General features: G+C 39.7%; 5 protein-coding genes across 6 annotated transcripts in view; 3 read left to right on the top strand and 2 right to left on the bottom strand.

Moving 5' to 3' along the window:
- Positions 1-4,060, bottom strand: part of eif5 (eukaryotic translation initiation factor 5) — a 13,504-nt gene extending 9,444 nt beyond the window's left edge. Inside the window, exons 1-3 of the mRNA XM_053336054.1 lie at positions 3,730-4,060; positions 874-1,153; positions 590-671 (exon numbers count right to left, since the gene is read on the bottom strand). Coding sequence (XP_053192029.1) covers positions 590-671; positions 874-945 — 154 coding nt within the window. The 5' untranslated portion in view covers positions 946-1,153; positions 3,730-4,060. The remainder of the gene's footprint in view (positions 1-589; positions 672-873; positions 1,154-3,729) is intronic.
- A 1,980-nt stretch (positions 4,061-6,040) lies between these two features.
- Positions 6,041-14,331, top strand: vps29 (VPS29 retromer complex component). 2 transcript variants are annotated; one of them, XM_053336071.1, is made up of 5 exons: positions 6,135-6,166; positions 8,600-8,611; positions 10,086-10,277; positions 12,198-12,433; positions 13,785-14,331. In XM_053336071.1, exons 1-5 carry the CDS (start codon positions 6,164-6,166, stop codon positions 13,900-13,902), a joined length of 561 nt encoding a protein of 186 aa, XP_053192046.1. In that variant the 5' UTR covers positions 6,135-6,163; the 3' UTR covers positions 13,903-14,331. The 2 variants fall into 2 exon arrangements, with proteins under 2 accessions (XP_053192047.1, XP_053192046.1); XM_053336072.1 differs by lacking the exon at positions 8,600-8,611 and having other exon boundaries at positions 6,041-6,166.
- Positions 14,332-36,879: 22,548 nt separating this feature from the next.
- LOC128375822 (uncharacterized) lies at positions 36,880-42,146 on the top strand. The gene is made up of 6 exons (XM_053336238.1): positions 36,880-37,031; positions 38,058-38,556; positions 39,522-39,639; positions 41,053-41,157; positions 41,438-41,538; positions 42,041-42,146. The coding sequence occupies exons 1-6, from the start codon at positions 36,938-36,940 to the stop codon at positions 42,144-42,146; spliced, it is 1,023 nt and encodes a 340-aa protein (XP_053192213.1). The 5' UTR covers positions 36,880-36,937.
- A 3,918-nt stretch (positions 42,147-46,064) lies between these two features.
- Positions 46,065-58,354, top strand: LOC128375821 (exocyst complex component 3-like). The gene is made up of 11 exons (XM_053336237.1): positions 46,065-46,224; positions 46,992-47,481; positions 54,229-54,346; positions 54,757-54,861; positions 55,548-55,648; positions 56,080-56,181; positions 56,271-56,397; positions 56,477-56,584; positions 56,818-56,973; positions 57,062-57,183; positions 58,192-58,354. The coding sequence occupies exons 1-11, from the start codon at positions 46,131-46,133 to the stop codon at positions 58,352-58,354; spliced, it is 1,686 nt and encodes a 561-aa protein (XP_053192212.1). The 5' UTR covers positions 46,065-46,130.
- A 573-nt stretch (positions 58,355-58,927) lies between these two features.
- Positions 58,928-68,237, bottom strand: LOC128375820 (tumor necrosis factor alpha-induced protein 2-like). The gene is made up of 11 exons (XM_053336236.1): positions 68,147-68,237; positions 65,574-66,213; positions 65,206-65,311; positions 64,240-64,362; positions 62,087-62,181; positions 61,858-61,986; positions 61,072-61,198; positions 60,732-60,854; positions 60,170-60,325; positions 59,400-59,521; positions 58,928-59,075 (listed from the first exon to the last, which is right to left on the bottom strand). Exons 1-11 carry the CDS (start codon positions 68,235-68,237, stop codon positions 58,928-58,930), a joined length of 1,860 nt encoding a protein of 619 aa, XP_053192211.1.
- Between the last annotated feature and the right edge of the window lie 3,091 nt (positions 68,238-71,328).

Genomic DNA, 71,328 nt, shown 5'->3' with positions numbered 1-71,328 from the left:
TGACTAACTCACACTGCTGAAGCTCAATATAAACTTTAACATCTACTTTTAAATTTTGTTCTCCTTCACTTTACATTGAAAGCACATTTGAAGGAGAGCTTTTAATAGTCAGTATGAACAGGAGGAATGATTACACTGTTCACATAGATACCTGACCTGTTGATTTAAGACAGGTGGTGGGATGAGACTAGGCAAGGGCTGATAACCGTGTTCAAGGTATACCGCGATTTTGAAAAAGCCACAATAACCGAATCCACAAATTTTCTGTCATACCGTTCCTAACTCTAAGGTATGAGCCGTTTGTAGTCTGGTCAAAGACAGAAAGTGCTGTTCAGAAATCCCTCAGGTGGTGCAGCTGCAGCGTAGAGTATCACGACCCCTCACACTGACATTACAGATTCAGGTTAAATGAACATGTCTGTCTTTATTTTTCTTCCTTTTAGGAACATTTTAGAGCTGTAATCACAATACTACCATACCGTGAAACCGTGATATTTTTTCTTATGGTTATCATACCACCAGGATCTCATACCGGCCCCATGCCTAGATGAGAGAAATAGAGGATGACCCTACATGTGGTATTACTTACATGTTGGAGGCCTGTTCAATGCCTTTGCAACATCAACCATGTTGACAATGACCGTCTTGATTCCATTCCCTTTGCCTTCAACCTGGACGGGAGAGAAAAGACAAAAAGACGATACAGAGAAATCAACACGAAACCCCAAAATGTTCCTTCTATAAAACTTCCAACTAAATTATATCTCACTAAATCCCAATTTAATGAAACCGACCCTCTATCCCAAAACTGTAATCATTTAATATTTAGTGTTACTTGAACATGTTTAACCCCCGGTGACAGTGAGCCGTTACCTTGGCAATCAGACGGGGCATCTTGTAGCGATAGAACTGGTCTGACACGCTGCGGTTGACGTTGACAGACATTTTAGCTGGATGTTAGCACTATCAGTAAGATAAAAGGATCTTGGTTGGGGATTTTTCGGGATCTTCTGTCTGGAAAAGAGGGGATGACATAAACGACTGCAAGCGTGCTCGGTCTCTGACATGAAAAACGTTGTGCCGCTGTGGCCGCAAGCTCCTTGCTTGAAGGCTAGATTTCCACCACACAGGTTCCAACGGCTGCGCAACAGCTCTGAAACAGGAGAGGAGAAAAGAAATTAATCAATATTTAATGAGGCACATTTACCGGTAGCACACCTACTGGACTGAATATTTAATATAGATATGTATTATTAAAAAAAAGGTATTCATTTTTTCTGTGCGACTTTCCAGAACCATGTGTCGGTATTTAGTTTTTGAGTCTGTGACAGTATTCAGAAGAAACTTGTGATCACTTTATTAGGAACAGCTGTGCAACCTAATACAACAACTCTGTCTTAAAACCTACTTTAAGACTCTTCTACAGTCTCAGAAAAGTAGCTGTTCTACTTTGAGGTTGTAGTGTGTGATGTACTAGAGCGCATTATGTTGAAAAATGTTAATATTTGATCCACCTCTTTAATATAATGCACTCCAGTACACCACCACCACCACCATCCCCCTCTTCAACCTCATTAATAAAGTATCACATTTCATTTTTCAGCATTAGTTTAAGTTTCTATTCTGGCTCCAAATGTAAGAACTTGCTGGTTGTCTTTATCACTATTAAAGTAAATATTTGGTTTGACTGTTTGACAATTTCTCTGATAACTAGGGAACATCTTTCACTGTTATCTGACAGTTTATAAAAGGCAAAAGTTACTTGAAAACAGATATAGTCACAGCCCTAATTGTATTGATGTTTTTTTTTGCTATTTAATATTTTATTTGTTAAGCTAATAAATCAACGAGAACAAAAACAAAGTGGCCAAAGTTGATCGTTGAGCCACCTCGCAGCCAAACTGAGCTGAAGTTATAACACAGGTGTGCCAAATGAAACAGAAGCGGTGCCAGCATGGAGGATCCAGCGAGAGAGAGAGAGAGGGAGAGGGAGAGACTCGGGAGACAGCTGGGGGCACACTGCAGAGTCCCTCAATTAAAATGTCAGCATAAATTCCTTCATTGTCAGATGGATTACAAACATGAATCGATAATAAAGGTCGAAGTCTCTGCGCTCAGAAAATAACTGCTGACAAATTCAAATCCAGAAAAATATGCCTGTTATTCAAGAATGAGCAAGCAAGAAAGATTAAAAGGACAAGTTCATAACTTTTTTAACCTGTTATAACAAGCAGTCAGGTGTCCATATGAACAGTGAAAGAGGTTATTTCACCTTTAAATGTTGATGTGAAGCTTATATTAGAAGATCCCTTCATAATGCACTTACAATTAAAGTGAAAGGGACAAAATCCACAGTCCTCCTTCTGTGCAAACATGTATTTATTCATTTATCTGAAGCTAATTTGAAGCTTCAGTTGTCCAAAATGAGTCAAATCAAGTAGATATGTTTCAACATGAGTCTTTTTAGTGCCAGAATCCCTCTTATTGTTACTATACTTAGCTCAACAGGGAAACACTGCAGTCATTTAGTGCTGAAATGCATTTAAAAGTAGATGTTAAAGCTTATATTTAGCTCCAGCAGTCTGAGTGAGTCATATCAAGTGATATCTGACACATTTACAGTCTATTTCAGCATCAAATTCCCTCTTTTTGTGTTTCCCTGTTGAGCTGTGGTTGAAGTATAGTAACAAAAAGAGAGAATCTGGCACTAAAAACACTAATATTAGAATATAAAAACCATTTGGACAGCTGAAGCTTCATATTAGCTTCAGATCAACTTTTAAAAATACATTTAATTTACACTGGACAACCATGGATTCCAGCTCAAAGTCACAAATAACATAATAAATATATTATAAAAGGATATTTTAACAGTCAGTATGAACAGGAGGAATGATTACAGCATGAAAAACATGTTTCAAATATCCATATGGAGCACCTGACTTGTTATTTAAAGACAGCATTGTGACAAATTGTGAACTCTACCTTTTAATTCACGAGGGGAGGGGAGGGAAGGGTCCAGCCACATAAAAACAAACAAACAAACTGGATGCTTACCTCAGCTTTTTGCAGCCATATTATTATACGTACATAAATGGTTTAGTGAAAGCCTTTTGTTTTACACTAGGGCCTCTCTTCTTTTTTTTTTTTGGTCACATAAGGCCTGCTCTTGTTTAACAGGTCACAAACAGGAGGCCTAGCAGCTGCCAAACATCTCTCTCCCCCTGCTGACGCTTTAAACACCAGCTATGCAGCTTTTTTTCCCTCTCTCCCCCTCCCCTCTCTCTCTCTCTCTCTTCTCCTCAGTCATGCAGGCTGATTCAACATGAAACTAACTAAAGCCAGTGTGATGCAAAGTCTATGGAAAAGAAAGTAGTGTCCTGTCCTGGAGGTGCTTCAGGGGGGAGGAGGGGGGCGAGAGGGGGGAGGAGGGGGGCAGAGGTCGAAGCTATTTCAGTGTATATGTGTTGAGGAGCAGGAGGAGGAGGAGGAGGGAGGAGAGAGAAATGGGGGTAGTTAGCTTAGCTGGCCGCTTGGTGCAGAGTGCGTCATACAGTCACTGCTGCACACGAGTGACGGGACTGGGAGACGCCATTTTAGCACAGTGGCGCAGGAAAAACATGTCATATTACACAATAATCGCTCTCTTACCTGCATAGCAACGCCGACACGTCTATTTTAAGGAGCAAAACGTGCAAAAACGTACACTTAATCGTGCGTTGGACTTACCGTTTTCGCAAAACAAAGACATAAACACAACGCTGATCGTCCAAGAGCCGCAGTGAACGGTGGTCGATGGCTGCTGCTGGTGTTGTAGTAGTAGAAGAAGAAGAAGTAGTGGCTGCAGCAAAAAGGGAGGGGAGGGGGGGTCCTCTGTAAGCTGTAATATATGGAGGAGGGGGGGTGGGGGTCTTTTTTTTTTTTTTTAGTCCTCTGAAGCACAGTTTAACACCCTGAAACTTGCAGACGGTAAATGGTGGTGCAGGTGCCAAGCTCTCATAGAGAATAAGTGAGAGAAGAAGAAGAGAGAGAGAGAGACGTCCGTGGGGTTTGGGGGACCTAGGAAAGAGAGGAAGAGAGAGAGGAGGAGAGGACGGGGGTGTAGAGAGAGAGAGAGAGAGAGGGGAGAGGAGAGGAGGGGTGTGTAGAGAGAAAGAGAGAGAGGGGAGAGGAAAGTATTGTTCATATCCATACAAAACATCATCATCATCATCAGGTGTGTGTGTGTGTGTGTTATAGTGTCTGTATGTATGGTATACTACGTGTGTCTGTGTGTCACTGTGTATGTGTCAGTAGTAGTTTCCATTCCATTTCACCCTATCTAACAACACCAGCTGTCAGATAATAGACACGTCCCCCTGATAGTTCTCCAACCTTCCTTTAATAACAATAAAAAAATAATAATAATGATGAAAATGACTCATACTAAGTTGGCTTCGACTAAATAAAGACATATCAGGTTGTTACACGTGTTTCAAAGCTAAACCCTTCCTTATTAAATGAACACACAATCATATTTACAGCTATTACTAAGCATCTTAGATTCACCACAAAGCTGAAAAGAGTTAATAATGTGTATAAATGTTAAATAAATAACCTATGTTGAAAATAAACACAGTATATGTAACATTAACCTCCAGGAAATAGCCAGATCCCAAAGATAGCTAACGCGAGAAGCCAAGCTAACCACGACGATAATGTGATTAAGGTTGTACATATATATTTAAACGTTTAAGCCATAGTTTTTTTCTCTTTGTTAAAGCTGTGAAAACGATGTTAAAATCCACGTCAGGGTGAAATAAAAGCTGAAATGTAAAAAAGAGGAGAGTTTATCTCACTGCTTACCTCTCGAATGTTCTGCGTGATAAACGGCTCCTCGCGTCGCTTTTACTGACGGATGTGAAGTTAACGAGCGGAAGGAGAGGGGAGGACTTCCGGTGTGGCATTCATTTCAAAGTAAAACATTCTCTACCTGTATTTTTTTTTTAATGTGGTTCCTGTTTGCGCAAGTTTATACTTTAAAGGACGAGTTCACAGTTTTTACAGCTTTTTTTTTGACTTTTTGACTTTTGTTTTTTACTTCATGGAGGTGCAGGGAGAGAGGAGACTAACACCTCCCACCCTCTGCATTAGACTGTGAGGGCCTTAAGCAGCTCCTTCAGCGACAGACTCATACACCCCAAGTGTAAGAAGGAGCGTTTCTGCAGGTCCTTCATTCCCACTGCAGTCAGACTGCTATAATTGCACTTTAAGGTCCTTTTATTAGTTTTTGATTTTATTGTTGTATACATTTGTTTTTTCTCATATCACTATCTATTTGAGCTGCTGTAGCAATGAATTTTCCCCACTGTGGGATCAATAAAGTTTTATCTCATCTTATCTTATCTTATCTTATCTTATCGTATAAGGTGTCCCCCACATAGTCATTTAAAAGCTGATGTGAAGCAGCCTGAGTTGGTCATATCCAGGGTTGAGAAGGTTGCTTTGGAAATGTAATAGGCTAAAGTCAGACCTTTAAGATTTTGCTGAGGAGGTTCTTTTCCTAATTTTTTCTGAATACATATATTGCTGTTTTTAATTCTTTAATATCAATATTTCTAAAGGGAAAAATCACTATTTGGTGGAGAACTTATAGACATCTGACATGTGAGCCCAACTACACACTGCTTTACTGGTTTCATCTTTAACATTGTGTTGTATTTTAAAAAGCTTTTTATATTATTTATTGTGTCAAATCTTCATCTGAAAAGTAGCTAAAGCTGTCAAATAAATGCAGTAGAGTGGAAGTATGAAAAAGTGGCACTCAAGTAAAGTACACATATACATCTAGTAAATGAATTTAGATAATTTCAACCACAGCCTTCCTTTGAGATATAGAATACCAAATTTGTATGTAGCCTTTTTGTGAAGCCCATAAATCATAAAATGTCAGACATGTAAATCTATCATTCAACCCAGATTATTGTTAATGCGATTTTTTTACTCCCAATTTCTTTAGATGTGTTCATTCAACCTTTTATTTTTATTTTGAAAGGATAACCGGAAGCATTATATCGAGCTTGACGCAGCCTCTGACATTCTCCTCTTTGATTGGCTGACAGCCTGACGCCGTACGTGCGTAGGCGCTTCCTCAACTTGACTCGCAGAAACAGCAAAATAGAAGATGGTGAGTATGAAATGGCGAAAAACCCTCAATTTCCCGACATTTACAGGCGGAGTCTCGACCAAGATGTTTCCTTAGACTTGCTCTCGATTAAAGAAACTGACATTTTGGCTGCAGCTCGTCTGAAAAGTCGCAGTTTTGGTGTTTTTTTTGTCGTAGTGAAGCTTCATTCCGAGATGGATCAATTGATCACATGACAGCTGAGCACTTTAGTCCCCCAAATATCAAAGCGACAAGCTGCAACAACCCCTTAAAGTCCCTTTGATCATGTGCACGGTGGCCTTTTATATGTCCATTAATTATTCTTTGTGTCTGTTTGATTGATAACGCGACGTTTTGTCACTTTTTTTTTTACCCCCGTTAGCTCGCCGTGCTAACAGGCTAACAGCTACCTTTATCACACAGTCACTCACCTGATATCTGCAACTGTTAACCATCTCTGTGTGTAATCAGCTAGTAATGACTGCAAATTACATGCTATACATTCATGCATTCACTCACTCAGTCATTCACTCATCCTCTCATTGTCTTATATAAACACATTTTCACAAAGTGTGCAGGAAGTATTTGTAAAGACAACAAGTTAAAGTGAATTTTAAGTGTATTTACTCAAGATCAGTACTTTTGAGGTACTGAGTGTTTTCATTTAATGCTACGTCATACTTCCCCTCCACTACATTTCAGAGGGAAATGTTGTACTTTCTACTTCACTACCTTTATGTGACAGCTTTAGTTACTTTTAGTCAGCTCACATTTCAGACGTCTATGAGTTAACAGCTCCACCAAATAGTGATTATTTCCTCTAAACTTATCACATACTTTCATTTCAATAAATGTTTAAATGATTCAATATTTCAGCAAAAATCAAAGATTAGAGAAAAAGTCTAAAAACTGAAAACACATTTGTGTGTCAGAACTTTATTTTTTCTTCTTTCCTCTCCCATTAATCATCTCACCAGCCCTCACATTTATCTGCTGACCCTTTGGAGGGGCCCCACCCCTAGGTTGGGAACCACTGGACTAAACTAGCTAACTGTATATAAAGTAGTATAAACTAGCTAACTGTATATAAAGTAGTGTAAACTAGCTAACTATATGTAAAGTAGTATAAACTTGCTAACTGTATATAAAGTAGTATTAACTAGCTAACTATATATAAAGTAGTGTAAACTAGCTAACTGTATATAAAGTAGTATAAACTAGCTAACTGTATATAAAGTAGTATAACCTAGCTAACTGAATATAAAGTAGTATAAACTAGCTAACTGTATATAAAGTAGTATAAACTAGCTAACTGTATATAAAGTAGTATAAACTAGCTAACTGTATATAAAGTAGTGTAAACTAGCTAACTTTATATAAAGTAGTATAAACTAGCTAACTGTATATAAAGTAGTATAAACTAGCTAACTGTATAAAGTAATGTAAACTAGCTAACCGTATATAAAGTAGTGTAAACTAGCTAACTGTATATAAAGTAGTATAAACTAGCTAACTGTATATAAAGTAGTATAAACTAGCTAACTGTATATAAAGTAGTATAAACTAGCTAACTATATATAAAGTAGTATAAACTAGCTAACTGTATATAAAGTAGTATAAACTAGCTAACTATATATAAAGTAGTGTAAACTAGCTAACTGTATATAAAGTAGTATAAACTAGCTAACTGTATATAAAGTAGTATAAACTAGCTAACTGTATATAAAGTAGTATAAACTAGCTAACTGTATATAAAGTAGTATAAACTAGCTAACTGTATATAAAGTAGTATAAACTAGCTAACTGTATATAAAGTAGTATAAACTAGCTAACTGTATATAAAGTAGTATAAAGTAGCTCCACCTCCAGCAGCTACAACAGTAACATGCTGCTCTAACACTGATGCTTCACTATTAATAATCTAATGATGTCATATATAATAATATATCACTACTTTTACTGTAATACTGCATACTACATCACTCATAATACTGCAGTACTTTTACTGTAATACTCTAACTACATCAAACTGCTAATATTTACTGTATTACTTTTACTGAAGTAAAGGATCTGAATACTTGTCCCCCGCTGTGCTTCACCACATTGTTTTGATCACACAGTAAGACAAATATAATCTATATTTCTGTTAATGTAATCACTAACCACCATCAGCCATTAACCAGCGATTCAACCACATTGTCGTTTAACTTTTCTAATTTGTTTTGGAATGATTAATATCTGTCGACTTAATCCATTCACTTTTTAATTTCTAATTTCAGTTTTTCCTTCTTGTCCCACCTGTTTTTTTTTTTGTCTCTTCTTTTTATATATTTTCCCCCTCCAATCTTTGATCATGCCTTGTGTCATTCTCTCCACGCACATCCTGCCTTCCTCCCTCTCTCACCCGCTACACCCCTCCCACCACCCCCTCCCTGCCCGTCTCCAATCAACCAGGCTGGTCACCGGGTAAGTGTCCTCGCTCTGCGTCGGGTCCCTGTGTTTTTTTCTGCTCGCTCTTCTGCCTGGAACACTAACATGGGGATCGGAGAGATCTGCTGTTTTTCTACTTCTCACAGCACGACTAGCTGCTGCTCATTCAGCGACAGCAGTGAAGCGGCCTGCAGCTGGCAGCCTATGATGCTTCAATTACACATTCACTTTGCTTTTACCCTACAAGAAAAACTCACTAGTTAATAATCGACACAAAACAAGCCAAAAAAGTTTGAGCTTGTTTAGATATCTGTGACTCAGGTAGGGGTCGAGTTTAGTTTTTTAAAGTAAAAGACTACTCTCTAGTGTTTTGGAGGATCCTTATTAGTGACACATTTTAAGGTGATAATCAAGACCAAGAAATATAAGGACAAAATCTTTGATGCAGTAACTTTAAATTTAGTAGGGCTGCAACTAATGATTAGTTTCATTGTGAAAAAATGTCAGTGAGTGTTTCCCCAACGTCCAACATACAACCTAAAATATTTTCTTTTATCCTGAAAAACTTCACAACCCAAATATATTCAGTTTACTGTCACAGACGACTAAAGAAACCCCAAAATATTCACATTTAAGAAGCTGGATCAGGAGAATTTGGGCTTTTTTTCCCTCAAAAAATGACTCAAAATGTTTAATTTGTTGTTAGCAGTTAATTTTCTGTCAACACATTCATTGATTGATCATTACAGCTCTTAAATTGAATCACTAAAACAAAGATATTACTCCTGTAAGAGCACACATTTATCCGTCAGTCATAGTTCCTGATGTATCTTGGAGGACCTTGAAATGTTGGTGTCTGCTCGTCAGTGGAGTGATCTGGTTATTTTATGGGTTTCATGTTTAATATGAATCAGGTTTGTTGGTGTTTTGTTTCTTATTGACTCCTTGTGTTTGTGTGAAAACATAATTATATCTCTCTCTCTCTCTTAAAATGTCCTACATCTTTTTATTGAGTGTCTGATATTCAGCTGTGCTCCCGTTAAAGACGAACATTAATGATTTATTCAGTGACATGTACGACCCAGTTTGAATTCAGACACTTAATAAACACAGCTTTGTACTTTATAAAACTTAAGTATTGCTTATTTACTAGTTTGAGCTTCAAGAAACCTTTTTTATGAGCCTGTTATTACATTTATCCACTGTACTGAATTAATCTGGACTAGGTTTGTTGTTTGGGTTCAAATAACTAATCAATTATTTTGATAGTTTGAGACAATATTCAAACAATTTAAACATAACTAACTTCAGAGTACAGTGGTTCTGGTGGTACTGGCATCATTCTCTGCTGCAGAAACAACCCGTGGCGTCCCACAGGGCTCTATCCTCGGCCCACTTCCTTTTTTATTTTCAGTGTTCAGACGCTCCCAACGTGCAGTCTGAACTCTCTCAGGGCTCGTCGGTTGGGTGTCTAACCTGTGTGCGTGTGTGTCTGTGTGATGCTCTTCAGTTGGTCCTGGTGTTAGGTGACCTGCACATCCCCCATCGGTGCAACACCCTGCCAGCCAAGTTCAAGAAGCTGTTGGTACCGGGGAAGATCCAACACATTCTCTGCACGGGCAACCTCTGCACCAAGGAGAGCTATGACTACCTGAAAACCCTCGCTGGAGACGTCCACATAGTCCGAGGAGACTTCGACGAGGTCTGTGTGTGTGTGTGTGTGTGTGTGTGTGTGTGTGTGTGTGTGTGTGTGTGTGTGTGTGTGTGTGTGTGTGTGTGTGTGTGTGTGTGTGTGTGTGTGTGTGTGTGTGTGTGTGTGTGTGTGTGTGTGTTTGGAGACAACGTTGAAATAATCTAATAATCTAAAGACCAGATAACATTCATTACATTTCACAGTACAAGAAGAAACCCTGCTTCTTTAATCAGGGCGAAGGGTCAAAAGAAACTGTACGCCTTAGAGCAGGGATGTCAAACATGCGCCCCGTGGGCCAGATCCGGCCCGCTGAGGGGTCCAATCCGGCCCACTTTCCTTATTCCTCCTTTCCTTCCATCTTCCCTTCCTTCCTTCCTTTCTGTCTTCTTTTCCTTCCTTCCTTTCTTCCTTCCTTCCTTCCTTTCTGTCTTCTTTTCCTTCCTTCCTTCCTTCCTTCCTGTCTTTTTTTTCTTCCTTCCTTCTTTCTTTCCATCTGTCCTTACTTCCTTCTTTCATGTCTTCTTTTTCTTCCTTCCTTCCTTCTTTAATGTCTTCTTTTTCTTCCTTCCTTCCTTCTTTAATGTCTTCTTTTTCTTCCTTCCTTCCTTCCTTCCTTCCTTCCTCCCTTCCTTGCATCTGTCCTTCCTTCCTTCCTGCCTCCCTCCCTCCCTTCCCTCCTTCCTTCCTTCCTTGTAATGATCTGGCCCACGTGAGATTAAATTGGGCAGTATGTGGCCCTTGAATGAAAATGAGTTTGACACCTCTGCCTTAGAGTAAAAACTATGTAATCATATGAACTGGACCGGCTGCAAAATTGGTATTTCAGCAGCTTATTTTCTAAATCAGTCTATGAAATTGTAAAAGACGTGACACAAGTTGGAAAAGCAGAATTTTATTTGACAGAATTTCCGATCTGAGGTTCAGACGAAGGAGCCATAATTTATGTAGCTGAGTATTTAATTGCATTGTAGGAGGAAATGGACCTCTTGCCAATGCTAAAGACTAATTGCAAGGTAATGAAGTGGTAATTGCTCCCTCCTCCCTGATCTCATGTTTACTGTATCTGGTTGAAGCTCACGTGGCAGTTTCCAGTGGTGTATTACTGAGAGCAAAGAGTGTTATTACAAAAAAAAAAAACAGCACCGTCAAATGAAAGTAAAGGCCCATTTATGCTCAACGGACGTATGAAAATTGTATACGTGTAACCGTCACTGCTCACATACTTCCATGCGTCCTTTACGTTGGCATGGATGTTAACCGATACATCCACCAGGGGGCAGCGCAGAGTCAAACGTTTATGACAACAACAAACTCAAAAGCAAACTGTGGAGGAGATATTGATAATGTTCCTCTTGCATAAAAGATAAAAACGATATGTTTAACCCTCCTGTCGTCCTCCCGGGTCAAATTGACCCCGTCTGTTTTGACTGTTCCATCTTTTGTTCCTTCCTTCCTTCCGTCTGTGCTTCCTCACTCCTTCTCTCCTTTCCTCCCCTCTACCTTCCTCCCTTCCTTCTTTCCTCCGTCCCTTCCTCCCTCCTTCCTTCCTTCCTTTCTTCCTTCCTTTCCTTCCTTCTTCCTTCCTCCCTTCCATCCTTCCTTCCTCCTTCCTTCCTTCTTTCCTTTCCCCCTTTCCTACCTTCCTTCCTTCCTTCCTCCTTTCCTCCCTTCCATCCTTCCTTCCTTGACTCAAGGACAACAGGAGGGTTAAAGTTTCTAACCAACTCGCACAACCTTTCGTTAAAAAGTTTCTCCATTGTTATTTCTTCTTCGTGTGTCACTAGAGCTACGTATCGAGTAGTGACAGCAACACTGCCCCCCCCCCATGGTTTCCGGTGGTACTGCTCCATTTGGTCCAGATCCATATTTAACGTTGAGCATGAATGGGCCTTAACAGTACACCTTGTTGCCCTCTTGTCCCCTCCCCAGAACCTGAACTACCCGGAGCAGAAGGTGGTGACAGTGGGCCAGTTTAAGATCGGCCTCATTCACGGCCACCAGGTGATCCCCTGGGGCGACATGGCCAGCCTGGCGCTGCTCCAGAGGCAGCTGGACGTCGACATCCTCATCTCCGGGCACACGCACAAGTTCGAGGCGTTTGAAAACGAGAACAAGTTCTACATCAACCCAGGTTCAGCCACAGGAGCCTACAGCGCACTGGAAAGGTATGACAGTCAGTTACACTAATGAAGCCCTGCTGGTGCTGCTACAACCAACAAAACTGGAAATGTGGTCAAATTAAGTGCATATCTGCCACATTTACAGTCTTTCTGGCATCAGATTCCCTAGTCCACAAATGTGTTTTCTTTGTTTTATCATAATAAACGAAAGATCTTTGGGTTGTGGACGAGAAAAAAGACATTTGAGGACGTCATCGTAAGTTTTGGCAACAGTAATGGCGCTTTTCCACTACACAGTTCCAGCAGACTCCACTCGACTCGTTTTTTTTTGCGTTTCCACTAGGGATAGTACCTGGTACCTGGTACTTTTTTAGTACCTGCTCTGCTGAGGTTCCAAGCGAGCCGAGCCGATACTAAAATGTGACGTCAGATTGCCGGCCACTGATTGGTCAGAAGAGTTCTCGCTGGAAGAGTCATGAGCCGTCCCACACAAGAATCAAACCCGGCATTTTTAAATACCGGCAACAGCGTTACAGCCATACGGCTCCATGTTCTTGCTTTTGTGTGACAGAAAGCTTCATACAGCAGCAAGTACACCACTGCCTCCATGTCCTCCATTGTTTATGTGTTTGTGTCGCGTATAAAACGAAGTCACGGCAGTATCGCGGAGTGTTGCTATGACGACCCCGCCCACGTTGAGTAGGTACCTTTTTGTAATGGAAAAGGTCGTTCCTGGAACCAAGTCGAGTAGTGCTGGAACTATGTAGTGGAAAAGCGCCATTATTGACATTTTTCACCATTTTTTGTTTCTCTTCATCAAAAACCTAATCGATTAATTAGCAAAATAATCTCAAATTTCATTATTTATCCAGAAAAACAAGGCCATGCTAATGAACCTGATATGACTATTAAACTTTATTTAAGATCCCTTTAATATATTAATGTGTAGAGCTGCAACTAACAATTATTTGCATTATCGATCCATCTGTTTTTCCATCTATATTATCAATGAATTCACTAGTCATTGGTCTTTAAAATGTAGTGTAAATGTCGTAAAAACTAAAATGTAGATCATTGTCCACATCCCAAAGATACTTACTTTTCTGTCATAGACTAAAGAAAGCGTAAAGAAAACAGAAAATATACACATTTGAAAAGGTGGAATCAGAAAATTTGGACATTATTCTTAAGTAATAGTTGCAGCTATAGTCCGCATTACATTTGCTAATCTACAGAACAGGAACAGGAAGTGAAACTGCTGTTGTATTTCTTTCCCAGCAGCTGATGCTCTTCTCCAGTGTAACAAACTGTACGACTCGTGTGTAACGCTAGAACCAGACCGACTGTAATTACAAGCAGCAAAGACCTAAAACGCATCTGTCCTCTCTCCTTTCAGCAACATCATCCCCTCTTTTGTATTAATGGACATCCAGGCATCTACGGTGGTGACGTACGTTTATCAGCTGATCGGAGACGACGTGAAGGTGGAGAGAATCGAGTACAAGAAATCTTAAAGAGAGTTTTTTTGTGAGTTGAGGAGAAGCAGAGAGGGGGGGCGGTCAGTGTAACGTTTCATTCCTATTTTCCACCACCAGGGGGCAGCAGCAGCGTCCCCCTCACAGTCACCACAATGTCGATGCTGTAACAAACTGTTCAGTAACTTAACTCTAAAAGATCTATGTATTATATTGTTTATATGTCATCAGCATTTGCTTGTATCCAGGCTGTCATTTGGTAACTGTAGAGAATGCAATAATGTCACATGTATTTGTTATCAAAAGAAATATTTGGTGCCATTTTCTGTTCCTTTTTTTTTTTCTCTTCTTTTTTAAAATGTTCACCCTCGTCATGTCCTGTACATGTAACCAACAGGCCTTTAGCTTCTTGTAGTCGGCCTTCTTTCATTCATTTCCTTCCCACAATAAAGATCTAATTTCACTCCATCAGTTATTCTGTCTTCAATTATAATAGCAGTGTTTATTTGATGATGTAGCAGCACAATATATTCATATAATCATCAATAAAGGAAGCGCTCAGATTCTTTATTTGGGTAAAAGCAGCAATATCAGAAGTTTCAAGTAAAAATCCTGCATTTAAAATCCTCCTTCAGTAAAAGTACAGAAGTATAATCTGCTAAATTTACTTTAAGTATTACAAGTAAAATTAGAATTTTCAGAATTATTTTTATATTATTTTATAACCGCAATCAAACACCTATAACTTCACATCCCCTTTGCCTACAATCAAAATCTTGGTCTCTAATGAAAGCTGACACCATATTATTATTATTATCATTACATATAACCATATTTTTTTGTTTGGCCATATCTATCTATCTATCTGTTTATTTTGCTATAAGTCATATGTCAAGTCGAAGAAGAACCAACCGTGTACCAAAATGCCGAGTGCGCAATGATATATGGTTCAACTCTTTTACAAAAAAGGGCGCACGCCGGTTACGCTTGGAGTTTGTTTATGGACAGCCAAACTTAATAGCTTAGTGTCATACACCGTTGGAAACCTCTGACTATTGGCTAAAAGGTTATCAACTTCATTTCACCGAATATTTCCATAGGCTAGAACAGCAGTCAATCAAAGCCATGTCGTCATTGTTGTCGGTCACATGTCCTCATTGGCTTTGGAGACATGTACTGCCTAATCCTAAACACCGATTGGCTTGTGTGTGGTGTCGTCAGAAGCAGAAGAGGCTCACGGTCGTAAACATCTAGTCACGTGTACTCTGAGATGGACGCGCAGGTCAGGAAATGACGTAAACGGACCGTATACGGTTTGTTATTTGTGTTATTACGTTACGTGTTGGACTAAATACATGGACATATTGAGGAAAGTATTCCGGTTTTATGGAAACGGATTCCATATTTCACAAGAATGGATACTTGGCGAGCTGTACAGAAAGTCCTGAGTCATAAGATGATCGTTGTGGATAAAGGGAAGACTTTGAAGGTATGTAGGCATTATAGCTTTTCTTACTTTAGCTCAGGGGCTAGCCAAGCTAACCGCTAATACTATTACGGCTGTGAGCAACCATATAAGTCGTGAGTGGTCTTGAATGAATCAGGACAATCTAAGCTTTCCAACAATGTACGGCATGAATATATATGTTTAAGGGTTGGTGTTTAAAACATCCAGAAGAACTTGTGGCTACCTCCTAACATCCGTCCCGTCCCGTAGACGGAACAGCGTGTTTTAAGTGGTTAACAACTCATAGACATCTGAAATGTGAGCCTGACTACACACTGCTTTATACAAGACAAAACATTGGAAACAATTGGTTTAGTGTATTACAATAAAAAGAAAATAAGTAAATACATGTAGTGCATTGTATGTTTTTGTATGCGAGAGTTCAGATTATAATGACCTCAGTAGTTTTAAAACCTTGTCTATGGCCATAAAAGTATGTCACTACCAACAAGTTTACCAGTTTACACAAATAATTCAAAACTACAGTAATGTAATATAACATTTTCACAATAACAAACATGGATGACCATAATTATACAGTGAAGTCTAACACCATTGATCTGTGTATAGTCAGCAACTACAAAAACAATCACAAAACTGCAGACACTTAAAGAAGAAAACTTTACTTTCAGGAGCAACATTTGTATTTTAAAATAAAGTTAAAGCTGATATAGGTGCTTCATATCAAGTTCATTAGCCGGGCCTTCTTTATCTTGATAATTGATGAAGCATGTGTGCAGACTTTGATATTTACAAGTTGACATATGCAACCCCTCAGTGATCTCTTCCCTGGGTCATAAATGACTGCTAAATGCTTGAACCTTAACTCTACAGCTGACACTGCAAAGACAGAAATGTGACCTGAAGTGTTCTTATTACACACTTAGTGGTTTAAATAATTAATCATATAGGGCTCGGATTTACCCGTGTCCACAAAAACAGAAGTGTAAGGCACTGAGAAATTAAAATATTCAGTTATATTTTCAAAGAAATACAATGCACTCTACTTTTTATCATCTGCATCTGTTGGCCCTGAAGCTATTTATAAATGTGTATGTGGTCATGGCCACAGCAAAGAGCCGATCACATGACCACACCAAGTTTAGAAATTGAGCTGTCATCCCAGTGCCTCTCCTCCAGTCCAACCAGTAATCATGTGACTTCCAGGAAATCAAATGTTTTTATAAAGCGATTCCTCTTGCTGCCACTTGGGGTCACCAATGTAAAATATGTGTCTTCTATTAATAATCAGGCATGCATCATTTGCAAACCGAGCCGTGACTCACAGCCTTTACAATAAAACCCACTATTCACTTTTCAGGTGTCGTCATCCGATTCTCCCGAAGAGAGAGTAGTAAAACTCATCCAGACCACTATCTTCCTCCTCCTCTTCCTCCCTCTCCTCTTTCTCCAGCTCCATCCTGGTTCCTGGAAACCAAAATGAAAATGATGAATCAACTAAAGTATCATTTAGGTCGGTGGAGGTTTGAGGCAGTGTTTTTTTTAATGACCCTAATTTTGCTTAAATTGGGAAATTCACTATAAGAAATTATGACTTTTTCTGCTCAATGACAGCTGTGTTGTTGTATGTTTATTAATTTTTTTAAATATTTGGTGCAGAGATATTTTCAAAGCCTGCAATGCTAATAAAAGAAAGACAGGGCTTACTACACATGATCAAAATGTCTATATAATGAAAAATGATTGTAATTAATAGAAAGTTAAATGTTCTACTACAGAGGTGTCAAACTCATTTTCATTCAAGGGCCACATACAGTCCAATTTGATCTCATGTGGGCCGGATCATTAAAAAGATGGAAGGAAAGAGGAAAGACAGGAAGGAAGGAAGGAAAAAAGAAAGACAGGGAGGAAGGAAGGGTGGGAGGAAGGAAGGAAGGAAAAAAGAAAGAAAGGGAGGAAGGAAAGACAGATGGAAGGAAGGAAGAAATGGTGGGAGAAAGGAAGGAAGGAAGGAAAAGAAGACAGGAAGGAAAGATGGAAGGAAAGAAGGAAAAAAGAAAGAAAGAAAGGGAGGAAGGGCAGAAGGAAGGAAGGAAGGAAAGTGGGCCGGTTTGGACCCCTTGGCGGGCCGGTTCTGGCCCATGGGCCGCATGTTTGACACCCCTGTTCTACTACTTCTTTTAATAGTATAACATTTCTCTTCAGCCTCTCTGCACTTTCATATTTTATGCTCTCTATGCTTTGTTTGATTTTTATTATAATCTGGTTATTTATTTATATTTGTATGCTGCCTTGCCTTCAGCCATTGGACAACATAAACACAAGTTTGTTTTTTTTAAGTATATTTTTGGGGCTTTTTGCCTTTAATGTACAGGTCTTTAGTAGAGAGACAGGAAACTGGAGGCAGAGAGGGAGGTATGACACACATGATAGGACTGCTCGGTGTGGGATTTGAACCGGGGTCGCCTGCAGCGCGGACTGTAGCCTCAACACATGGGGTGGGTGCTCTACCCACTGAGCTAAACACCACCACAAATGAAAGCATAATCTCCATGAAAACATGTTTTTGTGTGTATATTTGTTAAGATTGATTGTCCCACCTGGCTTGTCTGGTTGGGATTTTGGGGAGAGGGGATTTTCCTGGATTTCTTGCACCAGTGTTTAATTTCCCCTTCTGTTTGGCCCTGGAGGGAACATCTGATTTATATTTTTCACTTGGATCATTTGCTGGTGAGGTTACAGAAGTCCCAACAAGGTTATCGTCCCTCTCGTGGTTGTTGCCTGCAAACACAGCCGAAATAGAGTTAAAATTAAAAATGCATACATACATACATATATCAAAATGCTCCTTTTTCACAACACAACCCCCCCCTCCAAAACGAACACATAGATATGTCAATCCATTGTTAAAGCCTCCTGCAGAGATGAGGAGAAGCTACAAAGGTCTTTTCAAAGCTTTAAGGGCTTCTGTCACATATGCAGACGTTCTCCCCAACACCTATGATCAGACTTTAATGTATATTATTAGTTGAGCTCCGGTTTAACCTTCATGTCGTCCTCCCGAGTCAAATTGACCCCGTCTGTATTGACTGTTCCTCCTTTCCTCCCTTCCTTCTGTCTGTCCTTCCTCCCTCCCTCCTACCTTCCTTCCCCCTTTCCTCCCTTCCTTCCTTCCTACTTCCCTCCTTTCCTTTCCTTCTTTCCTTCCTTCCCTCCTTCCTTCTTCCTTCCTGCCTCCCTCCCTTCCTTCCTTCCTTCCTTCCTTCCTTCCTTCCTTCCTTCCTTCCCTCCTTCCTGCCTCCCTCCCTCCTTCCTTCCTTATTCCTTCCTGCCTCCCTCCCTTCCTTCCTTCCTTCCTCCCTCCCCTTCCTTCTTCATTCCTCCCTTACTTTCTTCCTCCCTCCTTTCCTCCCTCCCTTCCTCCCTCCCTCCCTCCCTTTCTTCCTCCCTCCTTCCCTTCCTTCTTCCTTCCTCCCTCCCTCCCTCCCTCCCTCCCTTCCTTCCTTGACTCGAGGACAACAGGAGGGGTTAAGACTCAAACTGAAAGCAATTGGTTATTTATTTGAAGTTGTTTTTTTCCTCACCTGCTCGTATACACCTGTGCAGCACATTCATGTAGTGTTGGGTGATGAGGTTACGCACATGTTTGTTACTGTGGGAGGCTGCGATGGTGTACAGATACTCCTTCTGAGCTGGTGTTAGCGCTGTGTGCTGAGGGACAGACAGAGGTCACATCATCAAACACTCATCTGGCTTCTTGATATTACTGTACTTTGTATTGCATTGCATTGTATTCCAGTATTTCACTATTATTACTAAAAATTGGGTTACTTAGATTGTAGAAGCTAAACTGACCTTGCAGCATCTTGCCTTTGACTATATCTTTTATAACCTGGTAACTGATCACAGAGAATAGTACAAGTGTATAAAAATGCATCCAAAATAGATCACAATGACATTAGTGTACCGTCAAGAAGGGGGCTGCGGTCATGGTTTTGGGGATTGGGATGGTCGTTGCATGTTGGAGTTGTGGTTCACATGTTGCAGCTGGTTGTTTGTAGATTTTCGTACCATTTTTGATGTTAACACCAGCTGTTATCAGGAAGAAAGCAGAAAAGATTATATCTCAGTGTTTATTCAAAGCCATGACAGGCCTATATGAAAATGTTTCTCTTTTAACTGTATCCATCCAACATTTGTTTAGATTCACATTTTTAAACAGTGTATTTGAAAAAAAATCTTTTAATTTGTTGTTTGGTCCAGCACCTGCTTTATTAGTCTGCTGGATGTGCGCCTCCACCACAAACCTTTTATTTTTGTATTTGACCCTTTGACAGACCACCGTGTCAGTTAATAACTTAGTTATTAGGTAACTAGGTTAGCTGGCAACCAATGTGGCTAGTTTGCTTAATTCAAGCAGTTGCTATGGTAACTGTGATTGCCATAACCTTTGAATTTTTTATTAGTTTATAATTTATCAAATAAACAAGCAAGTATAACAATACAATATATTTGACCCTTATTGGCCTCGAGTATCTAGCATTTGGTAGCTAACCAGCTGGTAGTTTAGACGGCCAGGATGTTAAATTCAAGAGCTTCCATAGATGTTGAGGTATCTAATGAAGTTAACCATTATTTATCAAATCCCCAACTGAAGAAATAAAAAACAGTTGTTTTCTTTAACCAGTTTTACCTACTGTAGTCTAGCTAACACAGCTAGCTTGCTAAATTCAAACAGTTGCCATGGTTACAGAGAATTCTAGCTAACTTTTGTGAACTGTTTAGTGAACTTAAAAACCTGTAATTAAGTAGTTTTACATATTTGTATGGGTGTATGTTATAAGAGATATTATTGGTGTACGTACAGATTATCCATAGTAATTCTGGGAGCGTACCTATGTTCCCAGGGTCCTATGTTCCCCGATCGCGGCTAACTCGGTTGCTAGCTCAGCGGCTAACTCCGCTGTTAGCTTGGCGGCTAACTCGGCTGCTAACTCGGTTGGTAGCTCGGCGGCTAACTCGGTTGGTAGCTTGGCGGCTAACTCGGTTGGTAGCTCGGCGGCTAACTCGGTGGCTAACTCGGCGGCTAACTCAGCGGCTCACTCAGCTAACTGGCTAACTGTAGACGGGATCATCCCTATGTTCCCCGGTCACATACAAAGCGGGGAACATAGGACCCGGGGAACATAGGGATGGTCCAGTAATTCTGACCTGATAGGGATTCCTGATATTCCATTAATGGCAATTAAAAAATAGCCTACTTTTAAAAATGTTGTTTTTTTGGTGTGTATGTTAATAAAACACCTGCCAGATCTTGGTCAATCTAGTAATCCTCAATAGTTTTTTTTTTCTGCAGTCTGAAATGTCATATTTCCCTGATCAAGTTGCTAAAGTGTCAGCTGATATTTGGTACACGTGAAACAAAACCAGACACTTGTATGTGGGCTTAGTTAAACTGTCAAACCAAAGAGCCCCTAATTAGAAAGCAGCACGAGCGAGCGTTCTTCCTGTAACAGATCAGGCGTGACCCATGCAGGTCAGGTTCAGGTGTAGGGTTTCTCCTGGTTTCCACTTCTGTGCCCTCGATAAGAAAAAGGGTCTCAGGTTTCAAAGCAGACAAGATATACTAGTCGTGTTTTGTTTATTTAACAAACACATAATGTATTGACCTCTGAAATCTGGCATTGAGGAAACACAGTGAAATAGACATTATACAGTGGATTCAATATGCTGAATAAAAACGGACCCAGTAGAGTCATCATCTTCTTTTACCTTTACACTTTTCTTTAGCACTGATATATTTAATTCTCATGAAAACAACAAATTTATAAATAACAACTTACCCATTTTTGACTCACTCATCCCGCTATACCTGAAACATAAATTTAATCCCTCACTGAACAAACTCATTGATTATAAAATATGAAAAGGTGAACTGGAGCATGAAATCCTTACTTTACCTCGGCAAAGCATCATCCTGATATACCCTGTGGACCATCTGGCTTTCTGCAAATGTCACCTGTTTTTTCATGTTTCAGGAAGAAGTGCGACAACTTAGCCGAGTCCCCTCTGTCCAGCAGCAGCAGCAGCAGCAGCAGCAGTAGTTTAAGGGAAGCTGCAGTTTAGCACATATCCATCCTCTTTGGGGTTTAGTCCAGGTGATTAAAGTAAGAGGTTGTCTGATCTTACTGATTGACTCAAGGGCCAGTAGGTGTGGCTTTTCACATGAAGCTCCTACTGACACAAGCCGGGAAGACAAACTGTTGAGTTATGCAGTAAAAACAGTCTTAATTCAAGCTTCAAAAAGACGTCAGCTGACCATTAGAAGATTTCCTCATAATGCACTTACAATGTAAATGATGGGGGACAAAATCCACAGTCCTCCTTCTGTGTAAAAATACATATTAAAAAAACATGTGGCATACTCAGTAGGTTTAAAGATAAAAATAATTTACTTAAGGAAGTGAGGGAGGAAAGAGGGAGGGAAGGAGGAAGGGAGGAGGGAAGGAAGGAAGGAAGGAAGGAAGGACAGAAGGAAGGGAGGAAGGAAGGACAGAGGGAAGGACAGAAGGAAGGGAGGAAGAAGGAAGGAAGGAAGGAAAGGAGGGAGGAAGGAAGGAAGGAGGGAAGGAAAGGAGAGAGGAAGGAAGGAGGACGGAAAGGAGAGAGGAAGGGAGGAAGGAAAGAGGGAGGGAGGGAGGGAGGAAGGAAGGAGGGAGGGAGGGAGGGAGGAAGGAAGGAGGGAGGGAGGGAGGAAGGAAGGAGGGAGGGAGGGAGGAAGGAAGGAGGGGGAAGGAAGGAAGGAAGAAAAGGAAAGGAAGGAAGGAACAGTCAAAACAGACGGGGTCAAAGGTTAACACACATAATATTGTACGATCATTAAGCCACATTAGCATAAGAACCATCGGCTACATGAGGTTGTACATTTTTTTAAATAAATGTCACATATTTTAATACGCCTCCAGACATGAAGTATAACAAGTTTCAAATTTCATATCAATGTCCACATTTTCATTTCCCAACTCTCTATATTTATCTAATCAGTATTTATATTTTGATGTTTATATCCATATGACCTTTTTATTCAACAATAGGAAATGAGATGAGATAAGAGATGGAACTGGTTCTTATCAAGAAAACAAACCTCTCTTGAAACTGGACTCTGCTGATGTCATTGAAGCTGATGCTACTGAGAAAAACCACACAGCAGCAGCTCATCGAACGCATCAGGCATTGGATAAGAAACGTTTCACTCCTTCCTGTCCAGGCCACAGCTGGGAAATGCTGAGTGTTGCTTTGTTGGGATCGAAAGGGAATATCCACATAGGAAGGGAGGAAGGAGGGAGGGAGGAGGGAAGGAAGGAAGGAAGGAAGGAAGGGAGGAAGGAGGGAGGGAGGAGGGAAGGAAGGAAGGAAGGAAGGAAGGAGGGAGGGAAGGAGTGAGGGAGGAAGGAAGGAGGGAGGGAAGGGAGGATGAAGGAAGGAAGGAAGGAAAGGAGGGAGGAAGGAAGGAGGGAGGGAGGAAGGAAGGAGGGAAGGAAGGGAGAAGGAAGGAAAGGAGGGAGGAAGAAATGAGGGAGAAAAGGACGAAGGAAGGAAGGGAGGAAGGAAGGAGGGAGGGAAGGGAGGAAGGAAGGAAGAAGGAAGGAGGGAGGGAGGAAAGAAGGAGGGAGGGAAGGGAGAAGGAAGGAAAGGAGGGAGGAAGGAAAGAAGAACAGAAGGAAGGGAGGAAGGAACTGGGAACTGGAAGGTACTGAGAAAAACCACACAGCAGCAGCTCATTGAACGCATCAGGCATTGGATAAGAAACGTTTCACTCCTTCCTGTCCAGGCCACAGCTGGGAAATGCCGAGTGTTGCTTTGTTGGGATCGAAAAGGGAATATCCACAAAAACGGCTTTCTTTCCCTGGATATTTTCCCAGTAGGGGGAAATTCTGACACACCCACACTTCGAGTACAGTTTAGAGACAGTCACATATTTTGAACATGACATGACACTGGATTTTCACATTCACTAAATAAATCAAATACTTCAAATCACAGTCGAGTTTTCTTTGAATGCTCGTCTTTCATTTTCGTGAATCGTTTTCCATTTCCAAACAACTTTCTAATCGTGATTTGTGTATCAATGGAATGTGTATTTAATCATGATTACCTGCGTCAGAGGTAAACACAAAGCTGCTGTTCCCGTCTTTAGGCTACCAGCAAAAAAAAAGAGAGAGAGAGAGAGTCATGTACTGTGTGTGTGTGTGTTTGACTATGAAAAACCATAAATCTAAGCTTGGAAACTGTAGACATTTGTGATTTATGATGATTAACAATTGCATTGATCTGATGTTAGTTTTGGTCTGCTGTGGCGTGCACGTGCACAGACTTTTTGAAGGGCAGAGGCGAAGAGAAAAAAAGAGGGCACATACTGCACATTCTTGCCACTGAAGAGGGCAACCAGGAGGGCACCTTATCACACTTTTTGGCTCCCAGAAAGGCACCTTAGCATGTGTTTTTTTAACAAATGGTCCACCCCCCCACCCCCACACCCCCTTGTGCACACCACTGTCTGATCCAAAAGGCAAAATGGGAATTTCTGTAGCTGTAAACTTTATCTAACAAGGAAGTGTCTAGTGGGCCACCTACGTGCTGCTGTTGCTTTTATTTATTCATTTGAGGAACTCTTCATCAAAGTGACCTTCAAGTACCACTGTGTTCGGCACTCTTGACACTCTGGTTATCTTAAATCTTTTAACTGGAAATGCCAGTGTTTTGTTTTGCATGTAATTTGCATGTAATTTCATCCTATGATACAGGCCCTAGGTTTAAAACCAGTTAAGTGTGTTTTAGCAGGCTACATCAGCAATAAACTCAATTAGTCTTACAGGTATCTGGTCTTTTTCCTCTGCAGCCCCGAGGCTGTGGACCCTAACCCTAACCCTCCCTGACCACCTGAGGGCCCCACAGACTGCAGATGTGTTTAAAAGAGACCTAAAAACTTTACTACTCTCTTTACTAAAGCATTTTGCTAAGTGTCTTTTATATGTTCTCTTTTAACCTTTTCTTTTTCTTTTTTCCTTTTCTTTTTCTTTTCTGCTCTGTAGCACTTTGAGATTGTTGAAATATCAAATTTATTATTATTATTATCATTATAAACCAAAACACTGATTTAGTTAAAGTTAGGTCAAGGTAATCCATCATTATAATGGCACTCGAGGAAAAGTCAGAGAATCCCCAAAAGTCACTAGGGATATTTATTTAGGGGAATATGAAAGTAAAAAAAAAAAAAGAAAAAATCTAGTTTCTATTTCCTCAAAGTGCTCTGGAGGGAAAGCTGCATCAAAAGCATTTACACATCTAAAGTAGTGCTCAGAAAAGTGACTGCAAGCTACAGAAGACTTATTAAATGAACCTTGTAAGATAATACTGATCTTTCAATTACTGTGATTATTATCATTATTATTATTATTATTATTATTATTTTATTTTATCATCATTATTATTATTAGTAGTAGTAGTATTAAAATCAGTAGCAGTAGTATAATGTTTATAATATTACTGTAGCATGATGTAACAACTTTTTGTGTCCCATGAAACAAGCAGTATGAAACCGAAAGTATGCTGTAACGGAAACCCCCCCTTCCTTCTCCAACCCTTCTCCAACCCTCCCTCCTCTGCACCTCCTCCTCTTTATAACATTGCAGCTCACTCTCAGCTCTGTACACTACTCCTTACACTTGGACTCATTCGGGCAGAAGAACTCAACAGAAGAACTAAAGATGGTGAAAAGGTGGAAAAAGAGCGTTCCTTGGAGGAATGATAGGAAACCTTTACTAGAGAACAACAACAATGACATACAGGAAGGTAAGAGTCTGTTTTATGATTATAATGAGCATGCTTTAACAGCGTAGGAATGCTGTTTTCTGCACCAACATGGTTATTATGTAGTCCAATTTCTGCATACATGATGTGTGATGAATGAAAAAGTGACATCACATACCTCAAGTGAGTCATTAGTGCTATCATACATACTCCCAAGTGTGAGTGCAATACAGATGATGCGACTAACAGGTGAAAGTGATAAATGAGTAAATAATACAGACAGTGCTCACCTCACACGCTCTGCACCTTTCTGGAGCTGTCATATGCTTTAATACTTTTATAGTGAGAAAAAACATGTATGTGTATGTGTGACAGGTTTGATTCACAGAAGTCGTTCCTTACTTTCTTCTCTTTACGTTCAATATCAACTGTCTAAAATCTTATCAGTGTTACTGGTATCTGTATGGTTGATGTAGATACAGTATCATTCATTTTTACCTGTTAGGCATTTATTAATACACATTCATTGGTGATTAATGGTCTTTAAAGCAGAGTAATGAAGAGAGATGAAACTGTGGTGTTCTGGGTCTGAATCCGGATCAAACCGCCTTACTTCTGGGGATTCCCCAATAATGTACCTTAAATTCCCCTGAGAGTGACCACACCTTGAAATCAGGGTGAAGAAAAATTTCTTAGATATCTGGTAGTAGCTTGTATGTGTGCACTTGTCATTGGCCCGTATCCAATTCTATTATCTAGTCCTCAACTAACAGACCAGTTATTCTGCTTCGTTATGAATGAGTGTAAAACAACTGCTGAGACTCTTCGGCCACGTGGGCGGCACGGCTCTGGTGGAGATCACCCAAGTTATTACAATTCATCATCTGAGGATCACGAATATTAATGGTCTTTAAAGCAGAGTAATGAAGACAGATGAAACTGTACTCACCATATTTGGAAAACTGTGATGTTCTGGGTCTGAATCCGGATCAAACCGCCTTACTTCTGACTTGGCAGGCATGCACGGGATTCCCCAATAATGTACCTTAAATTCCCCTGAGAGTGACCACACCTTGAAATCAGGGTGAAGGACAATGTCTTAGATATGTGGTAGTAGTTTGCACTTGTCATTGGCCCGTATCCAATTCTATTACCTTGTCCTCAACTAACAGACCAGTTATTCTGCTTCGTTATGAATGAGTGTAAAACAACTGCTGAGACTCTTCGGCCACGTGGGCGGCACGGCTCTGCTTTCAGCATGCTGACAAGCTCACAATGGCAATACTAACATTGTGATGTTTAGCAGCATTCTTATCATGTTAGTTTAGTATGTTGGCATGCTTACATTAGTTAACTATCAGTAAACACAAAGTACAGCTAGAGTTGATGAAAACCTCAGATGTTATTTTTGCATAAACCACAAACCTGATGATGGTGCCAAATGAAAAGTTAATCAAATAGATTCATAGTCATGATTTGGAAACCATGAATTTCTTTGCAAAGTTTATTGTGTCATAGATGTTGAGATATTGTACATGTTAAGTGTTAAATTGTGGTGGAGATCACCCAAGTTATTACAATTCATCATCTGAGGATCACGAATATTAATGGTCTTTAAAGCAGAGTAATGAAGAGAGATGAAACTGTACTCACCATATTTGGAAAACTGTGATGTTCTGGGTCTGAATCCGGATCAAACCGCCTTACTTCTGGGGATTCCCCAATAATGTACCTTAAATTCCCCTGAGAGTGACCACACCTTGAAATCAGGGTGAAGGACAATGTCTTAGATATCTGGTAGTAGCTTGTATGTGTGCACTTGTCCCATTGGCCCATATCCAATTCTATTACCTAGCCCTCAACCAACAGACCAGTTATTCTGCTTCGTTATGAATGAGTGTAAAACAACTGCTGAGACTCTTCGGCCACATGGGCGGCACGGCTCTGCTTTCAGCTCACAATAGCAATACTAACATTGTGATGTTTAGCAGCATTCTTATCATGTTAGTTTAGTATGTTGGCATGCTTACATTAGTTAACTATCAGTAAACACAAATTACTGAGCTGAGGTTGATGAACACCTCAGCTGTTATTTTTGCATAAACCACAAACCTGACGATGATGCCAAATGAAAAGTTAATCAAATAGATTCATAGTCATGATCTGGAAACCATGAATTTCTTTGCAAAGTTTAGTGTGTCATAGATGTTGAGATATTGTACATGTTAAGTGTTAGATTGTGGTGGAGATCACCCAAGTTATTACAATTCATCATCAATCAATCAATCAATCTTTATTTGTATAGCGCCGAAACCACAACAGAGTTATCTCAAGGCTCTTTACACATAGAGCAGGTTCTAAACCGAACTCTTCAGGTTTTAACTTTAAAGAGACCCAACATTATCACATGAGCAGCACTTGGCAACAGTGGCAAGAAAAAACTCCCTTTTAAACAGGAAGAAACCTCAGAACCAGACTCAGAGGATCATGAATGTCTGCAGGCAGCAAATTTCATGGAAATCTGTTGCCAATAATGTTTTATCCATTTCACTCAAAACAGTGAATATCAACCTCATGGTGGCCTCCACACAAGTGAGAGGATCAACTGTTTGATTGATTGAATGTTTTAAAAGTCTAAACATGGACAAAGGCTGCAAATGAACAAGCTAGATGTGATATCTGTTGCATTGCTTCTCTATATGTAACAATATTTATCTGTGTGGTCTCTTAAATAAACTAAATAAGTCATTAGGCCCGATCATCTGAGAACCATCTAAATCTTAACATCTATAAAGGTGGCAAAAGTTATTGTTGTATTTTCAGTGACTACAAATATATTTCTGTCATTATAACTAGTTGGTGATGAAGACAGTGCCAATGTAAAAATGAAATATCTCTGTTACAGGGACTGAATATGCATTTTTGTGACATGCATGTAATAATTCCTTTGTATATTATTGTTGTATCTTCAGTGCTCTAAACAGCTTAAACTATATTTCAGTGACAGGAGGTGTCCAGGAACAGGGGGGGTATGACAACCCGTCAGCTCAGAACACCTTCAACACTCACGAGGAACAGCGGCAGCGTTCGAAAGAAATAACACATCAGGAACTAGCCGAGCTTCTTCAGGTAACCCCTGGCAACACCTCTGAGGATGGATCTTGTTGTGCAGCACAGGAGAACATGCAGAGTGTTGTTCGACTGATAGAAAGATCTGTGAACCAGCACTTCCCAAAGCCACCGGCAGAGCTGGAGAGGAACCTTCAGCAGCACCTGATGGAAGTGGAGACAGTCGTGCAGAATGAGCTGGCGAGGCTGGCTCCCCTGTTTACATCAGAGGGGTTGATGGGATGTCTGCTTGAGTGCTACCATCGTCAGACGATTGATCACCTGCATGGTCTACTCCAGAACATCAGCACCTCCAAGAATTCCTTCATGCTGTTAAACTGGGTCCTATACACATATCTGAGGTATTTATCTACCACATTCTGCATCTGCCGTTACTTATTTGTTTTTACATGCATATTAATCCCCTTAGAGGTGTGAATGATTGGCATAAAGCGTGAAACACACTATTGCTCAATTCTGATGTTGGTATTTTTGGTGCTTTCCCAGTCGAGAGCTGCTTGGTGCTGCTTCCCCTGAAGAAGTGGATATCATAAAATATGTCGACCTCATGCTGTTCACAGAGTGGGTGACAATAGCAAAGGACAAACTGCTCGAAAATGTGCAGGTAAGAATACTAACCTTTATTCAACTACAGTAACTTTCTAGTCTTACATCTATTTAAGAGTTATGTTACTACTGTAGCTTCAGTTGATAAATTAAAACGGTTGATTGGAAGGAATCAGAGACCTTTGAAGCTTTTGTTTGTTGTAAACCTGCCAACATATCCCTGCGAACTGTGCTTAGCAAACAGATATAACCGGTTTGTACATGTATGCAGAACATAAACTGTTGATAAAATACTTCTGCTTCTTTTAAAGCTATGTGTCTGGAACGGACACACGAAGATAAACTTACTAATTTTATTATCTGATTTGTTGCTTTAATAAATTTTGTTTATTTTTATTATCATGTTTAAGTACTTTGGAAAACCATATATGCTTAATAGGGCTGCTATGTCTCCTTTTGTCCACAGAGAGACATCAAAGCATGTCTAGAGAAAATCCTGCAGAATGAGAGAAGCCAAGAAGGCGGTGATAGTGACGAAGCTTTCATTCAACTGAATGTGGACACTATTCAGGTATTTAGTAACCCAAACCTTATTCTACCTGTTGGGTTTATGTGTACACACAAGCCCAACTTAATGTGGTGGCAAATGCAGGTTTATGTTATTAAGTAACAGTAACAGTTAGAGGATAACGTCTGTGCTTCACAGGGCTGATAGCACACTGTGGCTCTATCTCACAGCTCTACCCCGAATCAGGCTGGCAGTAATAAGTTCAGTATGTGTCACAGGGCAGAAGCACTCTGTGTTTTAATTACAGAGGGAGGACTCTAATAGCCAATTCTGACAGCTTGGTTTGGCTATCGGCAATAATTACTTATTATCAAATATAATATTAATGATCAAAATCAATTCAATTATTAATAAGAATGAATAATAACATATCATGATCACAAACTTCTCCTGAACACATCTATTAGTCAATATTGAGTCATAGTCATAGTCATAGCGCCACCTACTGGATCCTGGAAGCCTGTGTGACAAACATCTGATTTATGTGAAATTGTGTGTTCATCACATCATAAACAACAACACAACATAGTTAGTGTGTGTTCACTAGCATCACATAGTGGACACAGGAAGTCTTTAACCCATTCTTCAATGGTCGATAAGAGCCAGTGTATAAAGATATGTATATGCCTGCTGTTCCAGCCCTGTGACTGCACCAGTCTGACATGCAGCGTTCATTTATTTGTGTTTTTTGTTTATCTGTTCTGTAATGATATTATATCTGAATTAACAGACATCTGTTCTTTTATCTTTTTTTAAGTGCACCAATGCCATGTGCAAAGCTGCACAAACAATCAGCAAAACACTGTCTGACCGTGTTCAGGAGGTTTGTTTCCAAGAGCTGCTGGTGTTTGTGAAGAGGTGAGAGTCTGTTTTTACAGTAGAAATATTTTAACACAGATTTCCACTTAGAGGCTTTAATTTTGAGATTTGATTATCATGATCTGAGTGATATGACATCTCAGAGACCCTGCCTTTGTCCTTGTCACAAAACAAATATAAATATCACAAATTAATCTCCAGTCTCTTGTTTAGACTGCTGTATACTACTGTAGATACTATATGACAGCATCCTTTTTGGTTTCTAGGTACACCGCTGAGCAGACTGAGGTTCTTAGAGAGCAAAGAGAAAAGGCCAAGCCAGACATGAAACTCTTTCTGAAGACTTTGCAAACCTGTGAAGCTCTCAAGTGAGTATTTAAGCATCCTCAAATGTTTGCTATGCAAACATAGTTTGTAATAAAATCATATTACAAATCGCAAGCAAACAGTGTAAAATGCTGTTAAAACACACAAATCACCTCAGGGTGTAGAAGCCACTGATGCAGGAGTTTGAAGTAGCGTGCATTTAAATGTGATGGCTGTAATTGACCATTATAAGTTGATTTGTGTTGATGATGTAAACTCTCTTTTCAGGCAGCATGTCCAGACCAAAAGTAATAACATCAAAACTTCCCTTCCTGACGACACTGTGAAAGTGCTTGAAGAGATGGAGGATCTAACTATGAAGCTCCTGTTGGAGACTGTTGCTGGCTACACAGAGGTAGCTGTTGAACTCATAGACATAATATACAATTTCCATCAATTCAAAGATTACTCAAGGTCATTCTTTACACTGGAAATAATGTTTAATTAAATCACAATTTCTTTCGCACAGAGCCACCTTAAGATCTACTTCAAATCAGAGAAAAAACATTTCTTCTTCTTGGTTCAAGAAGTAAAAATGCGTTTCCCCAAACTGATGTGGTGTCTGGATGTCCAAGAGGTACGTTAAAAATCTGATCATTGCAGACTTGACTCTGGTTTTGCTCGTGATTTAGTAAAATCAACCAATTTGCTGATTGGATGTTTAGGAATGTAACATGAAAGACAGCTGTTTTACATGCAGAAACATTTTATACCAAATATGGTGTATGTATGATCTGTAAATAACTAAACTGTCCTTTTTGTTTTTCAGAGAGTGATGGACGAGGTCTATAAGCTCATCACTCAGATTTACTTCAAACATCTTGTCCAAATCAACCAGAGAAAGCTAAAGAAGTGCTGGAGCTCTGATGTTGGGCAACAAGTGACCGATGATGCTGAGCTGCTTCACTCCACCATCTCAGACTTGGTGAGTGAACTGAAACTGACATCTACCCATTAACAAATGAATAAAACCTTCACCAGTTACAACATAAATTCATTCATTCATTACCTCTATTTATCTTGTTGTATCAGGCCTTTGGTGTCCAACAGCGAAACCTCCTGCTGCTGAAAATCCCAGACATTTTGGAGTGCAAAGACACAGACGGACTGAAACTCGAAGCTGCAAGCATGCTGCAGGGGAGTATCACAAAGAGGTAAATCATGCAGAGGGAAACATTGCTTTGAGCCTCTGTGTAAATGTTTAGAGGAACCATATTGTAATAGTCGCTATAAATGGCACATTCCTCCAATTTTACATATGAAGATCAATTAAAGGTGTCTTTATTCAAGCTAAAAAGTTAAATAGTATAATAGCATCTCTACAACTTTTCATCTGTAATTTCTTCTGCCTAAAAACATCTAACCCAGGGGCGTCAAACATGCGGCCCGTGGGCCAGAACCGTGCTATCTGGCCCACTTTCATCTTTCCTTTCTGTGTTATTTTCCTCCCTTCCTTTCTTCCTTCTGTCCTTCCTTCCATCTGTCCTTCCTACCTTCCTTTTTTCCTTTCTTCCTTTCATCTGTCCTTCCTCCCTTTCTTCCATCTGTCTTTCCTGCCATCTGTCCTTCCTACCTTCCTGTTTTCCTTTCTTCGTTTGTTCGTTCGTTCGTTCCTCCGTTTCTTCCATCTGTCCTTCCTTCTTTCCTTCCTTCCGTCTGTCCTTCCTACCTTTCTTCTCTCTTTCCTTTTGTCTCTCTTTCCTTCCTTCCCTTCTTATTTCCTTCCTTTCTTCCCTCCATCTTTTTAATGATCTGGCCCACATGAGATCAAATTGGTCTGTGTGTGGCCCTTGAATGAATATGAGTTTGACACCCCTGATCTAACCCAAACGATAACCCTTCACTTCATATTGGACCCTTAAATCCTAGTGGGCATTAAAGGAACTGCATCCTACTAACTCCTACTTCTGTTTGACCCTTTGCTGCAGAAAAGATCTAGAGCTCCTGCTGCGATGGAAAGGTCTCTCTAACCGAGAGGTCAGGGAGGTGCTGGAGGCCCTTCCTGAGGACCAACCCAGACCCAGACCAGTATCCTCCTGGTACGGCTGTCTTATCTGCTGCTGTAGGCCTCGTTTCTCTACCGAGGATTAGACATTTGGGAGACTTCGACTTGTCATGAACTTTTCTGATCAGATGAATCCAGTGAAAACCAAGTCTGCTGTTCACTGATTTCAGTTCCTCAGTCTGATCCTTTGACTGAGATGTAGATAAAAGACGGAGCAGACAAGATGGTTTTTATACGCTTTGATACAACTGTGGTTAGGATGATGCACAAGAGGCTTCTAGTAAGCTAAGATTCAACTGATTTCCTTTTACGGGTTGTTGTCATTTCAGGCAGAATTAGAAGTCTTGCTTGCCAAAGTTTCTGTTACCTTTTTACAATTTTTATGTAAAAAGAAATTATGAAAAGCACATGCTGTATTTCAGTGCTTGTGTCATTGCAGGTTTATACTGTTTTATCCTCGCATCATACTGCTGAGCTATGAATGGAGAGGTGGTTGGCACTTTTTTTCTTTATTTTAGTTAAAAAAACAACAAAAACGTCAGGAAAACAAACAACACGAACAAAATATACATTGATTATTGTTACAGTTTTATATACCTTTTTTATTTATGTACTTTTTTAAAGTATTGAGTTGGTTTATGGTTGAGGGTAAAATAACTTTTACATCTTTTAAATACTTTTTAAGTTTTCAACAGTAAACTTTGATTTTAAGCAAAACACATTCAGGTCCAACTTTAGTATTATAGTTTGTAAAATGAAGATTTGTATGTTTAGCGTTGCCTAGTGACCAAAAAAACAAGCACAAATAATTTAACTGGATTAAATTAAAGGTAAACTTAACTTTTTTGATCAGTTTTTTTATTTACTTTTGCACTTGCTTTTATTTGTTTTGTGTACTGTTGGTACTAAAAGTATAAAAACTGATAAAGATGCACTAATCCATTGTTAGGAGATTTGTTTACATTTATTTATAATTATTTTTATACTATTTATTGATTTTTAATTTATTTATTCATATGAATGTAGACATCAGTCAAAAAATGAGGAACGCCCCAGTTGTCACCCACACTACAATTCAACATACAACATCAAACTTTACTGTTAAAATCAATATTTCACTGTTTTTATAACATAATACATTTCTCATTGTCTAATTATACTTAGACTACAGATTCTGTTTAAACTTGAACTGTTACAGCTTCAGGACATATATATACTGGTACTTTGGGTGTTTAATCTGGGTTTACTTTATTATTTATATAAGTTGTGCCTCAATGTAAAAGTTGATGTTTTTGTATTTTTTTAAATGTTTTGGATTTCTACTTTGGTGGTTTCATTTTTGAGAAACTTCTAGATGGGTTGTAGACAAAATGTATCATCTCTTTCTGTCAGCAATATCATTAATAAACTTCAATTTGATTCAGTAAAATGTCTGTTTTTGGGTGTTTGTTCATAAATCCACCACAAGATGGAGACACCTGTCATGTAAATTCAGAGCAGATGGACCTAAATGCAGACACTGCAGGAAGCCAGAGTCTGGACAATGCACTTTATTTAGCCAACACAGGAGAAACTCAACAAATGAAATATCACAGAGACTCAAACAGTGACTGAACAGGAAACCAAAACCTATATACACACAAGGGGTGATTATAAACAGGACACAGGTGGGTGAAACAAGACACAGGTGAAACACATGAGGAAACTAACTACAGCGGGAAAACACAGGAAGTAAAATTAACTAAACACACAAGGAGGGGAAAAAAATCTTTCAAAATAAAACATGAACTAAAACACAACATAAACAACAGACAGGATGTGACAAAACCCTCTTAGGATTTAGAAAGCAGCACTTGAGGGGGAATGCACCATACTCACCTTGGACAGAAAAGATCTTACTAAATTAAAACCCTTTAATCCGTAATATATTCTTCGGGTGATTGTAGGCTGACTTTGTAATTGTCTTTATTTGGCTGTTGGAGTTCAGGTCTGAGTCCATGACCACATCTAGATTTCTGGTTTGGTTTGTGGTTTGTGAAGAAGTCACAGCAATGACTGTACTTTATGAGGACACTGGAAAAATCCAAACGGTCCCAGGAACTGCTTGTGTCCTTTTATCGCTGCTGTATTGAGAGCATCCTGGCATACGGTGCATAGCTGCCGATAGGAAAGCTCTCCAGAGGGTCGTCAAGTCTGCCCAAAACGTCATTGGTACATAGTTTACCAACACTTGAGGACTTGCACAAAAGCTGCTGTCTTCGTAAGGTCACAAACATAATCAAGGACTCTTCCCACCCGGGACACCAACAGTTCACACTGCTGTCCTCTGGAAGGTGATACAGGTCCATGAGATCTCGCACTTCCAGACTCCTTAACAGTTTTTTATCCAAGTGCCATTAAACTAATGAATTCATCAAGTGTGCAACAGTGCATAGTGGATATGCACCTCGGATGGGCCGGCTATGCAATTAAATTTGAACTGCTGCTCTTATTCATAACTGCATCTGTATTTAGGTTGAGGTTGCTATGGTTGCAAGGGCTGGATCTCGAGGACATTGGTCAATCAACCTGTCAATCAGGACGTAGCCACGCCCTAATGCATACCCTGCTTTATCGTCAAATATAAAATCAGGGAGGCCAAAATTTCACAAATGAACATCATACTGCATTGAAGAAGGCTTTAAACTAGCGATTGAGACCATAAACACATTTTGAAAACGTTTACTGAGGTTAGAAAATAAGTGAGAAGTTGGTGAATTCTCCATTGACTTGTATAGAGATGGTCGCCCCCTGGTGGCCTTTTGATAGAATGCAGTTCTAAGTTACTTCCGCGTTGGCCTCATTTCAGAGGACTGGAACTCCCCGCCTGGTAATTACCTAATGACACAAAGCAGTCCCTATCCTTTAAGTAGGATTCAAACCAGTTTAGTACTGTGCCACCCAGTTTTCCAGTCAATCTAGTAATATGTCGAATCTGGGATCCAGTAATACTGACACTGAAATTCTTCCACTGTCCGTGTTGAAGTGTATGTCATTGAAGACCTTAATAAGAGCAGTGTCTGTACTGTGGAGCGGTCGAAATCATGACTGGAAGACATCAAAAATGTTGTTGTTCAGCTGTTGGAAACCTTCTTTTTCGATGATTTTACTTAAAAATGGATTGCTTATTCATGAAGTGTCTGGATTGTTTGATGATGAGTTTTCAGGGCCTGTTGAAAAGAGATATCTTCACAATCTGTAGAAGATCTGAGGCCATGCAGGTAGAATCTAGTTGTTCAGATAAAACTTTGTCATGCTACTTGAATTGATCTTAAATGGACACAAGGGTACCACATGTTCCAAAGCTGGTAGGGAGGCATTGATTGTCTTATCTTCTTAATTTTGTCAGTGAAGGAGGAAAGTTCATTGCAGGCCCTGGAAGACTTGGTCAGTCTGTCGACAGTAGCAAAGTGTATTATTATTGTTTTATGGCAATGATATCAGAAAATTGCATTTCTCTATTATAAATGATCAATGCAAAGACTCTGGCTCCACAAAGACTTTGCCTTTGTTCAGCTTTTCGACCCTCTCTTGTTTCTATTCTGTCTAGCATGACATTTATCCATGGAGATCTTTTCTTACCAGAGACCACCTTCACCTTAGTGGGTGCAATGGCATCAATAACATTTGTAATTTTAGAATTTAAATGAATAAATATTTCACTGGTGTTTTCAGTGACATACCGTTTTGTGATTAGCTCTGTTTGAACATTTGTCTGCATGGAGATAGCACACAAAACACAGAAATGATCAGAGAGCAACATTAGTCACCACAGCCTCAGAAATGTTCAGATCCTTCAAGATGACAAAGTCCATGCCCTTTGCTGTGTGGTTGATAACTATACAGTCAACACAGATTACAGATTGGAGAGAATCATTAAACAAAGTTCCACTTCCTCTATTATGCACCAGCATTTAGATTCACTCATAAAACTGAAGTTGGGAGAGGTTGACTTGATAAGGGAAAAAATGAAGGTTGTCCTTGACAGTAAAACCATTAATTAAAAATGTTTTATATCAGAGGAAAACTGATATAAAGCCTAATAAGATGCTTTCGGACACAGTAACACATGTTGAGTGCAAGTGATCTATTACATGGACAGTGTGGACAGATATGTTGGAAGTGGAAGCTTCTCTCAACATAATGTGGGAACTTAAAACCAGACATAAGAAACTGAAAGTACAGTAGAATATATGGTGTAATAGAAAACTCCTCCCCTCCCTCCACTCCTCCCTACAGTCTTAGAGCGTGCCGGACTCACAGATTCACAGCTCTTTTCAGGATCGTGATTTATTCCACTTGGATTTGTCCCGGCATCAACAGAATGACGGACAAGTCAAAAGGGAAAAAGGTGAAAATTCGGCCAGGCCTTCCTTGGGGGAAAAATGGGAAACCTTTACCTGAGAACAATCAGGAAGGTAAAAGTCTGTTTTATGATTATAATGAGCATGCTTTGTCTGTGTAGGAGTGCTGTTTGTTTTCTGCACCATACAGAGCATCTGAAAACAGAGACCAATATGATTATAGTGCCTCAAATTAGTTATTTGTGCTATCATACTCTAAATGTGAGTGTAATACAGATGACTAACCGGTGAGAGGGATAAATGAGTAACAGTACAGTGCTCGCCTGGCATCTGGAAGTGTCACATTTTAGCTTTAATATTTATGGGTACAAGTTTATAGACAGTTTGATTGACAGAGATGGTTCCTTACTTTCCGTTCATTATCAACTGTCTAAATCTTGACAGTGTTACAGGTATCTGTATGGTTGATATAAATACATTATCAGTCATTTTGCCTGTTATGCCTGCCTGCCATTTATTAACACATTAATGGTATTTAAAGCAGGGTAATGAAGTGCAAAAAAACTGTACTCACCATATTTGGAAAACTGATTTAAATGAATACGGATCAAACTGCCATACTTCTGGTTTTGATGCAGGAGATTTCCAGGTGAATTTCCCAGAGAGAGTAAACACACTCTGAACTCAGGGTGAAGACAAAGTTTTTTTTATGTTCCTTAGGTGTGTGGTAGTAGCTTGTATGTGTGCACTTATCACTGACCTATATTCAGTTAATTCCCTCAACAAACAGACCTGTTATTTTGCTTTTCAGTATAGTGAATGGAAGTACGACTGCTATTACTAGAAAAGGCTTGGCTGAGACTGGAGCCAAATCCTTTATCAGCATACTGATAAGCTCACAATGACAGTTCTGGTGTGGCGGGAGCAGGGAGTGTGAGAACTAGAGAAGTTGGTGACAATGTCACCAAGGGGAATTTCACGCCCAGGAAATTATTAAAAGGAGCGTAACCAATTGGGAAAGAAAATGGCACACAAGTTCGAGACACACAGGGGAAGAAAAAGTGTACAATATAGAAAAATTGATTTCTAAAAATGCATTAAAATGAATATATATTACTTGAATATTTATTACTGTGATAGGAGGTGTCAATGAAGAGGACCAAAATGACAACCCCTCAGTTCAGACCACCTTAAACACCCATGAGGAACAGCAGAGTGTGAAAGAGACCACACTTCAGGAACTAGCCGAGCTTCTTCAGGTGACCCCTGGCGACATCTCTGTGAGGCCTAACACCTCTGAGGATGGATCTTGTTGTGCAGTGCCTCACTCAGGACAGGAGAACCAGCAGATTGTTGTTCGATTGGTAAAAAGATCTGTGAACAAGCATTTTCCGAAGCCACCAGAAGAGCTGGAGCCGAACCTTCAGCAGCACCTGTTGGAAGTGGAAAGAGTCGTGCAGACTCAGCTTGAGGGGCTGGCTTCCCGAATTACATGTAAGGAGTTGATGGGATGTCTGCTTGAGTGCTACCATCGTCAGACAATTGATCACCTGCATGGTCTACTCCAGAACATCAGCACCTCCAAGAATTCCTTCATGCTGTTAAAATGGGTCCAACACACATATCTTATTATTATAAGGTATTTATCTACCACATTCTGCACCATCCTTTACTCTTTTTTTGTTTTTACATGTATACTAATCTGCATAGAGGTGGAGTAAGTGGCGTAAAGTCTGTTTCAAACAATACAAAGTTGTTTGTGCATCCAGTGACCTTTAATATTAAGATACGGCAAGATATGAAAAGTCAAAGCAATAGTTAAACATTTCGAGAAATATGATCACTTTCTTGGATAGGTTACATGAGAAGAGTGATACCAGTCTCACCCAGCGTATAATGTACCATAAACAATCAATTTAAATTTTGTGATTTTTAAATTCAACCAATTGTAATGACTGGAACAAGGTTTGGACTCAAATGCACAACTCGAGACAGACAAGTTCCCAAAACACAGTCCATTAATCCAGAACAGGTCAGTAACAAGAAGGCAGTCAGACAGACCAAACAAATCCAGAGAGCAAAGGCAAAAGACAGGGTCCAAACACAAGCAAGGTTCACAAAAAACACACTGAGACTGGAACACGAAACACAAAGGAACTACAATGAACTGGCGACAAACAGAGGGAATGAGACTATATACTATAGAGGAAGGTGATTCACAAAACACAGGTGTAGACATTCAGGGGTGGGGAAACACACGAGGGCCTGAAGTGAAATGATCTGAAACAAGAAGAGAGGTAAGTAACATATCCAAAATAAAACAGGAAGTGACAAGACAAAAGCAGAAATAAACATGAACATGACCTGACACAAGACGAGATGTGATAGTACCCCCCTCTCAAAGAACGACTCCAGAAGTCCCAGGACGATCAGGATGAAGGCGATGGAACTCATGGATGAGTTCTGGGCCCATAATCTTGCTGACAGATTCCCATGATCTCTCCTCTAACCTGTATCCTTCCCAGTCCACTACTATTTATCAGATACTGCAGTCAAACATACTATTGCTCAATTCTGATGTTGGTATTTTTGGTGTTTTCCCAGTCGGGACCTGTCGGGCGCTGCTTCCCCTCAAAGAGTGGATAACATAAAATATGTCGACCTCATACTGTTCACTGAGTGGGTGACAAAAGCAAAGGACAAACTGCTTGAAAATGTGCAGGTAAGAATACTAACCTTTATCCAACTACAGTCGTTTTCTAATCTTACACCTATTTAAGAGCTGTTTTCTCAGTCTGTTTCTTGTTATGAGTGATGGGATCCAACATGATCACACCAGTTTCTGCCAAAGTTTTAGTTACTTCACAGGAAAGATTTTTGCAATAGGAGAAAGCATTGCTAGGCCTACATTCCCAATATGTATGACTTGGAAGTAAACCTCTCAGCAATTCTCTAATCACAGCATAGCAACCATTACTGGGGTGTTAAAAGATAAGAACAATAAACCATAAACCTACTTCCTTGCTTATCCAGGTGTGTAAGCTAAGCAGTCAATCAAGGTTATTTTAGATTTAAGAGAGCCTAATCTTAAATGTGTTCTTATACAGTAATAGTACAACAAACTAGCTCTGCATGGTAGTACAAGAACAATACTGTTTCTTTATTTTAATGTCTCCTACATACAAGCGTAAAGTTTATACTTAAGTCAAGTATTATTGAGTCAGCTAGAGACTGTTTTCAACCAACTTCAGTTGATAAAATCTGATACCACAGTTTTCATTTTCACAGGCAGAATTGAAATGCTTGATGGCTAGAAATGAGAAGCCTGCTCTTGTTTGTTGTAAATCTGCCAGCAACATTAATGTAAACTGTTCTTAGCAAACAGAACACATTGAAAACTCTTTACTCACCCACATCCACTTGTGGCCTGTACAATATGACATTATTGTTGTTATAGGAAATGAATGATTTCAATATCAAGGTTTAAGCAGGCGGGGAGTTCCGGTCCTCTGAAATGAAGCCAACCCGGAAGTAACTTAGAGCTGCATTCTATCAAAAGGCCACCAGGGGGCGACCGTCTCTATACAAGTCAATGGAGAATTCACCAACTTCTCACTTGATTTCTGACCTCAGTAAACGTTTTCAAAATGTGTTTATGGTCTCAATCGCTAGTTTAAAGCCTTCTTCAATGCAGTATGATGTTCATTTGTGACATTTTGGCCTCCCTGATTTTATATTTGACGATAAAGCAGGGTATGCATTAGGGCGTTTTCATAACGGTTTCTCAACAGTTGGCAAACATATTCCCTTAATCAGTAAACAGTTGAGACAGAAAGTATTAAAATAGTCATGTAAAAACAGGAACACACACATTGTATGATTTAAGACATCTGAATTACAGTATAATCCTGATTTTTATAACAAATGTGACATAACCAGTTTGTACATGCATATGAAACGTAAGCTGTCAATAACATAGCTTAGTTTCTTTCTGGAATAGACACACAAAGATAAATATGATAAACTTATAATCTGATATGTTTGTCGCTTTAATAAAAACATTCTTATTCTCTATTTAAGTCTCTGGAAAACCATATATGCTTATTAGGGCTGCTGTGTCTCCTTTTGTGCACAGAAAGACGTCAGAGTATCTCTGGAGGAAATCCTGCAGAATGAGAGACGCCAAGAAGGCGGTGATAGTGACGAAGCTTTCATTCAATTGAATGTGGACTCGATTCAGGTATTTAATAACCCAAACCTTATTTTAGTTGTTGCTTTAAGAGAATGTGGGAAAGGAGTCTAGTTTATATCTACTATGTTTGTGTGCACCCGTACATATATCGGTTTACTCAGGATTTGATTTACCTTTATGTATTGTGATATTAGTTAAATGTATGTTTTATCTAGTTATTTGTTGGCTTTTCTGTCCCAAATGTATTATTGTTTTTTTGTTTATCTGTCCTGTAATTATATTATATCTGAATGAATGAATGATATCTGTTCTTCTGTCTGTCTTTAAGTGCACCAATGCCATGTACAAAGAAGCAGAAACAGTCAGCAAAACACTGTCTGACCGTGTTCAGGAAGTTTGTTTCCAAGAGCTGCTGGTGTTTGTGAAGAAGTGAGAGTTTGTTTTTACATTAAAAAATATATGATTTTAACACAGATTTCCACCCAGAGGCTTTAATTTTGAGATTTGTTATGATTATTATGATAAATATGACATCTCAGAGATACAGTGGCTGAGAAAGGTCACTGCACTTCAAATAAAAAAAGCTGCAATGCAAATAAAAAAAGCCACAACAGAAGTGGATTGGTCCAGGTTACTGGGGACTATTATTGTCTTATTTCTCCTTCTTCTTCTTCTTCTTGTCCTTTGACAAAAAACCCACTGTCGGTCGGCAATAATAGTCCTGGGTAACCAATTCACTTCTGTTGTGGCTTTTTTTATTTGCAGTGCAGTGACCTTTCTCGGCCACCGTACAGATACCTTACTTTTGTCCTTGCCATGAAACATACTTAAATATCACAAATTATTATAATAAATTCCTTGTTCTGACTGCTTTATACTCCTGTAGATATTGTATGACAGCAACTTTCATTTTTCATTTGTTGGTTTCTAGGTACAGCGCTGAGCAGACTGAGATTCTCAGAGAGCAAACAGAAAAGGCCAAGCCAGACATGAAACTCTTCCTGAAGACTTTGCAAAACTGTGAAGCTCTTAAGTGAGTATTTGAGCACCCTTGTCTCAAATGTCAATTCAATTCAAAACCTTATCTTCCTACGCAAACATAGTTTGTAATAAAATCACATTACAAATAATATAAAAATGTTGTTAAACCACACAAATCACCTCAGGGTGTTGAAGTCACTGATGCAGGAGTTTGAAGTAATTGACAATAATGAGTTGATTTGTGTTGATGATATAAACTCTCTTTTCAGGAAGCATGTCCAGACCAAAAGTAACAACATCAAAACTTCCCTTCCTGACGACACTGTGAAAGTGCTTGTAGAGATGGAGGATCTAACTATGAAGCTCCTGTTGGAGATTGTCGCTGGCTACACAGAGGTAGTTGTTGAACTCATAGACATAATTTACATATTTAAAGATATAATATACAATTTCCATCAATTTCAAGGTCATTTGGGGTAATTCTTTACATTGGAAATAATAGTTTGACCAAAAAATGTTTCATTAAATCACAATTTCTTTCACACAGAGCCACCTTAAGATTTACTTAAAATCGAAGAACGAGCATTTCTCCATGTTGGTTAAAGAAGTAAAAGTGTGTTTCCCCAAACTGATGTGGTGTCAGGATGTCCAAGACGTACGTTAAAAATCTGATCATTGCACTCAAATCATTAGTAAAGATATTTGACTTAAGACTTGACTCTAGACTTGACTTTATACAAAATATGTTGTATATAACCTGTAATTAACTAAACTGTACTTATTGTTTTTCAGAGAGTGATGGATGAGGTCTATAAGCTCATCACTGAACTTTACGTCAAACATCTTGTCCAAATCAACCTGAGCAAGCTAAAGAAGTGCTGGGGCTCTGATGTTTGGCAAAAAGTAGCAAAAGATGCTGAGCTGCTTCACTCCACCATCTCAGATGTGGTGAGTGAACTGAAACTGACATTTACCCATTAACAAATGAATAAAATCTTCACCAGTTACAACATGAATTCATTACCTGTATGTGTTTTTTTGTGTCAGGCCTTTGGTGTCCAACAGTGGAACGGCATGCTGCTGAAAATCACAGAATTGTTGAAGTGCAATGACAATGACGGACTGAAACTTGAAGTTGCGAGCATGCAGCAGATGGGTATGACAAAGAGGTAAATCATGCAGAGGGAAAATGTTTTTTATAAACATATGTCCAATTTTTTCCCAAAAACATTTGCTTTTGTCCTCCTCGTTGGTGTTTGGAGAAACAGCCAGATCTTAAAAATTGTTCTTATAAAAAGGGACACACCAGAGGTAAAGGATCCTGTGGAGTTTCTGACTTTTAGTAGAGTTACGAAGCAGTGTTTTATATGCTGGTTCCATTGATCTACAGGTGGCTGTATCCTTCCATTTTCTGCCGCTTATCTGGGGCTGGGTCGCGTTGGCATTAGGCCGAGCAATGAAACCCAGACACCCTTCTCCCCAGCCATGCTCATCAGCTCTTCCTGGGGGATCCCAAGGCATGCCCAGGCCAGGAGAAGTATGTAATCTCTCCAGCATGTGGTGGGTCTGTCCCAGCATCTCCTCCCAGTTGTATGTGCCTGGAACACCTCCAAAGGCTGTCGTCCAGGAGGCATCCCGACCAGGTGCCCAAACCACCTCAGTTGGCTCCTTTCAATGCAAAAGAGCAGCCACCACTGCTGAGAGCAACCTGAGTCGCCTGATGGTTTGCCAGAACATCTTTGAGGCTGACCAAGAATCCCTCTCCATGGTCTCACCGAACTCCTCCCACACCCAGGATTTTGCTTCAGTGACCGCCTGAACCACTGCCTGCCAGCTGCCTTTTTGGCCATCCGGTACCTGTCTGTTGGTTCCAGAACCGGGCTAGTAAAGCCCTGAAGGCCTCCTTCTTCAGGCCTCCTTCACTGCTGATGTCCATAGGCACAGATGATTTTCAGGCCGCAACTCTGAGCCGCCGCCTCTGCAAGTGAGGTCTTGAACATGGCCAAGAGTTGAAGATCTCAAGGACGAGGCCTATGCCACACGTTCCCAGTTCACCCCTCATTGACTTCCCTTAGCACTATGGAGTGTGTGTTCACTAGAAGTTGTCACATTCAGTTACTGGAGCAAGAAATGCATTTTGGAGGAGCTGCAGTGGGTTGATGAAAACAAAATTTCAAGGATAACTATGGTGAAACAGCATCCATCAGCATCTTGTTGAGTTTCTTTTATCATTTGTCTCTGAAAAAGTGAAATGTGCTCCTGCAGTTTACTATCCATATACGAGTATCTACTACAGCACTTGCTTGACTGTCAGTGTTGGTTGATGGGCCACTGTATTTTCCATGTTTTTATGGATGAATAAATTCACCCTTACCATTAAAATCTGAACCTTTTGTGGTTTAACCAAAGTGTAATAATAATTTGTTAGCATCTACATTTCATAATAAATTTTCCATGTGACAACGAACAAGTACTATAACGGCATCTCTAAAAACTTTTCAACTGTAATTTCTTTCTGCCTAAGAACATTTATCCTGTATGTCTACACTTCATATTGGACTTAAATCTTAAATCCTAGTGGGCATTAAAGGAACTGCATCCTACTAACTCCTCATACGTTTTGCTCTTTGCTGCAGAGAGGATCTGAAGCTCCTGCTGCGATGGAAAGGTCTCACCAAACAACAGGTCAAGGAGGTGCTGGAGGCCCTTCCTGACCTCCAACCTAGACCCAAACCAGTGTCTTGGTACAATAGTCTTATGTGGCGAAGGCTGAGATTCTCTACAGAAGATTAAACATTTGGGAGACTTTAGGAGCAGACATGGTGGTTTTTATTAAATTTGACACAATTGTGATTAGGATTATGCACAATCCTTTAAATCCTGCTTGCCAAAATTTCTGTCATTTGTTTAGATGTTTATGTTAAAAGAAATGAAGTAAAGCTCATGCTGTATTTCACTGTATGTGTCATTGCAGGTTTATCCAACATATATATATATACACAACATTTGTAATTTTAAAATTGAAATGAATAAATACTTCACTGGTGTTTTCAGTGACATACTGTTTTGTGATTAGCTCTGTTTGAACATTTGTCTGCATGGAGATAGCACATAAAACACAGAAATGATCAGAGAGCAACATTAGTCACCACAGCCTCAGAAATGTTCAGATCCTTCAAGATGACAAAGTCCATGGTGTGCCCTTTGCTGTGTGGTTCATAACCATACAGTCAATGTCAACACAGATTACAGATTGGAGAGAATCATTAAACAAAGTTCCACTTCCTCTATTATGCACCAGCATTTAGATTCACTCATAAAACTGAAGTTGGGAGAGGTTGACTTGATAAGGGAAAAAAATCAAGGTTGCACTTGAGAGTAAAATCATTGATTAAAAATGTTAAAAACTGATATAAAGTCTAAAAAGGTACATAGTAACGCATGTTGAGTGCAAGTGAGGCATAATCTGTTTCATGGACAGTGTGGACAGGTATGTTGGAAATGGAAGCATATCTGTTCTGTCAGACATGTATGAGACAAACAACAGAGCAGCCATTGGTTTCACATTCATCTCCATACAGAATGAAAAACATGGACTTAATGTATATCAGAGTTACATTATCAACAAATTGATTTGCATTTAAACAGTTACGAGGCAAACATAATGTACATATGATTTGTAGTTAATGATCTTTCAAAAATAGTGTTCAGTTCAGAGTCTATCTTTTCAGTATAGTGCAAAACATGGTAGACATAGTCGGCTGTTGAAGTAGAACTATTGTAGAAAAGTGAATGTCTTTATTTAAGTCAGAAGAAATGGGAAAATGTTGATGTTATCATTGTGGCTTCTCTCAACATAATGTGGGAACTTAAAACCAGGCATAAGAAAGTGAAAGTACAGTAGAATATATGGTGTAATAGAAAACTCCTCCCCTCCCTCCCCTCCCCCCTACAGTTTCACAGCGTGGTGGACTCACAGATTCACAGCTCTTTTCAGGATCGTGCTTTATTCCACTTGGACTTGTCCAGGCATCAACAGAATGACGGACAAGTCAAAACTGAAAAAGGTGAAAATTCGGCCAGCCCTTCCTTGGGGGAAAAATGGGAAACCTTTACCTGAGAACAATCAGGAAGGTAAAAGTCTGTTTTATGATTATAATGAGCATGCTTTGTCTGCGTAGGAGTGCTGTTTGTTTTCTGCACCATACTATGGAGCATCTGAAAACAGAGACCAACATGATTATTCTTTAGTGTAGTTTCCACATACGTCAATGAAAAAGTGAAATCACAGACTGCTTCATGTGAACAAATCCAGAAAAGAAATGTCAGAGAAACATTAGTGCAGTCAAAACAATCATTTTAAAAAGTAGAAATGCAAAAGAAAACTGTACTCACCATATTTGGAAAACTGATTTAAATGAATACGGATCAAACTGCCATACTTCTGGTTTTGATGCAGGAGATTTCCAGGTGAATATCCCAGAGAGAGTAAACACACTCTGAACTCAAACAAACGAATGAAAGTTAAACAACTGCTATGATTAGAAAAGGTTTGGATGAGACTGGACCCAAATCCTTCATCAGCATGCAGACAAGCTCACAATGACGGTTGACAGTAGAGAGGTTGGTGACAACGCCACCAAGGGGAATTATAAAAAGGAGCGTAACCAATTGAGAAAGAAAATGGCACACAAGTTTGAGACGCACAGGACAAGAGAAAACATGTATTTCAAACAATGCATTAAAATTACTGAAATTGTAATGCACGGGGGAGGGGGGGGGGTGTTTAAAAACTATGTGGGTTGAATCCACATTGTTGTGACACGCATATGTAATTCCTTCATTTTTAAATGTAGTATTTACAGTGCTTTCAACAGCTTGAATATATATTTCTGTTATAGGAGATGTAAATGAAGAGGACGAGGATGACAGCCCCTCAGCTCAGACCACCTTAAACACCCATGAGGAACAGCAGAGTGTGGAAGAGATCACACTTCAGGAACTAGCCGAGCTTCTTCAGGTGACCCCTGGCGACATCTCTGTGAGGCCTAACACCTCTGAGGATGGATCTTGTTGTGCAGTGCCTCACTCAGGACAGGAGAACCAGCAGATTGTTGTTCAACTGATACAAAGATCTGTGAACAAGCATTTTCCGAAGCCACCGGAAGAGCTGGAGAGGAACCTTCAGCAGCACTTGTTGGAAGTGGAGACAGTCCTGCAGACTCAGCTTGAGAGGCTGGCTCCCCAAATTACATGTAAGGAGTTGATGGGATGTCTGCTTGAGTGCTACCATCGTCAGACATTTGATCACCTGCATGGTCTACTCCAGAACATCAGCACCTCCAAGAATTCCTTCATGCTGTTAAACTGGGTCCAACACACATATCTGAGGTATTCTGTATCTTTCCTTACTCATTTTTGTTCTTACATGCATATAAATCCACATAGAGGTGGAGTAATAGGTAAAGTTTGTTTCACACAATACAAAGTTATTTTGTGCATCCAATTATCTTTAATATTTAGATATGAGACAACTCAAATCAATAGTCTAACATTTCAAGAAATATGCTTGTTTACTTTATCTCATTGGTTACATGAGAAGAGTGATACCAGTCTCACCCAGTTTATCATGTACCGTGAACAGTACATTTTAATGTTTTGTTTTTCAAATTCAGCCAACTACAATGACTGGAACAAGGTTTGGACTCAAATGCACAACTCGAGATCAGATCTGTTGCTCAATTCTGATGTTGGTATTTTTGGTGCTTTCCCAGTCGGGACCTACCAGACGCTGCTTCCCCTCAAAGAGTGGATCACATAAAATATGTCGACCTCATGCTGTTCACTGAGTGGGTGACAAAAGCAAAGGACAAACTGCTCGAAAATGTGCAGGTAAGAATACTAACCTTTGGGTTGAGCATAGCTCAGCGGGTAGCGCTCCCGCCCCATGTGTTGAGGCTACAGCCCTTGTTGCAGGTGACCCCGGTTCGAATCCCGAGCCGAGTGGTCTTATCCTGCGTGTCATTCCCCCTCTCTCTGCCTGTTTCCTGTCGCTCTCCACTGTCCTGTACATTAAAGGCAAAAAAGCCCGAAAAAATATACTTAAAAAAAAAAAAAAGAATACTAACCTTTATCCAACTACAGTAGTTTTCTAATCTTACACCTACTTAAGAGTTGTTTTCTCAGTCTGTTTCTTGTTATGAGTGACGGGATCCAACATGAACACGCCATTTTCTGGCAATGTTTTAGTTTCTTCACAGGAAAGATTTAGCATAGCATAGCTAGGGCCTAGGCCTATATGATATTTATGACTTGGAAGTAAACCCCTCACCCAAACAGCAATTTCCCAATCATAGCTTAGCAACCATTACTAGGGTATTAACAAATATGAGCAATAAACCATAAACTTAAAGCTTATGGATACGGACCAAACAGAGCAGTACCACCATCGTTTGAAAAGGATGTATACGTACGTTGAGCATAAATGGGCCTCAAAGCGATGGTTCAGCGTAATTTCGACCTAGCGTCATATGCACCATGAGGTCTATCTAAACACCACCTCAGCCGTTCATTTTCATTTGGTCGGAAAAGAGTGGAGTTAGAGCCATCAGCCGAATGGCTTAGTACAGGCGCTAACGGGACCACCAGTGTATCTCCTAAATGACCCCACTAATTATGCCTGGAATGTTATCAAACTTCTACAGTAGTAGAAATAGGGTCTTTACTCATAAATCAATGCATTGGAAAGTTTGTAAGTACACCAGGAGTTTATTAAAATAACACTTACCTGATGGCTTTTACTCTGCTGCTACTGCTAAAGCTGTAAACATCGTTGAAATCTCGCGCGACCACACGGTATTTCAGTGGTCCCGTGAGATTTCGACAATGTTTTCCCGCACAGCACATCTACAGTGATTTGTGGGATCTCGCGCGACCACACGGTATTTCAGTGATTGCGCGAGATGTTTAGCTTTAGCAGCAGCAGCAGCAGAGTAAAAGGCATCAGGTAAGTGTTATTTTAATAATCGCCTAACCCTAAGCAGTTTGTAAATGCATACAAATCTGTCAATAAGCATATGCTTAAACTGTCAATAATATAGCTTAGTTTCTTTCTGGAATAGACACACCAAGATAAACATGATTATCTTATTATCGGATATGTTTGTTGCTTTAATAAAAACATTCTTATTCTCTGTTTAAGTCTCTGGAAAACCATATATGCTTATTAGTGCTTGCTATGTCTCCTTTTGTCCACAGAAAGATGTCAGAGCATCTCTGGAAGAAATCCTGCAGAATGAGCGAAGCCACGAAGGCGGTGATAGTGACGAAGCTTTCATTCAATTGAATGTGGACTCTATTCAGGTATTTAATAACCCAAACCTTATTTTAGCTGTTGCTTTAAGAAAATGTGGGAAAGGAGTCTAGTATATATCTACTATGTTTGTGTGCACCCACGCACATATCTGTTTACTCAGGATTTGATTTACCTTTATGTATTGTGATATTAGTTAAATGAGGCTGTATGTTTTCTCTAGTTATTTGTTGGCTTTTCTGTCACTAATTTATATTTGTTTTTTGTTTATCTGTCCTGTAATAATATTATATCTGAATTAACAGACATCTGTTCCTCTATCTGTCTTTAAGTGCATCAATGCCATGTACAAAGCTGCACAAACAGTCAGTAAAACACTGTCTTACCGTGTTCAGGAAGTTTGTTTCCAAGAGCTGCTGGTGTTTGTGAAGAGGTGAGAGTCTGTTTTTACATTAAACATATATGATTTTAACACAGATTTCCACCCAGAGGCTTTAATTTTGAGATTTGATTATGATGTTCTGAGTAATATGACATCTCAGAGACCCTGCTTTTGTCCTTGTCATGAAACAAACATAAACATCATAAATGAATCTCCACATTTTGTCTTGTTTAGACTGCTGTATACTACTGTAGATACTATATGACAGCATCCTGTTTTGGTTTCTAGGTACACCGCTGAGCAGACTGAGATTCTTAGAAATCAAACACAAAAGGCCAAGCCAGACATGAGACTCTTTCTGAAGACTTTGCAAAACTGTGAAGCTCTCAAGTGAGTATTTGAGCACCCTCAAATGTTAAATTCAATTCAAAGCCTTATCTTCCTATGCAAACATAGTTTGTAATAAAACACATTGCAAATCACAAGCAAACAGTATAAAAATGCTGTTAAACCACACAAATCACCTCAGGGTGTAGAAGTCATTGATGCAGGAGGTGTTAATAGTTTGAGTTAGTGTGCAGATTTAAATGTGATGATGATATAAACTCTCTTTTCAGGCAGCATGTCCAGACCAAAAGTCACAACATCAAAACTTCCCTTTTTGAGGACACTGTGAAAGTACTTGAGGAGATGAAAGATGGAACTTTCAAGCTCCTGTTGGAGATAGTTGCTGCCTACACAGAGGTAGCTGTTGAACTTATAGACATAATATACATATTTTAATATATAATATTCAATTTCCAACTATTAGAAGGTCACTTGAGGTCATTTTTACATTGGAAATAGTAGTTTGACCAAAAAATGTTGCATTAAATCACATTTTCTTTCACACAGAGCCACCTTCAGCACTACTTCAAATCGAAGAACAAGCATTTCTCCATGTTGGTTGAAGAAGTAAAAATGCGTTTCCCCAAACTGATGTGGTGTCAGGAAGTCCAAGAGGTACGTTAAAAATCTGATCATTGCAGACTTGACTCTGGGTTTGCTCGTGATTTAGTAAAATAGTGAAAGATTTATATATTTTCTGATTGGGTGTTTAGTAATTTGACATGAACTTTTTATCTATCTGTCTCTTTGTTTTTCAGAGAGTGATGGATGAGGTCTATAAGCTCATCACTGAACTTTACGTGAAACATCTTGTCCAAATCAAGCGGAGACAGCTAAAGAAGTGCTGGAGCTCTGATGTTTGGCAAAAAGTGACTGAAGATGCTGAGCTGCTTCATTCCACCATCTCAGACTTGGTGGGTGAACTGAAACTGACATCTACCCATTAACAAATGAATAAAATCTTCACCAGTTACAACATGAATTCATTACCTGTATGTGTTTTGTTGTGTCAGGCCCCTGGTGTCCAAACGTGGAACGGCATGCTGCTGAAAATCACTGAATTGTTGAAGTGCAATGACACTGACGGACTGAAACTTGAAGTTGCAAGCATGCAGCAGATGGGTGTCACAAAGAGGTAAATCATGCAGAGGGAAAAGGTTTCCAAAGCTTGTAGGTGAGGGTTGGGACATAGATTGACTGGTAAATTGAGAGTTTTGCCTTCGGGCTCAGCTCTTTCTTCACCAGGACGGTCCGGTGCAACACCTGCATCACTGCTGATGCTGCACTGATCTGCTTGTCAATCTCATGCTCCATCTTATCCTCACTCGTGAATACTGAGATACTTAAACTGCTCGGGGCATTCAATTCTGGATGGGTTACTTAATTATAGTTCGAATACGATATTTTCATGTCATGTTGGAACTATGTTCGAATATCAAATAAAAAGTGAAGGCCTTACCATTAAAATCTGAACCTGTTGTGGTTTAACCAAAGTAAAATAACAATTCGTTAGCATCGACATTTTATAGTTAATTTCCTATGTGACAACGCAAAAGATTCAAGCTAAAATGTTCAGTACTATAACGGCTTATCAACTTATCATTTCTTTTCACTAAAAAACATCTATCCTGTATGTCTACACTTCATTTTGGACTTCAATCTTAAATCGTAGTGGGCATTAAAGGAACTGCATCCGGTTTTGCTCTTTGCTGCAGAGAGGATCTGGAGCTCCTGCTGCAATGGAAAGGTCTCTCTAACCGAAAAGTCAGGGAGGTGCTGGAGGCCCTTCCTGACCATCAACCCAGACCCACATCTGTATCCTGGTGCAGCTGTTTTATCACCCGGTGAAGACTGAGTTTCTCTACAGAGGATTAAACATTTGAGAGACTTTGGGAGCAGACATGGTGGTTGATCTGTCACCCTCATGCACACTGCATGAGCCAACAGGCAGATAACTCCTTCCCCAATCCCCACGATGAAGACGAAACTCAGTTCAACTTCGTTCATTGATGATCTAGGGTCGGGTAAAACTGAGAAAACAGAACACAATGAATGTACATATACTGTATATAAATAAAATAGACATTTGACATTGTTGCAAGATTGTCTTGTAAACTACTGATCTTTCAATTATTATTATTATCATCAGTAGCAGTAGTATTCATGTTTATATAGTTACGGTGGTTTCTCTCAACATGATGTATCAACATTTACTTGTGCTCAGGAAACAGGCCTTATGAAACTGAAAGTAAAATAGGATGGTGATCCACCCCTCCTCTCTCCTCCCTACGGTCTTTATAACAGCACAGTGGATGCTCTGTGCAGGAACACTATTTATTCCACTTAGACTCGTTCAGGCATCAACAGAATGACTCAAGATTCAAAGCAGAAAAATAAATGGTCAAGCAAGCTTCGGTGGAAAAAAAAGAGACCTTTACCAGAGAACATTCAGGAAGGTAAGAGTCTGTTTGATTATATAATGAGCATGCTGCATAGGGATAGCTGCTTGTCTTCTGCACCATACAGAGCCTCTGAAAACAGACCATGATGTGTGATGAATGAAAAAGTGAAATCACAGATCTCAGATGAGTCACTTGTGCTAGCATGCAGCTACATGCTCTAAATGTGGGTGCAATACAGATGATGCAATTAACAGAGGAGAGTGATAAATGAATACGACAGACAGTGCTCGTCTGGCATGAGTCTGTTATTTCTGGAACTGTCCCATTTTTGGGTTCAGATCTGTGTACGTAGCCTGCTGTGTGTTGCAGCCACAGCTCAATAAATGCTGGTGGTCTGTGTGCAACATCGGACTTCAAGATAGCAACTGAAAGAGAGGCTGACAGGAAAAAGGGAGAGATAGAGGAGACTGACCTGCAGCGTATGTCCCTGGCCAGAAATGAAACAGAGACACTGCAGTGATACAGACGCATGCCAGGCCCCCATCAAAGTAAGAGGATCGATTGATTGTTGTTTTATTATTGATTATTTGCAGAGTTTTTAAAGCCTAAACAGGGACGAGGGCTGCTTGGTGATTGCTGATGAAGACAATGCCAATGTAAAAATGAAACATAATCTCTGTTGGGTTTAAAACTTATTGGGATTGAATCCACATTATTGTGATATGCATGTATAATTCCTTTGTAGTCTAATTTAGTATTTTAATTTCGTATTTTCAGTACTTTAAACAGCTTATATATATGTTTCTGTGTTAGGAGGAGCCAAGAAAGAGGTCAAGCATGACAAAGCCTCAGTTCAGACCACCTTAAACACCCATGAGGAACAGCAGAGTGTGGAAGAGATCACACTTCAGGAACTAGCCGAGCTTCTTCAGGTGACCCTTGATGACATCTCTGTGAGGCCTAACACCTCTGAGGATGGATCTTGTTGTGCAGTGCCTCACTCAGGACTGGAGAACCAGGAGATTGTTGTTCAACTCATAGAAAGATCTGTGAACCAACACTTTCCGAAGCCACCGGAAGAGCTGGAGAGGAACCTTCAGCAGCACCTGTTGGAAGTGGAGACAGTCCTGCAGACTCAGCTTGAGAGGCTGGCTCCCCAAATTACATGTAAGGAGTTGATGGGATGTCTGCTTGAGTGCTACCATCGTCAGACAATTGATCACCTGCATGGTCTACTGCAGAACATCAGGACCTCCAAGAATTCCTTCATGCTGTTAAACTGGGTCCAACACACATATCTAAGGTATTTATCTACCACATTCTGTATCTTTCTTTACTCATTTTTGTTTTTACATACATATTAATCCACTTTGAGGTGCAATAATTGGCATAAAGGGTCAGTTTGTTTCAATCAATACTTGATCTCTAATATTTAGATAGAACTCAAAGTTTGGCATTTTGAGAAATATTCTTGTTTGCTTTCTTTCATACGTTAGATGAAAAGAGTGATACCAATCTCATCTGATTTATAATGTACTATGTACCATGTTTTTTTTTAAATACAACCAACTGGAACAAGGTTTGTACTCAAATGCACAACTCGAGATCAGATCTGTTGGTCAATTCTGATGTTGGTATTTGTGGTGCTTCCCCAGTAAGGACCTACCAGGCGATGCTTCTCATCAAAGAGTGGATCACATAAAAAATGTCGACCTCATGCTGTTCACAGAGTGGGTGACAAAAGCAAAGGACAACCTACTTGAAAATGTGCAGGTAAGAATACTAATCTTACACCTATTTAAGAGCTTTAAAGTCCGTGTTTTCAGTCAGTTTCTTGTTATGAATGATCGATCCAACATGAACACACCATTTTCTGCTAAAGTTTTAGTTACTTCACAGGAGATGTTCTGTGTTTGTGTTTTTGAGTAAGAAGGCTTGGCATTTAAAGAGTTTGGTACGATATAAAAAATTCATGGTCATAAATACTAGGGAGTAAAAGAAAGTTTTAAGGTTGTTCTTGAAAATTTCAATGGTGGAAACCAATTTGTTTACATGCATACAAAAAATAAGCGGTCAATAATACAGCTCAGTTTCTTTGAAGCTACTATTCTTACTTCATGTTCAAGTGCTTTGGAAAACCATATATGCTTATTAGGGCTTGCTGTGTCTCCTTTTGTGCACAGAAAGATGTCAGAGCATCTCTGGAGAAAATCCTGCAGAATGAGAGAAGCCAAGAAGGCGGTGATAGTGACGAAGCTTTCATTCAATTGCACGTGGACACCATTCAGGTATTTAGTAACCCAAACCTTATTTTAGCTGTTAATTAAAGACAGGCATATCAAACTCATTCCATCATTCATCATCATCTCGACCGATTTTTCCCATGGGGACCGACTCCTGTTCAATAGCAAACAGCCTCCTGATATGCCTGGTGCAGTTTTTTTGAAAAAAAGAAAGAGGTCCCCACAGGGTTGGTTTTCCTGAGTTTGTGTGAACCCCAGAGGTCACACACGGTACTGCAGTGCACGAATTTCCCCGGTGGGGACCTTTTCCTGACAAAGTGTGTAAGTGTGTATATTAGCATATTAGCTTAGCGATTAGCCCCCTGGCTAACTGGATTATTAGATGCAGTGTTAATGGTTAGGGTTGGGGTCAGGGTCAGGGTTTCAATCCAACATTTGTTCAAATACTGAATATGAATTGTACTGTGGTCAACAGTGATGTCAATTGTATGCTAATAGTTGTTAGCATTATGGGTCTCAACAACTGCATTAACTTAACCTTAGCTACTTAACTGTGTAGATGTTCTGTACTGACTGGTTCTTGAAGTGTCTCCCCCAGCCAGCCAATCAAACTCCCCGAGTGGAGCGGAGGGGTCGTCACAGTTGGCTTTCCTGTTCCTAATTAATTTATCTGTCCTGTAATGATATTATATCTGAATTAACAGACATCTGTTCTTCTATCTGTCTTTAAGTGCATCAATGCCATGTACAAAGCTGCAGAAACAATCAGCAAAACACTGTCTGACAGTGTTCAGGAGGTTTGTTTCCAAGAGCTGCTGGTGTTTGTGAAGAGGTGAGAATCTGTTTTTACATTAGAAATATATGATTTTGGAGCACCCTGGTGGTTGTTTGGTTAGACTGCATACCACATAATCACAGCGTCACTGGTTCGAATCTGGCCAGGGACCTTTGCTGCAAGTCTTTCCCCTCACTCTCTCTCCTTCCTGTTGACATCTCTGCCAGTTACTCTCTAAAATAAAGGCAAAAAGCCCAAAATAAATCTTTAAAGATAAATAAATGAATAAATATATATATATATATATATATGATTTTAACACACACATTTCCACCCAGGCTTTAATTTTAAGATTTGATTATGATAATCTGAGAAATATAACATCTCTGAGACATTATTTTCGTGCTTGTCATGCCACATTTTGCCTTGTTTAGACTGCCATATACTCCTGTGGATACTATATGACAGCATCCTTTTTTGGTTTGTAGGTACACCACTGAGCAGACTGAGATTCTTAGAAATCAAACACAAAAGGCCAAGCCAGACATGAAACTCTTCCTGAAGACTTTGCAAAACTGTGAAGCTCTCAAGTGAGTATTTGAGCATCCTTGTCTTAAATGTTAATTCAATAAAAAACCACTACACTGATTTGTGTTGATGATATAAACTCTCTTTTCAGGCAGCATGTCCAGACCAAAAGTAACAACATCAAAACTTCCCTTCCTGACGACACTGTGAAAGCGCTTGAAGAGATGGAAGATCTAACTATGAAGCTCCTGTTGGAGATTGTTGCTGGCTACACAGAGGTAGCTGTTCAACTTATAGACATAATATATATAGTTTGACCAAAAAATGTTTCATTAAGTCACATTTTCTTTCACACAGAGCCACCTTAAGAACTACTTCAAATCGAAGAATGGGCATTTCTCCATGTTGGTCGAAGAAGTAAAAATGCGTTTCCCCAAACTGATGTGGTGTCAGGATGTCCAAGAGGTACGTTAAAAATCTGATCATTTCACTCAAATCATTAGTAAAGATATTTGACTTAAGACTTGAGTCTGGGTTTGCTCGTGATTTAATAAAATAGTTAAAATTAATTTATATATTTGCTGATTGGAAAGTAACATGAAGCCATTTATTTTACATACAAAAAAATTGTACAAAATATGTTGTATATGACCTGTAAACAACTGAACTTTGTATCTATCTGTCTCTTTGTTTTTCAGAGAGTGATGGACGAGGTCTATAAGCTCATCACTCAACTTTACTTCAAACATCTTGTCCAAATCAACCAGAGAAAGCTAAAGAAGTGCTGGGGCTCTGATGTTGGGCAACAAGTGACTGACGATGCTGAGCTGCTTCACTCCACCATCTCAGACTTGGTGAGTGAACTGAAACATTTACCAAATAAATAAAATCTTCACCAGTTGCAGCATAAATTCATAACCTGTATGTGTTTTGGTGTATCAGGCCTTTGGTGTCCAACAGTGGAACCTCACGCTGCTGAAAATCCCAGACATTTTGGAGTGCAAGGACACAGACGGACTGAAACTTGATGTTGCAAGCATGCAGCGGATGAATATCACAAAGAGGTAAATCATGCAGAGGGAAAAGGTTTCTTATAATCCTGTGTCCATTATGTTATGTTGTATAAACAATGATTTGTCGTGGGACTAAAAATCAGCAATGTGACAACAAGGGCAGGGAAGCTTGTCGACACGGATGTAAACAATGCAGAAATGAACAATTACTAATTACTTACTAATTATAAATAGGCTTTGCAGATGTTTTATAAGGAAGAAAATGCATTTATCATATTTGTTAGTACGCAGGGATACACCAGGCGAGGAGTCCTGGTCCTCTGAAATGAGGCCAACGCGGAAGTAACTTAGAACTGCATTCTATCAAAAGGCCACCAGGGGGCGACCGTCTCCATACAAGTCAATGGAGAATTCACCAACTTCTCACTTGATTTCTAACCTCAGTAAACATTTTCAAAATGTGTTTATGGTCTCAATCGCTAGTTTAAAGCCTTCTTCAATGCAGTATGATGTTCATTTGTGAAATTTTGGCCTCCCTGATTTTATATTTGACAGGAATTGCATAAAGGTGTCTCACATTTCCCTGAACTTATGTAGATTATAGCCGCACATTTTAATATAAAATCTGAACCTTTTGTGGTTTGGCCAAAGTAAAATAACAATTTGTTAGCGTCTACATTTCATAGTAAATTAGTACATATGTTTTTCTGCTGTAATTTCTTCTGCCTAAAAACATCTAACCCAGGGGCGTCCAAACTATTCCACAAAGGGCCATGTGGCTGCAGATTTTCATTCCAACCAATCAGGAACACACCAGGCTTGAGTCATTGAATCAATTGATCTCAGTCTTCAGACAGTTGATTGGTTGAATCATGTGCTCTTGATCGGTTGGAACAAAAACCTGCAGCCACATGGCCCTTTGTGGAATAGTTTGGACATACCTGATCTAACCCAAACGATAACCCTTCACTTCATATTGGACTTAAATTTCAAATCCTAGTGGGCATTAAAGGAACTGCATCCTACTAACTCCTACTTCTGTTTTGCCCTTTGCTGCAGAAAAGATCTGGAGCTCCTGCTGCGATGGAAAGGTCTCTCTAACCGAGAGGTCAAGGAGGTGCTGGAGGCCCTTCCTGAGGACCAACCCAGACCCAGACCAGTATCCTCCTGGTACGGCTGTCTTATCTGCTGCTGTAGGCCTTGTTTCTCTACAGAGGATTAGACATTTCGGAGACACAAGAGGCTGTTTTAAAAAAAAATCTTGCTTGCCAAAGTTTCTGTCATCTGTTTACATGTTTATGTAAAAAGAAATCATGTAAAGCACATGCTGTATTTCAGTGTGTGTGTCACTGCAGGTTTAAACACCTTGAAGGTATTTTTATATTTTCTTGTTTCATAGTGAAGCTTATGTAATGTAATTTCGTTCTGCACTGTATCCCTGCTGAAATGGTGTTTGAATGGCAATAAAATAAATCTTGAATCTTATCCTGTTTTATCTTTGCATCACAAAATGACAGCATTGCTAAGCTATGTATGGTTTAGCCTAAAAAACAACAAAACTAAGAAAAACAAACAAATAAAATATATGTTGAATCTGTTTCCTCAATTGAGGTAGGGTCTGACGTTAGAGAAGGAGAAGGGTTGTCTGACGAGCCGGTGGGTGGTGGTGATCCCATTCACCCTCTGTTCCGACCACGCTCCCAGCGGTGGCTGACTTCCTATCCCGCTCCCATGAAGGGGGTGGGGGGTGAGAGTGAAGGAGCATCGGAGCAGAAAGAGCTGAAGAGCTTCAAGTTTAGAGCTTAATTTCAGAGAAAAAAGGTTGTTTAGCGCTGGGAGTGTTGATTTCTCTCAGCGTGTCTGACAGAGTTTCTTTGACGGCCTTCCTGTTGGCCTTGGTGAGGTTCGTCCTGAGCTTCAACAGAGCCGAAACATGCTTTTCACTGTGGAAGAAAGAAGGGGAATATTAGAAATTAACGTTTTAATTAGGGCTGAGCGGAATATCAATATTATATTGATTGTGATATGAGATTGGATATCATCTTAGACATTGGATATTGTAATATTGTGTGTATCCACTTCGTCATTACATCCATATTATTGGTGGTTATTTATCAAAAATCTTCTTGTGTAAATATTTTGTGAAAGGACCAATTATCATCTCTACAATATTATCACAATATCAATATCGAGGTATTTGGTCAAAATAGGTCACACAGACAGCTTGACATTTGTTTCTGCTTCTACTGATGAAGTTTAATGGCTACCTGAGGTCAGGACAATCAGCTGCCAGAAGTGATACTTCCATCTGAATGTTGGGAAGGTCTTGGAGTTTCAGCACTTCAGCAATCTTGTTCAGGACATCCTTCAACCAGTCCTCTTTGGATCCCTGTGAAATAGTTTAGTTTAGACTTGAAGTTTCATTCAACAGTGATTGCTATGACCTGGCTCAAGTGGCCACAACAAAATAAATTTATTTAAGCCAAAAAAAGAGGCCAAATTAGAGTAATTACAGTATGACGTGTGGACCACACAGGAGCATCACAGTGATACACAAGCCAAGTGTTTTACTGTTGAAAAGGCTGTCTAGGGCTAACCATCAACCAGTAGAGGGCGCACTGTAGCTGTTCTGCTTGGCAACAAAGCCAGTTTTGCTAGCAGCAAAGAAGAGAGCATTAGACATGCTTGTAGGAGCTTTCAGTTGGGTTTTTTGATGTTCCAGATCTAGTTTTCCAGTTCAAGAGGATTCTGTGCATCCATTTGTCCTAAACCACACACCTCCAAGTCTCTGTAAGAACCCCCACCTCTGGCAGAAATCAAGAACTCTCTCTGCACTCCACGGTCTGGTTATTGAGACCCACCAGAGCCCTGACCGGACTCCACAGCGATCCGTACTCTCCCACCACCCCAACACTATTTTTCATTTACAGTGGATTTTATCATTGGTGTGAATGGTTTTTCCATGGATTTTCCCAGGAACACATACTAATCCCACTCTTTAGAAAAATACTTTTCAGATTTCGTGCTTGAGTCTCACCTGTTCGCTGAAAAATTTGTGCAAAAACTCTGCGTTGTCTGTCACAGTCTTGTAGGCCTTCTCTTCCTGCTCCTTATTCTTCAGTTTGACTTCACCTTTCAGGAGCCTCCTCACATATTCTATTGTCACTTCCTGGTGAAGCTGGCCAATCAGCTCCTGAAATCAAATCAGTAATCAGGACAAAAACTGTTACTTTAGCATCAAATTAAACAATTTTTTCTTTGTTGGTCTGTCTGGTTTACCAGATCATCTGTGAATCTCCAGAACTATACCAGTATTTCCCATGTTTTACACCATTTACAATATTTCAGATATTACTGTTTTGCAAACTATTCTGTAGTATGCATTTATCCTAACATCTGGGCGACCATTGGTGTCCATTAGTTGTTTAAGTTAACCTTATTTTTTGTGTTCTACAATTGAATTTCATAGTGTTTGTAAATTAATAGAAACCAAAGGTTGCCCGAAAGGTCATTTAAGGTAATTCCAAATATTCAAACTATAGTCCGCTTTGGAGTATGGTTTGTCGTCATGTAAAATGAACATGGTTTCTTCAGTTTACCTGGTGACACGATTCAATTGAACCTTGAAGTTCCCCAATCTTTTGTTCAATGCTGGACAGCAGATTATCAAACGGTGTTGGTTTATTCAGCCAGTCACTAGTTCCCAGTTTGCCGTACTCTGGCTGTATGAGACATAAACATGATGCATGAGACAGTGAAATATTTGTTCTTGGACACTCAGTCCAAACGTTACTGCAGAGGTATTATCTCTGGGGCAATATTTTCAGCTGCGAGCAAGAAGATATATCAGGCTTTGGATACACTAATCCTTCATGAGATTATTTGACTGAAAGGAACATGACCAGATTTAGTCTTTAAATCAGTTGTAAATAAACTTACCTTGAGGGCCTCGTGCATGGGACTTAGTAAATACATGTGGGCAGATTTTTTCATGTCATTCAGGATAGACAAACAGCTTTCCCGAACATCCTCCGGGAACAGATCGCTCTTCTTATCAAGGAACTCCCTGCAGACAGACCACAGGAAACCCTTCAATTTAGCGCACAATGATATTTTATTCTGATAATGTCAAAGGTCAGATTTAAAATTTTTCAAGTCTGTCTTAATACAACAGCCATGTGCACAAATTGACTTTCTGTGATCATTCATCCTGTTCATACTGACCACAAGAAGATCAGTTCATAATGCACTTACAATCTAAGTGATGGAGGACAAAATCCACAGTCCTCCTTCTATGCAAAAACTATATTTAAAAGTTTATCTGAAGCTAATATGAAGCTTCAGCCATCTAAATGAGTGGAAGCAATTAGATAACTTTCATTGTTACAGTCTTCTTAGTACCATAGTTCCTCTTTTTGTGACTATACTTCCACCACAGCTCAACAGGGAAACACAAAGAGGGAATTTGATGCTAAAAAGACTTTAAATGTGTCAGATATCTACTTGATATGACTAACTCAGACTGCTGAAGACTCATATAAGCTTCACATCAACCTTTAAATGACTGTGTGGACTCACTGTGGATTTGGTCCTCCATCACTTCCATTGAAAGCACATATCAAGGAAAACTTCACATGGACACCTGACTGCTGGTTTCAAGACATACTAGAAAAAATGGGAACGAGTCCTTGAAGCTGTGACTATGTGTAAATGTCAGAAAAGTACCTGAACTGTTTGACACAGCCGAGGTTCGCCTTGATGAACGGCTTGCTGTCTGGCTTGCTGTCTGGCTTCCTGTTTGACTTGCCCTTCAGCTTGCTTGGCTCCATGATGTCATCTTGAAAGGTCTTGAACCTGCAGGAGTTGAGTTGACAGGCGATATTATTAAGAATAAAACTAAAAGCTTACATTAATGACAGCATTTACTGTAGAGGCAAATAATCAGTCTTCTTACCTTTCTAGTAAATTTATCAGTGGCCGTGTTAGATTCTGGGCCTTGCGTTGATCTCCCACAATTCTTCCTGCTGCAGTCACATTACCATTGATAAGCTAAAGACAGACACATGGCACACATTAATTACAGCTTTAAACCCAAAACAAACTGAAACAACAGAGAGAAAGAGTGATGTCATTTACACAATACTAGCTTTTTTTCACTGTTGCAGCTCAGGTCCACACCCATCTGTCTGACAACAATCTCTATGAACAATTTCTGTCTGGTTTCCGTCCCCTCCACAGCACCGAGACAGCCCTAGTTAAAATCACCAATGACCTCCTGATGATATCTGACTCTGGACTTCTCTCCATACTGTTTCTTCTCGACCTGAGCGCAGCCTTTGACACCGTCTCTCATGACATCCTCCTGGACAGATTAGCCTCCATTGGAATCACTGACATCCCTCTAGCTTGGTTCAGATCATATCTCTCTGGTCGCACACAGTTTATTCAACACAGGAACCTGAGAGCCGGCTCCTCTCCAGTCTCCAGTGGTGTTCCTCAGGGCTCTGTCCTTGGCCCCCTTTTGTTCATTATTCATCTTCTGCCTCTTGGTCACATTTTCAGGACATTTCTTATTCAATTCAGTTCCGATGTTACGCTGATGACACCCAGCTCTATCTTTCCACTAAGCCCACTTCGACTCTGACGCCCACAGCTCTATCCGACTGCTTGCTGCAAATTAAATCATGGCTCTCACTCAACTTTCTCAAACTCAACAGCGACAAAACTGGGGTCCTCCTCATTGGTACCAGATCCGCCTTAGCAACACTCACCACTTTCTCCATGTCCATCAACAATTCCACTGTTCCTCCATCCCCTCAGATAAAGAGCCTGGGTGTCACCTGGACAGCACATTATCTTTCGAAGCCCACATCAATAAAGTTACTCGGTCTGTATACTTCCATCTACGTAACATCAATCGTCTCCTTCCCTCACTTACACCAACCTGCACCACCATCCTTGTAAACACCCTGATTACATCCCATCTGGACTACTGTAACTCTCTCTTCTTTGGTCTTTGGTTGGAAACCTCTTCATAAACTCCAACTGGTACAGAACACATCTATTGAACACGTCACTCCTGCAGCAAATTCATTGTCTCTCTCTCTGAAATACCTCATTGACTTTAAGATTCGGCTCCTCACTTTCAAGATCCTTCACGACCTAGCACCATCATATCTCAGTCCCTCCAGGAATTTGCGATGTTGCGATCGCAACAATTAACGCAAATTCAACCAATCCACGCAATTATGTGCGGGCCTTGCAATTTTGTCCAATCACCTCAACTTTACCGCAACTTTTCCGCAAATTGGAGGAGTGAGGTCGGCAAAAAATACCGTCTGCCGCAACGGTAAACTCAACTAATTCTGTGTGTCTGTATCTGTGTGTCTGTGTTGTGTGCATGTGTCTGTGAGGGAGATCAATATTGTCAAATAAAATGTTAAACGGTGTGAAAACTGTCTTCAAAATATCAAGTTGAATGTGCAATGAGATCAGAGATGGTGTGTGTGCAATTGTCACCGTCTCCCTCAATTTAATTGCAATAAAAGTGCTTAAAACATCGCAACATTTACCGCAATTTTTTAAAAATTCTGCCGCAAAATCAGAAAAAAATCCTGGACGGACTGATATCTCTCTGAACTTCTTCACATCTACACACACTCCTGCACTCTTCGATCCTCTTCTGCCATCCAGCTCTTTGCCCCATTTGCCAACTTAACCACCTTGGGGTCAAGAGCTTTAAGCCAACTTTAAATCTCTTAAAAACTATGTAATCACATTCTTGTGATCCATTGTACGTTACAGAGCAGAGGGTATTATAAAAATCCAATATTTTGATACTAGTTTCAGCAGTTCTTTAGCAAAAATTGTCGACAATTCAATGTTTCAGGTTGTTAAATGTGAAGTGAACATTTTTTGTTTCTTATTGTTCATTTTGGACTGTTGGTTGGACAAAACAAAAAATGTCATGTCTCACTTCTAGGAACAATTTTCAACAGTTTTCTGATATTTATAAATACCAAATCATTAATCCAGAAATTAATTGTCTCTCTGTGAAAGCTTTGATTTAACATCATGTTTTGATTCCATGTATTGATGAAACTGTACCTGAATGGCGTCGAAGGACATTGTATTGACAAAGCAGTCGTCCTCTTTTTTGGGAACCTCTCCTTTATCCCATTTTTCTTGTGTTTCCTTCAGCATACGGTCGATGCAGGTTGTCAGCTCACTCTGGATGAACAAAAAACAACATGAAGCTGTTACTTTTAACATATATTGTTGAAAGCATGAATTTCTGTATTTTTCTAATTTCTCTATTTTATTTAGGTTATGTATAGCTCCTTGATGTTTTTTTCATTGCTTCTGTGTGTTGTATACAGGCGGGGAGCTCCAGTCCTCTGAAATGAAGCCAACGCGTAAGTAACTTAGAACTGCATTCTATCAAAAGGCCACCAGGGGGCGACCGTCTCTATACAAGTCAATGGAGAATTCACCAACTTCTCACTTGATTTCTAACCTCAGTAAACGTTTTCAAAATGTGTTTATGGTCTCAATCGCTAGTTTAAAGCCTTCTTCAATGCAGTATGATGTTCATTTGGGACATTTTGGCCTCCCTGATTTTATATTTGACGATAAAGCAGGGTATGCATTAGGGCGTGGCTACATCGTGATTGACAGGTTGATTGCACAATGTCAGCATGCACCTGAAATTTTCAAGATGGCGCTGCCCAGATTCGAAACTATTGGCTTCCGAGCAGCAGTCCACAAACCAATGGGTGATGTCACGGATGTTACGTCCATTTCTTCTATACAGTCTATGGAATTAAAACAGTTGTTTGTATTGTATTTTAAAAGGCTGAGATTCATCTACTGGAGACGATGAATATCCACAACAATTGTAATGACAATATAACCCATAGTTACTCACTCTGCACAGAAGTATTCATCACACTAACTGACTGGATTGCTACAGTATGCTGCTAGTGTAAAAAAACAAGATCTGCAGTTTGAGTAAAACTGCCAAACCCAACCAAACTAAAACCACTGTGCAAAACTAAAAACTGATGAAAATACCTGTTGCTTGTGCAGGAATTGCTTCTCCAGAGGTTCCAGTAAGTTTTCAGGCAGCAGCTTCCCCAGAGCTTCATGATCGATGTCATTGCCCAGCTTCTGAAGGATTCTGACACAGAGAGAAAACATCACATTCAAACTCATTAACAAAGCTGTTTTGGACACATCCAGAGAACAGAAAGTAACAATCATTATGTCAGACATCTGTGTGTTCCTCGACGTAGTTGTTGAAAAATTTTGGTCTAATATGTTGGACAGAGGATGGACTGATGGACCAGGATGCATTCAGAAATATGAGCCACTTCACCAAAAGCTGAATTAAACCATGTTATTGTCTTATAATAAAAGTTTAAATTGAATGAATGACTTACTCTGGATAAAACTCGTTCACCCAGCGCAGGAGGAAAGTGCAGTCCTTGTTTTCTAGACCAAACTCTGTGATCTGTCTGAGTCTGGCGCTGAAGAATTGATGGTACCACCTGGCGTAGGAATTACAGATGTGCATCTCTGGCGGGTAGCAGCTCTTTACCACATCCACCACCCACTGCAGGTCCTGTTTCAGCTGCTTGCCCATTCCACAGACATCCACCTGAAGAGATGACTGCTCCCCAAAGTCTGCAGGGGGGTTGTGGGGGTTATCCATTCGCTCTTTCACCAAGCTGTAAAGGGTCGAGTCATGGAGCTTCTTCCATTCGCTCGGCCTCCAGACTGGCGATGTCCCATCCCTCTGCTTCCACCGCTGGTCCTGCTCCTCCTCCTGGCAGATGGCCTTCACAGCAGATTTTAGAGCTTCAGCGTTGACTTCTGTTTTGAGGGACTGATTCAGAATCTTCTTTATGAGATCCTCCAGGTCTCTGCGGTCTGAAGCAAGCCTTTCTACTTCTTCCTCCTGATGTTTGACTGCCTCTGCGTCTGTTATCTCCCCAAACAATTTATCCTCTCTCTTTATCAGCAGCTGGCTGGCCTCACACAAGCGATGGTCCTCGAGGCACTGCTTAAATGTGGGTAACACTGATAGAGAAAAAGCAAAGTGGAGGCCTTGTTTTGTTGTTGGGGAAGTTGTTTACAATAAAGTGTAATAACTTAGATAGAAGAAGAAGATATTTTAGTTTACTATAAGACAAAGAAAATCAGTACATACTCATATTTGAGAGGCCTGGACAATCAAATGTTTAGTGTTTTTCCTTCACAAATATGTCAAATGGTCCTTTACCAAATTAGTTGCAAATTCATTTCAGGCTGCTTCATCCAGTGGCGGTTTTTGCTATGGGCAATGTGGGCAACCGCCCAGGGTGCAATCTACTTGGGGGCGCACGAGCGCTCTCAAAAAAAAAAAAAAAAAAGAAAAAAAAGTCTGTCCTCAATAAAAGAAAAGAAAATCGCCAGTTTTCTAGACTAATACTGCTCATTTGCACATCAAGTTGGTGCAGTGAGCGTCAACTTGCTGCTGAGAGTCACGTATACAGGTTGTGTGTGTCAGAAGAAAAGTCAAAGGGGGGGGGGGTCAACTTGCGACTGCAGAGGCTGTGAGCAGGTTGTGGTTGTGAGTCTCACTCTCAGAGGAAAAGCAAGGGGGGGAGGGGGGTGGGGGATAGACTAACCTGTGATGATTATGATCCCAGGCCACACAACACAAACTGCTGCTTCCAAATAAATAATAATACATTTATAAAATTAATACAGACCCGTTACAAGTTACAAGTTATTGGGTTATGTGAAAATGCAATAAATAAATAAATAACTTTACACCTGCACTTTCATGTGCACTCCCTGATAGCAATCTAATCACCCAGAAAACATTTTAATGCCAGTTGTAAAAAGGGTGAACGTCTGTCAGATTACGTTAATTATTAGTATTTTTCATTTATTTATTTTATTTTATTCATTTGTATGATGACGGATGTGTGTAATTTACTTTGGTGTTTACATACTATATTTCATTTATTTATCTTATTTTTTGTGTGATGAAGGATTTGTGGGGCGGGGCGCCAATAGTCGGTCCGCCCAGGGTGCAAAACTAGTCAGGACCGCCTCTGGCTTCATCCCCACATGAAGTGCAATACCAACAGCAAGAACATACCCCATTGCAAGTGTTGTGCTCTGAGCCTGTAATTAGCCAACCCACAAGAAAACCACCAAATGAGAAGCCAATCCATCAGGCCAAAGTCAGATGGCCAAGAGACAGTGACAAAGAGGCATGGAGATGCTTTTACCAGAAATTACCCCAATTCCTAAACTCAGTCTCTTTGGGAACATCATTTATGAGAAAGGCAAGCAGAGGTTTGAGAAATGCCCATGAAGAAGATCACCCCCAAACAGAAAGTTAGGAGAGAGAGTAAATCCTTAAGTTGGTGAAGGACAGACGACTTCTCCAGAAAGTATGGAGGAAAGCACAAGAGCGAGAAAAGGAGGGTCTCAACGATCCAGCAGGGATCCAGACTTGCCAACCTCAGGAGAGCAGAGCAAATTCATAAATGCAGGAGCAGGAAGGAGAAAATGAGCATTAGCTTCCTCTGAGACCCCTTCAAATGTGAGAAGAAGTCTGGGAAGCTTGAGATCACCATACAGAAGCTAGAGAACAGCATCAGGGAACAGCTTGGTGACGGCAACTAGGACACCCCTCTTGGCTCACCAGGGCAACACCACACCACCCAAGTGGGCAGAAACCAAGCAAATTGTACAAAAAGCTCTGCATCAGCACCTGGACCAAACAGTGTACACTACAATCCAGCCTCAGTCATGAAGTCATGAAGAGCTATTTTTCTATGGCGAACAACCAATATGCAGACTACCTGAAAAACTGTGTGCAGGTGTACCGAGGAGAACTGCTGCTGTTTTAAAGGCAAAGCTAAGTTAAGTGATAAATATCCTATTCAAAGCCCTATTCAAACAGTAAAGGTGAACAGTTGGCTAATGGTCTGTGATGTTAGTGCCGTTAACTGACCTTCAATGGAGTGGCTTGCATCCAAGGGAGGGTTGTGCCTGAAGCCGTCTGTATCCGTCAAGTCTGAGCGAGAAAAGTGTATTACCACCATGCTGATTAAACCACCAAATAAATCTTTTCACAGTATGAAGAATGAATGCAGACTCAGTATATTCTATGTGTAAAGCTTGCATACTGGAGACTAGCCAAGTGCTAACTTCTGGTTAGCCCTCTGCTAATCTTAATTTTTTTTTATCCTCAATCGATAAAAAGCATCTTAATCATGCAGCTTTACTAAACTTTTTAAATGTTATTGGGCTGAATGGAAGTCTGATCTTTATGGTTGTGTGATGTCCAAAACTATTTATCCATTATTTAACATTTAACATTTTCCCCTATGTAGATATAAAGGACTCAATTTAAGGTAACAAAAACACACCCATTGTTATTTTCAGGTAATTATACACTAATTAAAACATGCATATAAAATGTATAATCCATTTCTGCCAAGTCTACTGTGCTAGATGATAATAATAATACATTTTATTTATAAAGCACTTTACATTTCTAAATTACAGTATTTTTTCATATTGTAAAAAGAAAGAGTGAATAATTGTGTTCATCTGGTGCTCTTTCTTTTGTTTCAGGTGTTACAGAAGACAGACAGCCTCATGTTCAGGCTGCTGAGGTTACCAGTAGGCCTGCGTTTGTCTGACGTCGTGGTTTGTCTCAACAACAGTTCAACATACAGAAGAACGACACTTTGCAGAAACATTTCAACACTTCTCTGAAGTTACAGAGCGATGGGACATTGCAAGGAAAGTCACTACAATCAGCGCAGGGATATGAGAGCAGCAGCAAGACTCCTGCCACATGAACACATGTCGTGCATCGCATACAGTTTAGGTCTACTGCAATGGCAGTCCATGAGAGTGGTTTTGGTTCAGTGAGTCAGTGAACAGCACGATTAAAGAAATATTTTTTTGCTAACAGTTTTATACAGATACAGATTTTTTACATTATGCTTATCCTACAGTGTATATTTTGTACTAGGCAAGGAAACTATACTAAATTGAACTAGAGCTTAACTTGTGATAGCCAGTATAGACGGATCTAATACATTGTCATCATATGTTTGATTAGATTAGATTAAATTATTTTAATTTCGAATGCATGACAAAAAACAAAACAAAAACAGCACATAGAAAATGAAAGCACAATGTTCTCACCGAAAATAGCGAACCTACACCCGACAGAAAATATAATGCACTGGTCAACCACATTCGAAAGGGGATGTTTGTCACTCACTGTGTGTTCTGTTGTCAGTATTAACATGTAAACTCCATTAAACCTGTTTTAAATATTAGGATTATACTGTGATTCAGATGTCTTAAATCATACAATGTGTGTGTTCCTGTTTTTACATGACTGTTTTATTACTTTCTCTCTCGATGGTTTGCTGAGACTGGCAGAAAGAGAGTTCAACTCTATGTGTGATAGAGGGTCAGAGACAGGTGTCACTTTTTGAACTTCTGCTTGTCTACTGATTACGGGAATTGAGAAACCGTTGTGTATGAAATATGTTTGCCAGTTATGAGAGGTGGCTGAGGCAGCCCAGGTAGAGAACAGTATAAAACCAATCTGACAATGCTCCACGAGGAGCCTTTTCTATTGTAACTCTGTCTGTTGCATTGGTAAAACACTCCGCTTGTACAAGCTAAATAAATTCAACTTCAACTTTGATATTTCAAATCCAGTCTCCTTTATTAAAGGTAAATCATTAATTTCATATAACAAAACCTATCTATAACTTTAATAAACTGATTATAGTCTTGATGTAACCTGTTTATCTTACCGTTTGCTCCGCCAGATCTGCGGGGAAAACAACAGCGAAGCTTTGAACTCATCTCTCCTGAAGGCTGCAACCCTCGCAGGTGTGTGAAGTTGATGTGTGTCTGCAGCAGGTTGATTGAACACTGAACTGAGAACAACTTGCAAACAATTCATGGCAGGATGTGGGTTAAGTCATGCTGTAAAAAACTCTGCTCTGCTTTCCATTTGTACGCATATGTGTATTTCCTCTTATAATTTATGCTTTCGAAATTACACACATGTATGCAGGTTACATTTTAAAATGTCATGCAGTTTTTCACATTAATGAGGTTTTACTGTTGAAGTGAAATGTTAACAGTGATTCATGAATTCAGAAACTTAACCGCTGCATATTTAATGAGAGAAGAATAATTTCAGTTTTTCAAATTAAATCATGGTTTTAATTTCAATCCAGAAAACAACCTTGGTCATTTTTTACCCTCCATAAAACCTGGTCTAACTGCATCTATACAACTTCCAATCACATATACAAACTTTTTCAAAGTAAAAGTAAGTATCTCACAAAGATGAATAAACTTCACAGACTTCCCTCTCAGGTCTAAAGGTTTTCACTTCCTCAGAAAACCTGGCCAACACCAGGTTTAAATTTGTCTTCTCTGCTCTGGCCACAACGTTTCTCAAACACCGTGTCAATTTATAAATTATCACCTCACACTCATTTAAATAGATGCAACACTTTTACTGCCCTTGCTGCATGAAATGACCAAAATACACCTTATTTGACGCATTTCACTTTCTGTGAATAATTAGCATTTGTGCAGATATACGTATTTGCTGTAAGGTCGCTTTCATATATATAGATATATATATATATATATATATATATATATATATATATATATATATATATATATATATATATATATACATGTATTTATCATTATAGGTTGTATTCTATTTTATTTTAATGATGATGAGTAACAACATTATATAATATAGTGAATCATCTCTTTTCTTTCAGGTCAGTGTCATGGCTAAGCTGCAACTCAGACTAAAACTGACAACCAGCCTGGTGCTAGCATAAGTTGCTGTAGTAACTGATGGGAAATGAGCCAGACTAACAAAATAAACCTGGTTTATGTGGTAATCCTGCTTTATGGAACAGGGCCCTGGTTCAGCTTCTTCTCACAGGGAGAAAAAATTGTGAAAGTCAGATGAGATCAGTCTCTCCACTGAAGATGTTTCTGGATTAGCAAAAAATGTAAACACAGGGAGAAAATTGAGCAAACATCAAAGGAAAACAAGCATTTACTTATAAATATTTAATTTCAATAGTATGCATACATATCTCAAACTAAAATAAAGGGTAT

Source organism: Scomber japonicus, chromosome 16 (genome assembly GCF_027409825.1).
Source record: "Scomber japonicus isolate fScoJap1 chromosome 16, fScoJap1.pri, whole genome shotgun sequence".
In the NCBI taxonomy this organism is placed as follows: Eukaryota; Metazoa; Chordata; class Actinopteri; order Scombriformes; family Scombridae; genus Scomber; species Scomber japonicus.
This window is presented reverse-complemented; position numbering and strand designations above follow the sequence as displayed.

Bases quoted from the DNA above. Each gene is read 5' to 3' on its own strand.
- LOC128375822 (XM_053336238.1), top strand. From the start codon at position 36,938: ATGACGGACAAGTCAAAAGGGAAAAAGGTGAAAATTCGGCCAGGCCTT. The intron at 37,032-38,057 runs GTAAAAGTCTGT...TTACTGTGATAG, and splicing joins ACCTGAGAACAATCAGGAAG to GAGGTGTCAATGAAGAGGAC. The intron at 41,158-41,437 runs GTATTTAATAAC...TCTGTCTTTAAG, and splicing joins TGAATGTGGACTCGATTCAG to TGCACCAATGCCATGTACAA.
- vps29 (XM_053336071.1), top strand. The intron at 10,278-12,197 runs GTCTGTGTGTGT...TCCCCTCCCCAG, and splicing joins TCCGAGGAGACTTCGACGAG to AACCTGAACTACCCGGAGCA. The intron at 12,434-13,784 runs GTATGACAGTCA...CTCTCCTTTCAG, and splicing joins GCCTACAGCGCACTGGAAAG to CAACATCATCCCCTCTTTTG.
- LOC128375821 (XM_053336237.1), top strand. From the start codon at position 46,131: ATGACGGACAAGTCAAAACTGAAAAAGGTGAAAATTCGGCCAGCCCTT. The intron at 46,225-46,991 runs GTAAAAGTCTGT...TTTCTGTTATAG, and splicing joins ACCTGAGAACAATCAGGAAG to GAGATGTAAATGAAGAGGAC. The intron at 56,585-56,817 runs GTACGTTAAAAA...TTTGTTTTTCAG, and splicing joins GGTGTCAGGATGTCCAAGAG to AGAGTGATGGACGAGGTCTA.
- LOC128375820 (XM_053336236.1), bottom strand. From the start codon at position 68,237: ATGGTGGTAATACACTTTTCTCGCTCAGACTTGACGGATACAGACGGC. The intron at 65,312-65,573 runs GTAAGTCATTCA...TCTCTGTGTCAG, and splicing joins GTGAACGAGTTTTATCCAGA to AATCCTTCAGAAGCTGGGCA. The intron at 61,987-62,086 runs GTAAGAAGACTG...CAACTCCTGCAG, and splicing joins CTGATAAATTTACTAGAAAG to GTTCAAGACCTTTCAAGATG.